The 72,089-nt window shown below is 43.8% G+C and overlaps 2 protein-coding genes across 2 annotated transcripts; one reads left to right on the forward strand and one right to left on the reverse strand.

Annotated features, from left to right (window-relative positions):
- Positions 1-451: 451 nt before the first annotated feature.
- GALR2 (galanin receptor 2) lies at positions 452-11,737 on the reverse strand. The gene is made up of 2 exons (XM_075845070.1): positions 10,704-11,737; positions 452-2,468 (listed from the first exon to the last, which is right to left on the reverse strand). Exons 1-2 carry the CDS (start codon positions 11,045-11,047, stop codon positions 1,691-1,693), a joined length of 1,122 nt encoding a protein of 373 aa, XP_075701185.1. The 5' UTR covers positions 11,048-11,737; the 3' UTR covers positions 452-1,690.
- A 13,937-nt stretch (positions 11,738-25,674) lies between these two features.
- On the forward strand, positions 25,675-53,996 carry SRP68 (signal recognition particle 68). The gene is made up of 16 exons (XM_075845312.1): positions 25,675-26,027; positions 27,403-27,469; positions 29,155-29,268; positions 32,546-32,741; positions 33,938-34,020; positions 34,115-34,224; positions 34,406-34,488; positions 37,692-37,832; positions 47,353-47,448; positions 47,549-47,613; positions 49,579-49,738; positions 51,042-51,136; positions 51,249-51,378; positions 52,341-52,416; positions 53,293-53,345; positions 53,651-53,996. The coding sequence occupies exons 1-16, from the start codon at positions 25,919-25,921 to the stop codon at positions 53,876-53,878; spliced, it is 1,806 nt and encodes a 601-aa protein (XP_075701427.1). The 5' UTR covers positions 25,675-25,918; the 3' UTR covers positions 53,879-53,996.
- Positions 53,997-72,089: the final 18,093 nt, after the last annotated feature.

The raw sequence follows: 72,089 nt of genomic DNA on the forward strand, positions 1-72,089 counted from the left end.
GGCGCAGCAAATCGACAGACATGGCGGACAGAGAAAAGTAAGAAGAAGAAGCAGGGCCCAAGAACTCCTCACAACAGCAGAAGTGCGTACCTCCCACTGGAGCAGACGGTAAGAGGGTGTTATGCCCTTAAACCCTGCTTATGTCTTCTACAATGCCCACCATTTTAAGCAAGAGCCAATCCAGCTCATGTGCATTCTCCAATTTATTAACCCCTCCTCTTCATCTCTCCCTATGCGGTTCTGTGCCTACAATGTACCCTTGTGCTTGGTAGTATGTCATGGGTGTAATAATATGGTGATAATTTACCTGCATATTTAGCAAAACCACATAATATAATACTGTTTGCAAATGCTATATTATTGACTTTTTTTTCCGCAATTTAATTGACCACTGTTATATACATACTTTTTTTATTTATACAGCCTGATCATTACAACAATCATGTCTATTTGTAGATACCCAGATATGTGCAATAGACAATGATGGCTTTTCCTTATTAAGTATTATTTAATAAGGTCCAGGTTAAACAGTCAATAAGCAATGCTGCATTTAGATTACATACCAGCAAATTAGAGCAAATAATACTTGATAGAGTTGTGCTACACTACCCAAGGCATGCTGGCTTCACAAATATAAAAATAAAGCCTGGATCAGTGCCCTAAAGGAGTTGTCTGAGATTTGAATAGCGCTCTGGTTCAATAACAGACACTGCCTTTGGCCAGGAGTGGCGCTGTGTCTGTCAAAAAAGCAGACCCCTTTTCTCTAAACTCAGATCATCCCTTTAAGATAAATTTAAGAGCTTGTTGTTAAATAAAAGTTATTGCATTTACACACATTTCATTGTCTTGCAGCATAATGATAATTGGTGCCTAACATGTATTGTCCTCTTAAGGACAATAAAAAAGTAGTTATATACTGTATTTTGCAGATGCATGTGATATCACTTTTTCTTATTTAACTCTAAATGTATAGATTCTCAGTCCCGAGCTAAAACAGAGACAGTAAATTATCGATTAACCTCTTTTTTTTATTAAAAGCCTATTAAAGACCATAAGAATGTTTGCCAAGTTTCAGTCGATGGTGCTCATATTGATTTGCATATGTTGTCCTCACAGTATATTAGTCTCTTGGACTATCCGGGTATGTTCACACGTCTTAACAAATTATGTCTGAAATTACGGAGCTGTTTTCAGGCGAAAACAGCTCCTGAATTTCAGAAGTTTTTGCAAGTACTCGCGTTTTTCGCAGCGTCCATTACGGACGTAATTGGAGCTGTTTTTCAATGGAGTCAATGAAAAACGGCTCCAAAAACGTCCAAAGAAGTGACATGCACTTCTTTGACGCGGACGTCTTTTTACGCGCCGTCTTTTGACAGTGACGCGTAAAATTACACCTCGTCTGAACAGAACATCGTAAAACCCATTGCAAGCAATTGGCAGATGTTTGCAGGCGTAGTGGAGCCCTCTTTTCAGGCGTAATTCGAGGTGTAAAACGCCCAAATTACGTCTGAAAATAGGCCGTGTGAACATACCCTTAGGGTCAAAGAGAACAGATGCATCTTTGGTTTTAGATATGTTTATTGGTGGATAGTAAAATCTATTTCTGCATATTTTCTGAAAGGATGGTGGTAGTGGTGAAGAATGTTGTTGAAGACATCTCTCTTCATCCCCTACACGTTGACTCTGGTAACTATGTAACATTAAATGTGATGAACGCTGGGCCTCTTTTAGCTCCAGTCCCTTCTGTCTCTTCCCATGGGCCTCCAGGATCGTGACAACAAGCAGAGCAGTGCAATGGACCTTCGCTTAACTGAGTCACCTCTGTACACGCTACTTCTAATGTGCTGACTCCCACATGGGCTGCAGGGACCACATGGATCTTGTTGGCTGACCTTTGGTGCAATAACAGGCAACGAAATATCTTGCGAAATCCTTTCCGAAAGTGTTTTGAGACTAAAGCGTAGACCACTGGATTTACACAAGAGTTGGCATAGGACACCAAGTGTGAGAGAATACGTAGGGCATATGTGAAGTTATTAAGGGGAAAGTATCCAAACCACACACAAAGAATTACAAGATGGTGGGGAAGCCAACACAAGCAGAACAAGACAGCAACAATAATAATCATACGAGTCACTCTCCTCTTGGCCCTCTTTGATTCAGACATATCTTCAATTGGGTCTACAGAAGTCCAGAGATATCGTATAGTGCGGGCATAGGTCAAGCTGAGAACGAGCACAGGTATAACATAGCTGAATATAAAGGTACAAAGATCCATAGTCTTACGATGGGAGATTTGCCACACAGGGTGGCAGACAGTAAGGTTAGCCATCTGAAATTCTTGGTAGTAACTAAGATAAGGCCCAGAGAAGATTAATGACAGACTCCAGATGAGGGTGATAGCCATCAGAGCATTCTTGGGAGTACGTAGTTCTCTTGAACGCAATGGGTAGCGTATAGCAAGGTACCTTAAAGGGAAAAAAAAAATGAAAGGATTACACTTTTACCGTAACATTCCATAATGACATTTTAGTGTCTGAAACATAATATAGGTATTAAATCACATAGAAAAAACAGAAGCATATATTCACTATAGAATACCAGAGCAGGGGAACAGAAAGTCAGTCCTTCCTCTGATAACCCCTCCCTCTGAAAAAGAATCAGACACAAAAAATAATACAGACATTCTTACTAAGTGATATGCAATCCAGCCTTGGGTCCTGGACACCATCTTTATCTCTCAACCAGCTGGGACCTTGTAGCGCCCGCGGCCACGGACCGCTGGCATCCCCCTCTTACCAGCGGCAACGACCAGAGGACTGTTTCCCGTCACCGGCGTCCCCCTTCCCAGGGATGCCGGCATGCTGTGCTCGCTGCTTTCTCTCCCTGACTGTCCCATAGGGTGCCAAGCCTTAAAGGGCCAGCACACGCATTAGTAAAATTAACCCCCACCTATCCCTGAGCACACTGGCACTTAAAAGGTGCCTGAGCAATGTCATGTCTTCCCAGTCATGCAAATGGTTCCTTAGCTGTATCCTGTATCCCATATCTGTGTCTGGTGCCCGTGCCGAGTCAAGTGTCTGAGATGACTTCTGTTTTCAAGGTGATTGTCCGACACGACTTCGGTGTTCAAGTCCATTGACTGAGACGACTTCTGTGTTCGAGTCTACATTTCCTGTGTCCCATATCAGAGACAAGTCCCGTTGTCTGGCACAAGCCAGCTCCCGATAATACGGCACCATTTTGCTTCTGATTATCTGGCACAAGCCAGCAACCCAGGTACTCTCTCCCTAGTGACTGTCATTGACATTTTGTTTAAACAGCTGCTACTCCACTATGACAGAGCGGTCCAGTGGCGTGCGCGCCCTGCGGGAGACAGTCTCTGAACCAGGAAGTGAGTGCCGGCGTCTCTCAGGAGGGAGATGCCGCCGAGAACTCGCACGTCCATGGCCATGGCCGTCAGAGGGTAATTCCGAACGACGGTCTGCGGCCATAGACAGACCTCCACACCATAACCTTATACTGTTACTGGATAAAAACCACTATACAAAGACCAATATTACCACTATGTAGTGAACCTGTAGGTGCCAGTTATACACAGGAGCTCTGCAGACGATATAAGTGATTACAGCACATTTATATCTAGTGACTCACAGGTGATGTTTTCTCTTATTAGAGTCGTTTACTTTCCCTTTTTTTCTCCATCCGGCCCAGACCACTGTGACGACTTATTCCAGCCACGACTCGTCTCTGCAGAATTTGACACACAGACATGTTGGTTTCTCGCTTTTCAAGCATCATCCCCACAATACCACATCCTCTAAACAAACTCGATATCCACAGTGCCCCAGATGGTAATAAGGATCCCCCAGTGCTCAACACAATAAAAGTGCCCCATCAGTAACCATGCCCCATTTGTGCCCCCACATCAGTAATGTCCCCTTTGTGCCCCCTGTAGATAGTGCCACACAGAGCCCCCTGTAGTGTAGATAGCGCCATACACAGCCCCCGTATATATAGTGCCACACAGCCCCCCTTACTAGATAGTACCACACAGCCCCTCTTGTATATAGTGCCACACAGCCCTCTCCTGTATATCGAGTGCCACCCCCCCTTTGTATACCGTGCCACACACCCCCCTTGTATATATAGCCACGCAGCCCCCCTTCTATATAGTGCCATACAGCCCCCCTTGTATATACAGCCACACTGCCCCTCTTGTATATAGAGCCACACAGACCTTCCTTGTATCTAGAGCCATGCAGCCCCCCCCTTGTATAGAGTGCCACACAGCCCCCCTTTGTATATAGAGCCACGCAGCCCCCCCTTGTATATAGTGCCACACCCCCTTGTATGTAGTGGCACACAGAACCCCCCTTGTATATAGAGCCACACAGCGCCCCTCCCTTGTATATAGTGCCACAATTCCCTCCCCTTGTATATAGTGCCACACAACCACACCTTGTATATAGTGCCAAACAGCCTCCCCCTCCTTATATATATAGTGCTACACAGCCCCCTCCTTGTATATAGTGCCACACAGAACCCTCCATTGCATATAGTGCTACACAGCTCTCTTCCCTTGTATATACTGCCACAGAACCCCCCCCATTGTATATAGTGCCACACAGAACCCCCCCTCCCTTGTATATAGTGCTACACAGCACCCCTCTTGTATATCGTGCCACACAGCTCTCCCTTGTATATAGGGCTACACAGCACCCCCCTTGTATATAGTGCCACACAGCTCCCCCTTGTATATAGTGCTACACAGCTCCCCCTTGTATATAGTGATACATAGTCCCCCACCAAAAATGTTTTTACTTACCTTGCCCTGTTCCCGCCACGGACGGAGCGATGCCCTACCTCCGGGCGGGACGCATGCGCAGACCAGCGTGATGCAGTGACGTCATCACGCTGGCCTGCAGCCTATAATATTCATTTGTATCTGTGTACCAGGATAATCAGATCATATTTAGATTGCTGCTCACTTATTGAAGTTTACCTTTACTTATTAAATTGTCTGTTTTATGCAAGTTAAAAACCACTTGTAGAATTATAAGCGTAAGGGCAGGGGACTCAAGCACGCGGCCCGCGGGCTGCATGCGGCCCCTGGGGCTGTCATCTGCGGCCCGCGAGACACAGAGCCGCTAGTGCAGGCTCTGCTCTGGGACTCTGTGTAATTCCCTGACATCGCTGTGCATATATGGACAGTGTTGTCAGAGTCTTCCCCAGAGCGTAGTCCCGGGCAGAGCGCTAGTATCGGCTCTGCTCCGGAACCCTGTAGAATTCTCTGACATCTCTGTCCATATAAGGCCAGCAATATCTTGCTGGCCATTAAAGCAGCTGATTGACATTGCATGCTGTTATTTAGTTTATGATCTACAAGTACACCCAGATCCTTCTCAACAAGTAACTCCCCCAGTGTAGCTCCCCCTAGGACATATGATGCATGCAGGTTGTTGATACCCAGATGCATAACTTTACATTTATCTACAGTAAACCTCATTTCCCTCGTGGATGCCCAAATACTTAGTGTGTCCAAATCCGCTTGCAATTTACGAACATCTTCCATAGACTGAACTATATTACATAGCTTGGTGTCATCTGCAAAAATAGAAATAGTGCTATTAATCCCATCCTCTATATCATTAATAAATAAGTTAAATAATAGAGATCCCAGCACTGAACCCTGGGGTACACCACTTATAACCGGGCACCATTCAGAGTAGGAATCATTGACCACAACTCTCTGGATACGGTCCTTGAGCCAAATTTCAATCCAATTGCAAACTATACTTTCTAAACCTACAGACCTTAATTTACCCATTAGACGTCTATGAGGGACTTTGTCAAATGCCTTTGCAAAGTCCAAAAACACTACATCCACAGCGGCCCCTCTGTCTAGGCTTCTGCTCACCTCTTCATATAAACAAATCAGGTTAGTTTGACAACTTCTGTCCTAGTAAAACCGTGCTGGCTGTCACTTATAATACTATTTTTTTGTCACATACTCCTCAATAGCCCCTCAAACATTTTCCCCACGATGGATGTTAAGCTTACTGGTCTATAATTACCCGAGGAAGATCTAGAGCCCTTTCTGAAAATAGGCACCACATTTGCCCTGCGCCAGTCCCTTGGCACTATACTAGTCACTAGAGAATGAATATTATGAATAGGGGCACAGAAATAAGTAAACTAAGTTCTTTAAGAACTCTAGGGTGTAACCCATCTGGTCCCGGGGCCTTGTGCACATTTAATTTATTTAACTTAGCTTGGATCATGTCTACATTCATCCAATTCAATGTAATAGTTGATGCATTAACAGCACTGGAATCGGCTACATCAGCTGCTCTTTCTTCTGTTGTATATACAGAGCTAAAGAACCCATTTAGTAACTCTGCCTTCTCTTGATCCTCTGTGATTCAACTTATTTATTAATGATATAGAGGATGGGATTAATAGCACTATTTCTATTTTTGCAGATGACACCAAGATATGTAGTATTGTTCAGTCTATGGAAGATGTTCGTAAATTGCATGTTGAGGTTTAATGTAGACAAATATAAAGTTATGCATCCGGGTACCAACAACCTGCATGCATCATATGTCCTAGGTGGAGCTACACTGGGGGAGTCACTTGTTGAGAAGGATCTGGGTGTACTTGTAAATCATAAACTAAATAACAGCATGCAATGTCAATCAGCTGCTTCAAAGGCCAGCAAGATATTGTCGTGTATTAAAAGAGGAATGGACTCGCGGGACAGGGATGTAATATTACCACTTTACAAAGCATTAGTGAGGCCTCAGCTAGAATATGCAGTTCAGTTCTGGGCTCCAGTTCATAGAAAGGATGCCCTGGAGTTAGAAAAAAATACAAAGAAGAGCAACGAAGCTAATAAGGGGCATGGAGAATCTAAGTTATGAGGAGAGATTAAAAGAATTAAACCTATTTAGCCTTGAAAAAAGACGACTAAGGACATGATTCATTTATATAAATATATGAATGGCACATACAAAAAATATGGTGAAATCCTGTTCCATGTAAAACCCCCTCAAAAACAAGGGGCACTCCCTCCTTCTTTACTGTGAGAACTGTGAATCTATGGAATAGTCACCGCAGGGGCTGTCACAGCAGGGACAGTAGATGGCTTTAAAAAAGCTTAGACAATTTCCTAGAACAAAAAAATATAAGCTTCTATGTGCAGACATTTTTCCCTTCCCTTTCCCATTCCTTGGTTGAACTTGATGGACATATGTCTTTTTTCAACCGTACTAACTATGTTACTATATATATATATATATATATATATATATATATATATATATATATATATATATATACACTACCGTTCAAAAGTTTAGGGTCACTTAGAAATTTCCTTATTCTTCAAAGAAATGCACAGTTTTTTTTCAATGAAGATGACATTAAAATAATCAGAAATATACTCTATACATTCTTAATGTGCTAAATGACTATTCTAGCTGCAAACGTCTGGTTTTTAATGCAATATCTACATAGGTGTATAGAGGCCCATTTCCAGCAACCATCACTCCAGTGTTCTAATGGTACATTGTGTTTGCTAACTGTGTTAGAAGGCTAATGGATGATTAGAAAACACTTGAAAACCCTTGTGTAATTATGTTAGCACCGCTGTAAACAGTTTTGCTGTTTAGAGGAGCTATAAAACTGACCTTCCTTTGAACTAGTTGAGAATCTGGAGCATTACATTTGTGGGTTCGATTAAACTCTTAAAATGGCTAGAAAAAGAGAGCTTTCATGTGAAACTCGACAGTCTATTCTTGTTCTTAGAAATGAAGGCTATTCCATGCGAGAAATTTGCCAAGAAACTGAAGATTTCCTACAACGGTGTGTACTAGTCCCTTCAGAGGACAGCACAAACAGGCTCTAACCAGAGTAGAAAGAGAAGTGGGAGGCCCCGCTGCACAACTGAGCAAAAAGACAAGTACATTAGAGTCTCTAGTTTGAGAAATAGACGCCTCACAGGTCTTCAACTGGCAGCTTCATTAAATAGTACCCGCAAAATGCCAGTGTCAACGTCTACAGTGAAGAGGCGACTCCGGGATGCTGGCCTTCAGAGCAGAGTGGCAAAGGAAAAGCCATATCTGAGACTGGCTAATAAAAGGAAAAGATTAATATGGGCAAAAGCACACAGACATTGGACAGAGGAAGATTGAAAAAAAAGTGTTATGGACAGACGAATCGAAGTTTGAGGTGTTTGGATCACACAGAAGAACATTTGTGAGACGCAGAACAACTGAAAAGATGCTGGAAGAGTGCCTGACGCCATCTGTCAAGCATGGTGGAGGTAATGTGATGGTCTGGGGTTGCTTTGGTGCTGGTAAAGTGGGAGATTTGTACAAGGTAAAAGGGATTTTGAATAAGGAAGGCTATCACTCCATTTTGCAACGCCATGCCATACCCTGTGGACAGCGCTTGATTGGAGCCAATTTCATCCTACAACAGGACAATGACCCAAAGCACACCTCCAAATTAGGCAAGAACTATTTAGGGAAGAAGCAGGCAGCTGGTATTCTATCTGTAATGGAGTGGCCAGCGCAGTCACCAGATCTCAACCCCATAGAGCTGTTGTGGGAGCAGCTTGACCGTATGGTACGCAAGAAGTGCCCATCAAGCCAATCCAACTTGTGGGAGGGGCTTCTGGAAGCATGGGGTGAAATTTCTCCCGATTACCTCAGCAAATTAACAGCTAGAATGCCAAAGGTCTGCAATGCTGTAATTGCTGCAAATGGAGCATTCCAAGACCAAAGCAAAGTTTGAAGGAGAAAATTATTATTTGAAATAAAAATCAATATTTCTAACCTTGTCAATGTCTTGACTATATTTTCTAGTCATTTTGCACCTCATTTGATAAATATAAGTGTGAGTTTTCATGGAAAACACAAAATTATCTGGGTGGGGTGACCCCAAACTTTTGAACGGTAGTGTATATATATATAAAAGCTTAAGTTAATTTACAATTAGCGAAAATGGGGCCAATTACACAAAATTTATCAAAAAAAGGGCACATCCTTGGTGCATTTTCTTGCTTCCCTTAGCTATGGCTCTTTTTCTAGACACTTTCAAAACTTTCGAGGTAGGTATTAAACTGTCTAAAACACATGATATATTTGGTTTACTATGTAGCTATATCTCTACATTCTAGGCTTAATTCATGAATATTTCCTGCATTAATACATAGGTGAATGATATTTGTTAACTGCAATATGCACATATTATGTTACATATGGACGCTCTGCCTGACCTTTTCTTAGACGTTTAGCTTGAGATTATCTGTCAGCTTTTGAACATTTTCGTATGAAAAATCTGGATTGCCTTTACCTGCTGTCTGATAACCTATAAAGCTATAAAACACATTTAAGTTCACTTTCATACGGCAGTATTTTGGTCAGTATTTTTTTTGCATCAGTATTCGGAAGCCAAAACCAGGAGTGGAACCTACACAGAGAAGAAGTATAATGTAAAAATGTGTATATCTTGTGTGTTATAGACCCACTTTTGGTTTTGGATTACAAATACTGATATAAAATACTGACCCAAATACGCCCATTTAAAAATGGGCTAATTCTGGCGGTCCGACCAATAATCAGTGGTTTGACACATAATTGGTGCATCTATGGTTACAAATTGATCAGTTATGACTAATACAATGCAGACAATTATCGGGAAATCACTGAACATTGCTATGTTTGTGTAAATAATATATCTGTACACCACAGTTACCTCTAAACTGCATTCTCTGGAAATGGCAGAGTTAAAAATTCTACAACAGCTGCTATCGGGCTCATTCACCTCATTAGAATATTGTTTTATTTCCAGCCTGCGTAATTTATGCTGGGGCTTTGCGCCGACATATTGCGCACGAGATCTTAACGCTGACTCGCATTCTATATGTTAGCCATGTTTGTTAGTACATGGGAGAGAAAGCTCATTTGGATTTCTGCCATAACAGCAAAAATCCAATAAAGTAAACATTTTTGCAAACGTGAAATCGCGATCCTATAGGCTAAAATTGCATGTGACATTGCATTGTAATTTAGTAAGCATACATGATAATCACATGCCTAAAACATGGTAAAGCCCTCTCCTTAAGGGAGCGCTGCTCTGCATATATGTTCTTTATGGATAAAACATTCATGAACATTCATCTGATCATGAACAATTATTTTGGTCTATGACTACCTTACCCTATCTCTTATGATAACTTAAGATTTACATTAGGCAACTTGTCCCCTTAATGAGCAGTCATCATAATTTCCCTAAGCCCGGAGCTACACAGAATTTTGATAGCAAGTTTTTAACATTTTAACCGTTGAATGACAGATGCAGTCCACAAGAGGGCACTGAGTTGCATGCAATTCAATGTATTATTCTAGACTCTAAGTGTGCGCTCTGGAAAGGATAGAGTTAAACATTTCTAAAGCTGCTGACAGGTACAGTTCCTATTGGTCTTATTCGCCTCACAAGAATCTTGCATTAACTCTGTCCTTTCAAGGGCACAATGCTTAGAAGAACACTGTCTGTACCCAAAATGGGAATATCTCACTACAAAAATCGCCAGGTCTAACTGAGCAATGTGCGATTATATTCAGTACCGAATGCTCATTTAATACATTATTTATACAAGGTGCTTCAAATCTATAATCTCAAGATGTTCTTACCTGTCCAGGGACACAGTGGTCAGTGTAAAGCTGGAGGCATACATGGTGAGGTATATGAAAAAGTGCACAGCTTTGCACATAAATGGGCCAAATACCCAACTGTCCAGGGTATAAATAGTGGCTTGAAAGGGGACACAGAATATAATAAAGCAAAGGTCTGCAACACCTAAGTTTAAAATGAAGAGATTGGTGGTGTTATTTATCTTGCCATTCCTTAACAGGACTGCCAGAACCAGGCTGTTACCCACTGTGCCCACTAGGAAAATGAGTGAGTATAATACAGGGATGAGCACTGACTCAGGATGATAGCTGTCTGTAGATGACATTTGGATGGAGACATTCATCTTCACTGTCTGCTTTGTACCACTAGAGTATCCGCATTACAGCTTCCACCTGATCAATAAATCCCGTCAGTCCTTTTGTTGTAATCAGTAAAATGTGAGCGTTGGTTAACGGATCAATACTGTATTCTGCTACAGTCAATAATGTATATTCTTCTTCAATACAAGTCGCAAACTCACAGTACAGTATTCTTAGTGATGAGCAGCAAAGTCCACCTGGTTAGTCTCATGGATGGCGTGATAGATCTGCCACCAAGCTAAGTGAATCAGTCTACTGTCATACAGCCAGAGACCGTGCTATGCGACATCTGACGAAACGTTCTTAGTCAATAACAAGAACTAAACAAATATCCAAGTTAAATGTTGATTCATCCAAAAACTGTAATATATTGTTCTTTGGTCCAATTACAGGACTTCTAGTTTATTCCCGATCCTGTAGAAGTTGTACTACTTGGATTTCCTGGAACCCTACAATAGGCATTGAAGGAGCTGCTGGTGCATTATCTGGCCTCTTGTAGGAATGATTTTCCCGTTCTGTTCTTGTTAATGTCTGACTGTTCACCTCCCATGGTGTAAGTTTTACAAGTTCACTATAAAAAATGTAAGCACTGGCAGTGAGCTCTTCATGGGTAATCGAGACAAATAAGCAGAGACAGGATGAGGAACTTCTGTAGCTTGAATCCCCCTCCTTGTATGCAGCCTTGTGATGTGTATGTGTCGTGAATAGTTCTGAGAATAAATAGATCAGAAGCATCCCGTTTCCACGGAGATAAAAAGGTACAAAAAATTGTGATGTGTCCATAGTAACTAAACCCCCTGATCTATTCATTAGGCAGACGTCACCGGTGGGCAGGGGAAGTGTATCATGTCTGTAGGACTACTAGATTTACAAATTTAAGAGAAGTGGCTAGCAGATGTAGCCTGACCTGCCTATCAACACTGGAATAGTTACTGCTTGGGGTATTCCGTTTCATCCCTATAAGTAAATTGCTTACAAAATAATAGTATTGTCTCATTCTGAAAAAGCATTTTTTTCTTTTTTGATACATATGAACTTCCTTACCAAGGCAAAAGAAGGAGAAAACTCGCACAGACTTAAAAGGGGGCTAGGGAGTTTCAGCAACAAGTGTAGAAAATATAAAAGTTTATAAAATATCTTTGTAAGTTATGACTATGTCCATATGCCTGATCCATGGACGTGTTGTGCCGGGGCATAGCTGGGACATGTGTGATGGGTGCAAGGGGGAGGCAATAAGCCACTCTGTCCTGGCCAGGGTAATTAGATACAGGGCAGGGGCAGGAAACTGGAATTGTATTTCGGGCGAAGGAAAGTCTTGCTATAACACTAGCTGCGGTTCATGAGGTCAACAATTGGGGACTGCAGTGAAAAACATACCATATTGCAAATTGCTCTTGAGTAAAATTTGCTACGGGGAAAAGTGTTGTCATTTAGTATTTAACTGGGATTTCTAGATATTTTAAAAAATAAACAAACAAAAAAAGCACTCCAAAAAAATAGAATATCCATGTACGTATAGTCAGATTGTGCTTTGTTTCCCCGGCTGCTGCTGTCCACATCCCATACCGCTGCAGTGTTTACTGTGCTAATATTGTCCATAGAGGCCAAACGCTCCCTGCTGTGGTAATGTCACCCAGAGTCCCGGGACATGTTGTGCCTATACGTAGGCATGCCCCACTTTTAAATGTTAAACAGTATTGAAGCTTTTATCACTTTTATCATTTTGGGTATAATAAACTAATTATCCTTTTTGCTAAACCCTGTGTCAATATTACCCCCATGTGTATGCGCTTATTATAAAAGCCTACATGAGGGATAAGACCATGGGAAGACAATATATTTCCATGATACCACAGTTTCCAGAAGAATCACATGCGATACAGGATTAAATTGAAAATGAAAATATTCATATAATAAATAGGATTTATTAAAGTCAATATGCAAAAACAGACAAATTAGATTTAAAAAAAAAAAACACTTAAAAACAACCAAATGCTACGTATTAAAAAAAATCCTTTGACTGCAAACCATAAGTTGTCACCTCCTGGACCAACGCTCACATATTAGACCATGATAGTGCATATAAAACACTTATGTGCAAAAAAAATTATAGTGATAAAAAAAAAACAATGAGACCAATTCCTGTACAAATACAACAATAAATATATATATATATATATATATATATATATATATATAAAAAATAAAAAAAATTATATATATATATATATATATATATATATTCGGCTAGGTATAACATAAGAAGTGTCAATATAAAGTGAATATGTAAAATATATAGCTAGAGTCACCAATACAAGTATTTCTAAGGCCGGAATGGTCCCTACATTCCCCACAAGTATCACCACAGCTGAGGAAGTTACGTCCGTGGTGATACGTGGCTTGATGGACCGGTGACTTTTTTCAACTTTATTAACTACGTAACTATGTATGTGGCTACATGGCTTCCATGTAAATATTTACACATTAAGTTATGGATACTAATATATTTTTGAATTGGGTGCTGAAAGTTCATTTGACACTAGGTGGATGAAAAAGTTCAGCATACCCTGTTCCCAGTGTTTTGGTTTTTTTTGTTGTTATTTTTTTCAAATTGATTTTCATTGGGAAAAATGTAAGCCACGAAAACCACGTGTAAAAACTGATCATGGATTTTACATGTGGTACAGTGATGGAGCTTTACATAGGCGCAGTACTAAGATACAGTAGGAGTAATAGAATGAAAGGTTAACACCAACAGATGTATCCAGGACACAGGAGGCTATATAGCACCTCTATGTATAAAAGCATGTGTTTACCAGCAGACGTTAATAATGAAGTATATTATTCTCCACATGAATACAGAAGAGGTGAGGTGGCTTCGTGCCTTGCGGATGAGATGTGATTAGTGAGTTAATATGAAGCAATTTCAGCAGCTGGTTGTACAAGGGATTGAAATGACTCCAGCCTAGAACAAGGATAATACCGGCCAGGAGGACACGGAGCTTGTTATACAAATTAGCTGCCATGTGAATAAAATATTTTTTTGTGTCTGAAGATGTGACCTGGTGTTGCCTCAAGTCAGGTTACTGTGTTGTACTAGATATGTGCCTTGTTTCTGCCAGTGGTCATTATAAATAACATTAGATGAACGATGGCTGTGCTAAACCGGCCACCAAATTTTGCCCTGTATGAAATTAACTCTTTACACAAATGAGCATTTCCAAATCCAACTCCCAACAGATGCATTAAGAAATGGGGCAGAAAGGATAGACTTCTTTCAACTTCAGATTGTTCAACAAAGTCTTCTCTGATTGACAACAACCATTAGTGAAAATGGGCATGCTCCATTGTTATGTATGGGAAATTTGACTATTGGCCAACACTTTTTAGAGGTATGTATACATGTAAAGACCCTTCACCTGACTTCAGAGGACCGAAGGATCTAAAGTAGTCTCCAACTGTGAGAAACTACAAATGACAGCATGAAGCTATCAGGGCATGCTGAAAGTTGTAGTTTGCCAAGAGTTGGAGACCACTGCTCTAATGTCTGTAGCCGGATTAAGACCTCTTTTACGGATAGCATTATTAAATATATGTAGAAATGGAGACCATTACCCCTTTCCATCTCGGTCACTGAACCAAGTCAAATAAAACTGGGACCCCACTAATCGCCAGAATGGAGGACTGGGTTCCTCCCAGTCGAAAAACAGTGGCTAGGAGGAGTTTGAATAGAGCGGTGGCCAGGCATGTGCCTTGTCGCTTCAGCGTATATGGCAAAGTGCTGAGCTTTTTCAGTCAGTGCCATAGACTCAGAATAGAGAGACATGTCCATCTGCCGCTCCTTTCAAATTGCATTTGCAAAGCCCCCGACGGACCAAAACAGTGGAAACCCCCCAAAAGTGACCCCATTTTGGAAACTAAAGCCTATAAGAAATTTATTGAGGGGTATAGTGAGAATTTAGACCACACATTTTTATTTCTGAATTTAGTGGAATTAGGCCGTGAAAATGAATATCAACATTTATTACACTAAAATGTTGAATTTTTCAATTTCAACAAGGGATAAAGGAGAAAATCACCCCAACATTTGTAAAGCAATTTCTCCCAATTACGGAAATACCCCACATGTGGTCGAAAACTGCTGTTTGGACACACGTCAGGGCTCAGAAAGGTAAGAGTTCTAATTGGCATGCAGATCTTGCCGGATTGGTTTTTCTGCGCCATGTCGCATTTGCAAAACCCTGAGGTACCAGAGTACAGTGGAAGCCCCCAATAAGTGACCCCATTTTGGAAAATACACCCCTCAAGGCATTTATCATTTGCCTGGACATATGACAGAGCTCAGAATTGAAGAGCAACATGCGCATTTGAGGCCTATTTTGGTGATTTTCATAGCATTGGCCCACAATTGCAGGGCTCTGAGGTCAAATAGTAAAACAAACCCCCAAGTAGTGACTCCTAACTTGGAAACTACACCCCGTAGGGCATTTTAAGGGGTGTAGTGAGCATTTTGACCCCACATGTTTTTTCATTGGAAATGAATGCGTAGCGGCTGGTGCAAAGTAATAATTGCAATTTTCCACTGATATACCATTTCAGTGCATATTATGTTGTGATCAGTTTGTGCCACTGAAGACAAATACCTCATAAAATGTTAAGCGGGTTCGCCCGGGTATGGCGATGCCATATATCTGGATTTAAATTGCTGTTTGGGCACACTGTAGGGTTCAGAAGGGAGGGAGCGCCATTTGGGTTTTGGAGCGCAGATTTTGCTTGGCAGTAGTTTTGTTTGTGATTTTGCTGGTATTTCAGTTTATAATGTGGGGCATATGTAATCTGTGGGGGGGTACATCAGGGCATAGCAAGAGGGTATAATAATGGGGTAAATAAATAATAATTCATAGATGTCTGGCCAGTGTCGCACTGATAAATGGTGGCCGATCTTATCCGCTTTTGCAACACTCTTCACATTTTACAAACATAATGGTGGTTTCTCCTGGCTCAAATACCCACAATATCTCTCTCAGACCGGAGCAGGTAAATTGGGTATGTTCCAACAAATACCCTAAATGACATATATAAAGTACAGTTAAGTTTACCGCTGAGGCGGCACTGGTAACAGTCCAATATCATTCAGTATGGACTCTCTCCCAGAAAAATGCAGTGGACAGTCCGCAATACAATGAGGGTGTGGATGGTAATTCTTATCCTTGTAGTCCCACCGAGCTCCGTATCGTCTCTCGACGTTCAAAGAACTCCTGGTAGGAAAAGGATCTTATGTCTCTAATAGATGGAAAACCCTCTGAAAAAAGATTGCTCCACGCCAAGTTTAATCCATACTCACAGAAGTAACAAGAAATAAAGGCTTCAAGGTAAGTAAAAATCCTTACAATTTCTAGGCGGCACGCCAAACACTCTCGCCCGACCCTGGGTTTAGCCCTTCCGGCTTTCTCTGGGGCATGGGTCTAAGTTCAATTTTACTGTGTCGTTTTTTTGATCAGTGGGTTTTTTCTGTGACTTTACGTTTTTCATATATAACCGCTGTCTATTATCTGGCCTACCAATGCCATTACATTTGTTTGGCTCTGTGAATACCAAATATGTGTATATTATTTCATGTTTTGGGACTTCTATTTTGGAAAGTTTATTAATTGTAAAAAATTTGTATTTCTGTGTATTTTTTTACTAATTGTTTTTATTTAATTTAACATAACTTATTTTTTGTACTTAATTTAAAATTTTTTTTCAATTCCCTAGAGGGATTTTTCATTTAGATTTTTTAACTTTAACCCCTTAACGCCCTATGACGTACTATTACATCATGGGCGTTGGCCTGTTAACACAAAATGCAGAACTAACGCTATCACTGCTGCGAGGCCAAAACCTAAGCTGGTCTCCGATCTGGTCGATTAACCCCTTAGATGCAGCGCTCAAAAGCGAGTGCTGCATCCATGGGGTTACGAGCATATCGGAACCCCGCTATACAATCGTGGGGTTGCGATTGCTGCTTTGGTAACTGGAACAACTGCCTAACAATGGCCTCCTGTCTGCCAAATACAGAGGCCTGTTAGGCCCCGCCCAGAGGCGGGTCCTAAAAGGCCTCCGATCGCAAAAAGATCGGTTTGTTACAGCGGACACCCTGCTGTAACAGCAGGGAACACAGCTGGCTCTGCTCCCTGCAATTAACCACTTAGATGCTGCGATCAAAAGCGATCGCAGCATCTTAGTGATTGTAAACAAGCGGCTTCGCCACGATGCGATCAGGGGGCTGCCGATGGTTGCAATGGCCTCCTGGTCTGCCAACTACGGAAACTCATTAGGACCCGCCCCGAGGCGGAGCCTAATAGGCTTGCTATCAGTGAGTGACTGACCACTCTAATGCATTGCACTACGTGGTTGGTGAAATGTATTAGATTGAAGATCAGAGGTGTAGGCCTTCAAGGTCCCCAGTGGGACAAAAAAAAAAAGTTAAAAAGGTTAATAATAATGTTGTACAAAAGTCTAAAAATAAAAGTTTTATAGGTTAAAAAAACAAAAACAGTTTTTTCCTATAAGTGTTTTATTATAAGAAAAAAATGAAAACGTTAGAAAAAAACAACACATATTTGATAGCACCGCGTCCGTAACAACCCAAACTATAAAGCTAACACCGCAAAAACAATTAAAAAAAAGAAACAATACCAGACTAACTTTTTTTTATCACCACCCCTTCCAAAACATAGAATAAAAAGTGATTAAAAAGTCGCATGTACCCCAAAACATTACCAATAAAAATTACAGCCTGTCCCGCAAAAAACAAGTGCCCATCACAGCTTTTTTATTACTGAAAATTAAAATAAAATTATGGCTCTGAGAATATGGTGACACAAAAAGTAAATTAAAAAAAAGTGATTTTAATTTACAGCCCACGGTGAACACTGTAAAAAAAACAAACCAACAACAATAGAAAACATTGTCAGAAATGATGGTTCTTGGTCACCTTGCTTGCCAAAAAATGTAATGAAAATTGATCAAAAAAATCACTAGTACCCCAAAATGGTACCAATGATAACTACAGATTTTCCCGCAAAAAATAAGCCCTCACACTTCTCCGGTGGAGAAAAAATAAAACAGTTCTAGATCTCAGAATATAGTGACGCAAAATGTGCAGTGTCCAAAAGCAGATATGATTGGGCAACGTTTATCAGTGCGACACCGGCCACATATCTGTGAAATATTATTTATTTCCCCCATTATTGTACCCTCTTATTATGCCCTGATGTACTTTGCCCAGCCTATACATGCCCCCACATTATAAACTGAAATACCGGTAAAACACCAAACAGAACTACCACCAAGCAAAATCTGCGCTCCAAATGGCGCTCCCTCCTTTCTGAACCCTACAGTGTGCCCAAATAGCAGTTTACCTCCACAAATAAGGCATCGCCGTACCCTGGAGAACCCACTTTATGAAATATTTGTCTCCGGTGGCACAAACTGGGCACAACATATTGTGCACTAAAATGGCATATCAGCGGAGAATTGCAATTTTCACTTTGCATCATCCGCTACGCATTCATTTCTAATGAAAAAATACCTGTGGGGCAAAATGCTTACTACACCCCTTAAAAGGCTGTGTGTTTGAGACCCCTGTTCTAGACACTTCAGTAGTGAATGCTACAATGTATTGTATGCTGGGAGGAACTCATGAGTCCATATGTGATGCCGGGAGTAACTCATGAGTCCATATGTGATGCTGGGAGTAACTCAGGAGTCCATATGTGATGCTGGGAGTAACTCAGGAGTCCATATGTGATGCCGGGAGTAACTCAGGAGTCCATATGTGATGCCGGGAGTAACTCATGAGTCCATATGTGATGCCGGGAGTAACTCAGAAGTCCATATGTGATGCCGGGAGTAACTCAGGAGTCCATATGTGATGCCGGGAGTAACTCAGGAGTCCATATGTGATGCCGGGAGTAACTCAGGAGTCCATATGTGATGCCGGGAGTAACTCAGGAGTCCATATGTGATGCCGGGAGTAACTCAGGAGTCCATATGTGATGCCGGGAGTAACTCAGGAGTCCTTATGTGATGCCGGGAGTAACTCAGGAGTCCATATGTGATGCCGGGACTAACTCAGGAGTCCATATGTGATGCCGGGAGTAACTCAGGAGTCCATACAGTGGCATAGCTATAGGGGTCGCAGCGGTCGCAGTTGCCATACAGCAGGCTTGTTCAATTAATTTTCTGTGCCGTGAAGCCGGCACTTCCTGGTTACATGGTCCATAGTATATCATGTGACCACGGGACACGTCTTCAAGTCAGTGCAGTGGAAGAGCCGGTGCCGAGGACTCCAGGTGAGCTGTACTGTATTGTAATGTGTTGTGTTGTAATGTAATGCAATGTATTGTGTTTTCTTGTAATGTATTGTGTTGTATTGTGCTGTTTGCGGTGAAGAGGGGGGCCCATTAAATTACAGCCCACCCCCTCTTCTCTCCACCGCAAACTGCACAATACAACACAATACATTACACACTGTGGGTCGCGTCCCCCTGGGGGTTCGTGTGAAGACCTCTGGGGGGGGGGGTCGCGAGTCACTCACTGAGGTCCCGGTTCCATTCAATGCTGGAACAAGGAGCTGACGTCTCCTTGATCCAGCATTCCCTGTGCCCTGAGCGGCTCGACGCAGACAGGCGGGATGTAGCGACATCATCACGCCTGTCTGCGCCGAGTCACAAATAGCACACTCTGGAGGCGAAGGATCCTCCACCTGACGTGGGAACGGGGATAGGTAAGTAATTATGCTATTTTTCTATTATACACATATGGGGCATTATACTGTATCGGGGCTGATATTGCGGGGGGGGAGGGCATTATACTGCATGGGGGCTGATAAGATGGGGGGGCATTATACTGCATGGGGGAATTATACTGTATGGGGGGGCATTATACTGCATGGGGGCTGATATGTGGGCATTATACTGTATGGGTGGCTGATATGGGGGGGCATTATACTGCATGGGGGCTGATATGGCATGGGAGGCTGATTAGATGGGGGCATTATACTGCATGGGGGCTATGGGGGAATTATACTGTATGGGGGGCATTATACTGTATGGGGGCTGGTATGGGGGGCATTATACTGTATGGGGGCATTATACTGTATGGGGAGCTGATATGGGGGCATTATACTGTATGGGGAGCTGATATGGGGGGCATTATACTGTATGGGGAGCTGATATGGAGGGGCATTATACTGTATGGGAAGCTCATATGGGGGGCATTATACTGTATGGCGAGCTCATACGGGGTGCATTGTACTGTATGGGGAGCTGATATGGGGCATTTTACTGTATGGGGAGCTGATATGGGGGCATTATACTGTATGGGGAGCTGATATGGGGGGCATTATACTGTATGGGGGACTGATATGGGTGGCATTTTACTGTATGGGGAGCTGATATGGGGGCATTATACTGTATGGGGAGCTGACATGGGGGCATTATACTGCATGGGGGCTGATATGGGGGCATTATACTGTATGGGGAGCTGATATGGGGGCATTATACTGTATGGGGAGCTCATATGGGGGGCATTATACTGTATGGGGAGCTGATATAGGGGCATTATACTGTATGGGGAGCTGATATGGGGGGCATTATACTGTATGGGGAGCTGATATGGGGGGCATTATACTGTATGGGGAGCTGATATGGGGGGCATTATACTGTATGGGGGCATTATACTGTATGGGGGCTGATATGGGGGAATTATACTGTATGGGGAGCTGATATGGGGGGCATTATACTGTATGGGGAGCTGATATGGGGGGCATTATACTGTATGGGGAGCTGATATGGGGGCATTATACTGTATGGGGAGCTGATATGGGGGCATTATACTGTATGGGGGGCTGATATGCGGGCATTATATTATATGGGGGCATTATACTGTATGGAGAGCTGATATGGGTGGCATTTTACTGTATGGCTGATATGGCATGGGAGGCTGATTAGATGGGGGCATTATACTGCATGGGGGCTGATATGGGGGAATTATACTGTATGGGGGGCATTATACTGTATGGGGGCTGGTATGGGGGGGCATTATACTGTATGGGGGCTTATATGGGGGGCATTATACTGTATGGGGAGCTGATATGGGGGCATTATACTGTATGGGGAGCTGATATGGGGGCATTATACTGTATGGGGGCTGATATGGGGGCATTATACTGCATGGGGGCTGATATGGGGGCATTATACTGTATGCGGGGCTGATATGCGGGCATTATATTATATGGGGGCATTATACTGTATGGAGAGCTGATATGGGTGGCATTTTACTGTATGGCTGATATGGCATGGGAGGCTGATTAGATGGGGGCATTATACTGCATGGGGGCTGATATGGGGGAATTATACTGTATTGGGGGCATTATACTGTATGGGGGCTGGTATGGGGGGCATTATACTGTATGGGGGCTTATATGGGGGGCATTATACTGTATGGGGAGCTGATATGGGGGCATTATACTGTATGGGGAGCTGATATGGGGGGCATTATACTGTATGGGGAGCTGATATGGGGGCATTATACTGTATGGGGAGCTCATATGGGGGGCATTATACTGTATGGGGAGCTCATATGGGGGGCATTATACTGTATGGGGAGCTCATATGGGGGGCATTATACTGTATGGGGAGCTCATATGGGGGGCATTATACTGTATGGGGAGCTCATATGGGGGGCATTATACTGTATGGGGAGCTCATATGGGGGGCATTATACTGTATGGGGAGCTCATATGGGGTGCATTATACTGTATGGGGAGCTCATATGGGGGTCATTATACTGTATGGGGAGCTCATATGGGGTGCATTGTACTGTATGGGGAGCTGATATGGGGGCATTTTACTGTATGGGGAGCTGATATGGGGGCATTTTACTGTATGGGGAGCTGATATGGGGGCATTATACTGTATGGGGAGCTGATATGGGGGGCATTATACTGTATGGGGGACTGATATGGGTGGCATTTTACTGTATGGGGAGCTGATATGGGTGCATTATACTGTATGGGGAGCTGATATGGGGGCATTATACTGTATGGGGAGCTCATATGGGGGGCATTATACTGTATGGGGAGCTGATATGGGGGCATTATACTGTATGGGGAGCTGATATGGGGGCATTATACTGTATGGGGGCTGATATGGGGGCATTATACTGTATGGGGAGCTGATATGGGGGGCATTATACTGTATGGGGAGCTGATATGGTGGGCATTATACTGTATGGGGAGCTGATATGGGGGCATTATACTGTATGGGGAGCTGATATGGGGGCATTATACTGTATGGGGAGCTGATATGGGGGCATTATACTGTATGCGGGGCTGATATGCGGGCATTATATTGTATGGGGGCTGATATGGGGGCATTATACTGTATGGGGAGCTGATATGGGTGGCATTTTACTGTATGGCTGATATGGCATGGGAGGCTGATTAGATGGGGGCATTATACTGCATGGGGGCTGATATGCGGTAATTATACTGTATGGGGGGCATTATACTGTATGGGGGCTGGTATGGGGGGCATTATCATGTATGGGGGCTTATATGGGGGGCATTATACTGTATAGGGAGCTGATATGGGGGCATTATACTGTATGGGGAGCTGATATGGAGGGGCATTATACTGTATGGGGAGCTGATATGGGGGGCATTATACTGTATGGGGAGCTGATATGGGGGCATTATACTGTATGGGGAGCTGATATGGGGGCATTATACTGTATGGGGAGCTGATATGGGGGCATTATACTGTCTGGGGAGCTGATATGGGGGCATTATACTGCATGGGGGCATTCTACTGTATGGGGAGCTGATATGGGGGCATTATACTGCATGGGGGCTGATATGGGGGCATTATACTGTATGCGGGGCTGATATGCGGGCATTATATTGTATGGGGGCTGATATGGGGGGTATTATACTGTATGGGGAGCTGATATGGGTGGCATTTTACTGTATGGCTGATATGGCATGGGAGGCTGATTAGATGGGGGCATTATACTGCATGGCGGCTGATATGCGGGAATTATACTGTATGGGGGGCATTATACTGTATGGGGGCTGGTATGGGGGGGCATTATACTGTATGGGGGCTTATATGGGGGGCATTATACTGTATGGGGAGCTGATATGGGGGCATTATACTGTATGGGGAGCTGATATGGGGGGCATTATACTGTATGGGGGGCATTATACTGTATGGGGAGCTGATATGGAGGGGCATTATACTGTATGGGGAGCTGATATGGGGGGCATTATACTGTATGGGGAGCTGATATGGGGGCATTATACTGTATGGGGAGCTGATATGGGGGCATTATACTGTATGGGGAGCTCATATGGGGGGCATTATACTGTATTGGGAGCTGATATGGGGGCATTATACTGTATGGGGAGCTGATATGGGGGCATTATACTGTATGGGGAGCTGATATGGGGGCATTATACTATATGGGGGCATCATACTGTATGGGGGGCTGATATGGGGGGCATTATACTGTATGGGGAGCTGATATGGGGGGCATTATACTGTATGGGGAGCTGATATGGGGGCATTATACAGTATGGGGAGCTGATATGGGGGCATTATACTGTATGGGGAGCTGATATGGGGGCATTATACTGCATGGGGGCTGATACGGGGGCATTATACTGTATGCGGGGCTGATATGCGGGCATTATATTGTATGGGGGCTGATATGGGGGCATTATACTGTATGGGGAGCTGATATGGGGGGCATTATACTGTATGGGGAGCTGATATGGGTGGCATTTTACTGTATAGCTGATATGGCATGGGAGGCTGATTAGATGGGGGCATTATACTGCATGGGGGCTGATATGGGGGAATTATACTGTATGGGGGGCATTATACTGTATGGGGGCTGGTATGGGGGGGCATTATACTGTATGGGGGCTTATATGGGGGCATTATACTGTATGGGGAGCTGATATGGGGGCATTATACTGTATGGGGAGCTGATATGGGGAGCTGATATGGAGGGGAATTATTCAGTATGGGGAGCTGATATGGGGGGCATTATACTGTATGGGGAGCTGATATGGGGGCTGATATGGGGGATTATACTGTGGGGGCTGATATGGGGAGCATTATACGGTATGGGGCAGTTATGGGGTGCATTATACTGCATTATACTGTATGGGGAGCTGATATGGGGGGCATTATACTGTATGGGGAGCTGATATGGGGGCATTATACTGTATAGGGAGCTGATATGGGGGCATTATACTGTATAGGGAGCTGATATGGGGGCATTATACTGTATAGGGAGCTGATATGGGGGAATTATACTGTATAGGGAGCTGATATGGGGGCATTATACTGTATGGGGGCTGATATGGGGGCATTATACTGTATGGGGAGCTGATATGGGGGGCATTATACTGTATGGGGAGCTGATATGGGGACATTATACTGTATGGGGAGCTGATATGGGGGGCATTATACTGTATGGGGGCTGGTATGGGGGGGCATTATACTGTATGGGGGCTGATATGGCATGGGAGGCTGATTAGATGGGGGCATTATACTGCATGGGGGCTGATATGGGGGAATTATACTGTATGGGGGGGCATTATACTGTATGGGTACTTATATGGGGGGCATTATACTGTATGGGGAGCTGATATGGGGGCATTATACTGTATGGGGAGCTGATATGGGGGGCATTATACTGTGGGGAGCTGATATGGGGGCATTATACTGTATGGGGAGCTGATATGGGGGGCATTATACTGTGGGGAGCTGATATGGGGGGCATTATACTGTATGGGGAGCTGATATGGAGGGGCATTATACTGTATGGGGAGCTGATATGGGGGCATTATACTGTATGGGGAGTTGATATGGGGGCATTATACTGTATGGGGGCTGATATGGGGGCATTATACTGTATGGGGAGCTGATATGGGGGGCATTATACTGTATCGGGGCATTATACTGTATGGGGAGCGGATATGGGGGGCATTATACTGCATGAGGGCTGATATGGGGGCATTATACTGTATGCGGGCATTATATTGTATTGGGAGCTGATATGGGGGCATATACTGTATGGGGAGCTGATATGGGGGGCATATACTGTATGGGGAGCTGATATGGGGGCATATACTGTATGGGGAGCTGATATGGGGGGCACTATACTGTATGGGGGCAGCTATGTGGGACATTATACTGTGGGGGCTGATATGGGGAACATTATACGGTATGGGGCTGTTATGGGTGGCATTATACGTTATGGGGCATTATTCTGTGTGGGGGCAGCTATGGGAGCATTATACTATGGGGGCTGTTGGGCAAGGCGTCTGGGCATAGGCACGCGCAGGGGTCTGATGATGATGGTGGTGTTGGGGAGGGGGGCCCAAACTGAATTCTTGCACCCGGGTCCATGAGCCTTTAGCTACGCCCCTGAGTCCATATGCGATGCCGGGAGTAACTCAGGAGTCTATATGCGATGCCGGAAGTAACTCAGGAGTCCATATGTGATGCCGGAAGTAACTCAGGAGTCCATATGTGATGCTGGGAGTAACTCGCAGGAGCCCATACATTCTAAGCACTTCAGTAGTGAACAGGCCACGATGTATTGGCTGCAGGGAGAAACTCACAGGAGCACATACATTGTAAGCACCAGCACAGGACAGGCTGCCCCCCATACAACCCTCCCTGCATTAGTCCTCCCAGCTCACGAGAGTCCGCGTTTCCGTATACCGGCATGCATTGCGTGTTACGTCTCCTCTGCTCTCGCTGGTTTTGGGACTCCCTCACTGTAGGAAGATGGCAGCGGATCGGCAGTCAGGAGCGGTGATGGAGGAGAATAAGGAGAACGAGCGGCCGGGAGCTGGAGGGAAGTCGGCGAAGCTAAAGGACACGCTTGGGCTGGAGAGTATCCTAACACTGGGACGTGAGGCTGCCCGGGGGAGGGGGCGCAGGGGAGCTGAACGCTGACGTGTCAGTGCCAGCCATGGGACAGCGTCCTGTACCCCTCAACGGGCTTCTCCCCGACTAAAGCCTCATGGGACTGGGGCGCTCTCGGGAGCCGGCTATCTGCTCTGCAGTGCGGGTGACTCACAGCGGCCATACCGGTAGTCATTAGTTAGACTGTGCTGGAGACCACCACGTATACAGCGCTTCATATGGAGGGATTCCTACATACACATCTCGTGTGTCTAGGACCTCCTGCCCAGACCAGTGCCATATGATCCCTATCACATAGGAAGTAATGTTGGGGCGCCCATCACCCGGGCCCTTTAAACCAATATGGACGATGTACTGTGGACTTGAGTAGCCTCAGACCTCTCCTGGGGACCACTTACATTTTTTAGTGACTGACCATAAGAACTGTTGTGGACACCAATAAGAAACACATACAGAGCATTGTCCACCTATGTAAGAGGACGATCCGGGGATGCTGTAGGGTGTACTCATTTACTATTGTATGGTGGCCATGTTATCTAGAGCAACAGCCTTTGGTTGAAGGGGCTCTCACTGTGCAAACCGGGTACCCCCTCTGATGCCCGTAGGCCATATGGACAGGTATTATGCTAGACGACCCCTTTTTAATTATAAGCTGTCCCTGTGACTATTGCAACGAGCTCCGATCAACGAGACAGCTGTCACACGGAGCTATGGATGGGGACGAGCGCTCGTTACTCCGATCACTCGTCACCATACACTATTATCATGTCAGCAGCGCGCCGTCCTGTTCACACAGGGAGATGCGCTGCCAACAACCATAGTCTTTAACTTTTTTTAGAACGATACGATCAGCAGACGAGCGTTTGCAGTCTGAAAATATAGACACGTAGGTCTGCAGAGGAGCTGTAGACACAATACGGCAGGAAACTTAATTGAGAAAGTTTGCAAAGTTGTTACACTTTTTATTTTAGATGTATTCAAGCAATAAGTCATTTTTTTTTAAAAAAAAAAAAAAGGTACTCAAAGCATTTAAAAGCACTTTAAGGGATTTTCCGCAATGCATTTCGTTGCAGAAAATCCGCAGCATTGTACAGTACCAGCAAAGTGGATGAGATTTGAACAAATCTCATCCAGGCTGCGGAAAAAACGCTCAGAAATTGATCTGCTGTGCGGTTTATTTAATCCGCGGCATGTCAATTGTATTTGCGTAAACACTGCTTATTTGTTGCGGGATTTCCCCATTGAATGAAACGTCATCCCATGGCTGCAGAACTTCAGAAGTTTAATTTTTAGAGACTAGTCCTAGGTTTCTTCCTATGTATTTATTTCCTTAACGCCTACAGTCCTACAAATTATTAAGGAGTCCCAGCAGCAGCATGGAATGCGTCATGGAGACTTCCAGAGATACAGGTGAGAACACTTCTGAAATTGTGTGGCCGTGATTTACTGCGCCATACGAGGGAAGCTTTACACTATATGGACACCCCTCCTAATTATTGAGATCAGGTGTTTTAGCCACACCCATTGCAAACGTGCATAAAATCATGCACACAGCCATGCGATCTCCATATGCAAACATTGGTAGTAGTATGGGTGGTACTCCATGTGGCACCACAAACAAAATAGAGACGAGGCATGCTTGAGAAGGGTCCGATTGGACTACAACGTCGCACTGGTGGGTGAATAAATTCCCGTTTATTTTGGAAGTGCTGCCTCGTCTCTATTTTGCCGAGTGGTATAAAGCACGCTGCCACTGGACTCTGTAGCGTGTTCTGTGGAATGACTAATCATGTTTCATTATCTGATAGGGCTGGGCTATTATGACCAAAATCACGATTAATTGAACATATAACCTCGATTACGATTATTGAGCAATTATTTAGACCACACCCGTTTTGCACGTCACACCCTTTATTTGTATGCTACGCCACTGAATTAAAATGTATCCCATGAGCCTGCTGTATAATGTACACCCTGACTTTGCCCCCACACAGTATAATGCCCCATAGCTGCCTCTACATAGTATAATGCCCCCATAACTGACTTCCTTGCAGTATAATGCCCCTATATCTGCCCCCCACACTGTATAATGCCCCCACAGCTGCCCACAATAGTGCCTGATAAAAATAATATACATACTCGCCTAACCAATTACGAGTGGAGGAGATCCCACTGGACTGCGCAGGTGCGATGACGTCACTGCCTCGCGTTCAGCCATACATAGTGAATGGTAGAGCAGGGCTTACGGCCCACTGCTCTACCATTGGTTTCAACTGTATCTGTGTCCTGAAGATGCAGATACCGTGTAAACCGGGAGAAAATAGTGATTGGAAGGCGTCCCAGCGGTCAGACCTCCGCCAACAATGAAGTGATCGCATATCCTCAAGCGCTTAATAAAGGGGTCATGTCTTAAGGAAATGTTGCGTGGCCTCTGCTGCTGAATGTAGAGAATTCGGCCAATGGTCTAAATGACTTTTGTATAAAGAAAATAATAATCTCCTGGTGTGAAGAGACCGTTTTCTTTTGCCATGCTCCTAAGCTAGACCGGTAATGTTTGGACACCATTGTCTGGAGTCTGGTTGGTGATGAAGTGGTTTATCTCAGGGGTAAGCCTCTAACTTGGTATTTTTTTACTTTATATCCTAGTGCTATGTGATGGGAATACTCCTTTAAATGCTATATACACCTTTTTTTTTAAATCGATTTTATGTGATTTAAAACCGACTTTTAAGTCGACTTTTATTAAAAAAAAGTTTTTACATTTTAAGATACAGCTTGTATGAGTCTTGTATACATAGAGTCTGTATTGTTCCTTTAAAGCCGATTCTGTGATCATTATTAGCTGGATCCTGCGTGATCCGCTTTCAGCCGAGCTGTCCGTTTGGCTTTGACGGAACGAGACCGCTTCTATATATATATACACAGGGTACGTAGAAGCTGTAGCTTAAAAAGTCAAAACATTTATTGTAATTAACGTCCATTTAAAAGTTGTTTTACATCGCATAAATTTTTTTTTTATATAAAAAGATAAACTAAATTGGCTGCATTCGAGTTACCTGTGGTCTCATGAATTATATTATTTTCTTTATGTTTAGGGGCTACTGTTCACGCCGTTTAAGACGCCTGAGAAAAACCCTAAATTTTAAGATGGGGAACAGACACAAGTTTACTGGAAAGAAAGTGACTGTGGAGATGCTGTCTGATAACAGGTTTGCCACACGTTTGATATATTAGCCTTGTCTACAGCCCTAAATCTTAGGAACAAGTCGATGTAAATGTTTTAACCTGCTGTAATGTATGCCCGGATACAAGGATTCTAAACACCTTAGCAAATAATCATGCATGGCATGGAAAGGCAACCATTTGCGCATTCCGCCGCGCATGTACGTGATTGTGATGGTGCGGGCACAGCTTCTCTGTGAATGGCAGCCGAGCACCTGCTGCAACGGCTAGGATTGGAGTAACCTCCAATCCCAGCCATTTATCCCATTAAATGCCGCGGTCAATAGCGACCACACCATTTAAGTGGTTTGACAGAGGCAAGACGCTGGCCGCGATCGCCAGCCACAGATAGGTTGGTGGCCATGCTAAACATTGTTGTAATGAGTCCTCCAGAACTGGGCCACTGGCAAATAGAGGGGGGTCGCAAGCAGAGAACCCTACTCTATGTAGTACAGCCATTGCCCCGCTCCTAACAACAAGTGTGCACGCGCGGTCAGCATAAGGTGATACGGCCGGCGCTGCACTAATGAGCGGCGGCACCTGCACTGAAGACAGAACATGGGGGTGTTTTGCAGTGCGTCCGCCAGGTCCTTGGTCTTCAGTGCCGGCGCTCATCACATCATGCTGACCGTGCACTTGTCAGGAGCGGGGCAATGGCTGTATTACGGAGCCGTAAGCAACCAATCGCGGCGCTCTGTGGGTGGAGCCTATGTATAGCTTTGCCTGCTGCACTGTTCTCCATTTGGACGGACGCGGCTGGGGACACGTGACCTCCTGACCAGTGCTGCTGTATTTTTGCCTCAGGAGGGACATCAGACACTCTGAAACTGGGTAGGACGAGCCTATGGGCTTTTTCTATTTCTACAAATACTCTAGCCTCAGTCACTGTGCTTACTCCCTATAGGAGTGTGTTCTTCTTCTAGCAGAACTAGGTAAAGGCAGCCATTACTCCCTAAATAGGAGCATCTATTGCTGTGCAGTCCTGGGTGGTTCTATTGGTTACCTCACTCCAGTGTGTGGTTTAGTAACCCCCTCCACTGTCACGTCTGACCCTGAGGGAGAACTCTTACGGCAGACCTTTGCAATTTATTATGCTTGTTACAAGTGCAATACTACGTTTCCCTGTGTTCCGTCTACTTCCTTATGCGATGCATGCCGACCTCCTGGCCAAACACCTGCAGCCTTTGCACCACTGCCACCCCCAGTATTGCTCACCCCTGGTATGATGGGTGTGGATCTGTAATGGGCCCATTCCCTTTTCAGAACGGTTGATAACCTAGCGAACATCACCAAGTCTACTCGCTCTCCCCTGGACTCCTGTTCTGCCCGTCCTCATCTGGACTCTTCGTCCATGTCTTCCCGTTGCAGACCCCGCAAGCGAACCAGGTTCACATGCATGCCTTCGCTTTCACCGTTAACTAGCCATGGATGCGAAATTTTTGTACGTTTATCCGGGCAACCACGAGCCTCATATGTGAGTTTGAAAAGAGGGAGATTTGAGTGTATCATTCCAATCCATGCTTGTAACCTAGGGACCTTGGGGTGCTTCCAATGCAAGAAGATGGTCTTTTTCGCATAAAACAGTATCCAAAGTTAATATACCTAAGGCTGCCCATCCACTAGGGTCAGGAAGTTGGCGTACCTTAGACAGAAACGGGTTGTACCAGAGTGGTGTCCTAGGCGACCAAGTCACATCTTCACATCGGAAAAGTAACAGAGACCTCTGCCAGACCTTCAGAGTAGTTTGCATCGGAGTTGTAAATGAGTGACCCGTGGGGGGGGGAGGGGGGCTGTTTATACAAGGAGTTAACCATTGCTTTGTAGGAACCCAATAGTCATGACTCGAGATCTGTACAAGGAATAAAATGCCTGTGACTAAACCACCACCACGCAAATATACCAGTTTACTGGCCAGGGAATAAAGATAGAGAGTACCCCCTGCCAAAATAAAGGATCTAATATATTTTTCAATAGTAGAGTCAAAAGGGAGGCAATACACAGCCTGTCTCCTGCCGCAACTGCCGGAATCGAAGCGGGCTCTGATTCCGGCAGTTTCTCATTAGATGCAGCTGTCAATAGCGACAGTGGCATCTGTGTTCGACAGAGGGAGGTAGCTCCATCTGTCACCCCATCGGGGGCCCCGCAAAGAGATCGCAGGGCGCCGTTGTGTTTCCATGGCAGCTGGGGGCCTAACAAAGGGCATGGCATAATAGATTACCTGTCCGTTTTAAGCTGACCGACAATAATGCTTTGTATACCAAAGCATTATATAAGCGATCAGCAGATCACATGGTGAAGTCCCCTGGTGGGACTAAAAAAAAACCCATAAAGCAGTTAAATAAAGTTTATGAAACAAATCTATATATATATTAGTCAAAATAAAATCAAACCACTTTATTTCCCCCTAAAAAAAGTGGTTTTATTTAGTAAAAGTGTCAAAACAAATAACACATATATGGTATCCCCGTGATCGTAACGACTCGAACAATAAAATCAACACATTAATTAAACTGCCGGATGAACGGCGTCCAAAAAAAACACGTTAAAATGACGGCAGAATTCTTTCTTTTCTCCCATCCCCCCCCCCATAAAAAAATAAAATAAAAGTTAATCATGAAGTCCTATGTACCCCAAAATAGTACTAATGAACACTACACCTTGGTCCGCAAAAATCAAGCCCACATACGGCCACATTCACAGAAAAATAAAAACGTTACGGCTCTTGGAATGCGGCGATGCAAAAACAAGTAAGTTTTTTCTAAAAGGCTTTTTATTGTGCAAACGTAGGAAAACATATAAAACCTTTAGATATTTGGTATCCCCGTAATCGTGCCGACCCATAGAATAAAGTTAACATGTTATTTACGCTGCATAGTAAACGGCGTAAATTTATAACGTGAAAATCAATACTGGAATAGCTGCTTATTTTCAATTCTCTCCTAAAATAAAGTTTATAAAAGTTAATCGATATATTATAAGCATCTAAAAATGGTGCAATTGAAAAATACAACTCGTCCCGCAAAAAACAAGCCCGTATACGGCGATGTCGACGGAATAAAAAAAAAAATGTTACGACTCTTGGAATGAGACTGTGAGAAAACAAAAAATAATCTTCTGTCATTATCGTGTAAAATGGCCCGGTCATTAAGGGGTTAAACTAATTTGGCTGTAACTTTTTTTTTTTTTTCCCTGTTACTTTTTAAGATTAACTATTCTTTCATTATTTTATTTTTTCTCTTCTGTAACAATGTTTGTTTTTTACAGGTATCTACTGCTTATCTTGATGGATGCGGAAAGAGCTTGGAGTTATGCCATGCAGCTTAAAATGGAGGCCAATACAGAGCCACGTAAGCGTTTTCACTTGCTTTCTCGACTGCGAAAGGCAGTGAAACGCGGCGAGGAGCTGGAGCGACTGTGTGATAGTGATCGTGTTGATGCGAAGACCAAGCTGGAAGCTCAGGTATTGCCACGTGTTGGAGCAGGGTAGTTAACGTGTTAAAAAGGGGTCACCAGCGCTTATTTTTGGATGTTATTTTACCACTGGAATGAGAATTCAAGTTTTCTGCTGGCCGGCTGTGTCCACAGGGTGACACCAAGAGGCCATTTTTAGGATCCACATGTTTGTCCATAAAAATTAAATATTTCCTCCGCTAGTAGGGGTATGTTCACGCGGCTTATTTTCAGCCATTTTTCGGCCCGAAAGCTCCCCGCAAAACGGCAAAAAATATGAAGGCTGAACGCCTCCAAACATCTGCCTGTTGATTTCAATGGGAAAAACTGCGTTGCATTCCCACGGGGCATTTTTTTTTTTTAAATGCGTCAGTTTGTAAAAATGGCGTATAAAAACGCCCCATAAAAAAAGAAGTGCATGTCACTTCTTGAGCCGTTTTTGGAGCCGTTATTCATTCTCAATAGAAACACCGCTCCAAAGACGCTTGAATCATAAAAAACAGCTGAGAATCAGAGGCTGTTTTCCCTTGAAAACAGCTCCGTATTTTACGGCCGTTTCCTAAAGCGGAAGCGTCATTAACTCTGGTATTTGCGGCGTCCATTCACATGTAAATCATAAAATATAAAAGGATGCCACCAAACCTAAATAAACATAAACCGCATTACATGTTATGTAGTGGGTTTGACTCGGCACTTTCATTTATATTGTTAGGCCTCATGCAGACGACCGTAGCCACGTTCACGGCCGTGATTTTCGGGTCTGCCGGCAGCGGATTGTCAGCCGCGAGCCGCCTGCAAATCTCGGGCTATTCACATGGCCGCACCCATTATTTTCAATGAGCCCGGACCGCAGAAGACGGCCGTAATAAGACATGCCCGTTCTTTCTGCGGTGCGGTGGAAACCACGGTCGTGGGCATGGCCCCATAGAAATGAATGGGGCCGCAATTCTCCCGTGGATTTTCGGGGGAATTGCGGCCGCAAAAGCACGTTCGTGTGCATGAGGCCTTACTCCACAAAGGGAAACAAAATAATTAGTTGTAAACGATACATTGTCTGTATACTTCGTGACTGTATCTGTGCCTTGTATAGTCAATGTAGTCAATAAAAATGTTACAATAAATGGGCCCCAGTGCAGTGGAGAATAGGAAACCTTTCCAGTGAGACGTATGCCTTCGATGTGTAAACTTTGCCTTTCTTGTCTACAGGCGTATAGCGCTTATCTCAATGGCATGCTGCAGTTTGAGCAGCAGCAGTGGCAAGCGGCCATGAAAGCGTTCAACAAGTGCAAGTAAGTGCAATGCGGACCTGTTTGCACTCGGTATAATGCAGCTAGAACCAATGACGCAGCTCATTACTTTTTGTTTTGGGGCTTCTTTTTACAGGACCATCTATGAAAAGCTGGCCAGTGCCTTCACGGAGGAGCAGGCTGTGTTGTACAACCAAAGAGTGGAGGAGATCTCGCCAAACATCCGCTACTGTGCCTACAACATCGGTGAGCAGCGTGTGTGAATGCGGAGGTATCCCATGTATAATGTGTAGGGAAAGATGGAACCCATATGGAATGGATTCTTGCTAGTTTTACAGCATATGAATCCTGCCTATTTCATGTGTATGCCAGTGGGCCATCTGCGTTCCCTACATGCCATAATCTTTAAATGCTATGCTGCTTTCAGGGGATAAGACGGCTATGAATGAGTTAATGCAGATGAGACTCCGCGGGGGAGGTGCAGAAGGACTGCTGGCAGAGAAGCTGGAGGTACGCTTTCTTTCAATCATTTAAACATTTTCATTCGCAAAAAGTTGCTAGAATGTTTTTTTTTATTCAGTGATCGCTAGTAGAAAATGTGTCCGTAGCAGTCAGTCGGGTCCGTGTCGCCTTTGCTTTTTTGATTGGACAGGAAAAACGACAACTGGAGTCTGATTTATTACTGTAGGTGTCGCTCCCACTTTTCCTATAGATTTCAGTAATAAGCCTCCGTATGGCCGTTTAAAATGGGTAACCGGAAAACAGTTACCAAAATATATTACTAATACAGCGCTCACCACCAGCTAGTTCATGGTTTCTGTCCCTTCTATCCGCTAGCTTGGTGTATGTAACCGCTAATGGGTATATGTGCTGTAGCCCCCGTCCTCCTTTACATAGCGTGCAGGGGGATTAAACTATGTGTACTTGGTATTGTACAGTATTACAGTATAACAGTACAATACATGCAACATTGGGCAAACCAATAGGGATTAAGTTACATTTGTAGATGTATAGGACAATAAAAGATAAAGCACAATTCATGATATCGTGTTGGCGGAAACACCATATTATATTGTTGAAACACTGCGCGAGCCCTGTAGATGCTATTGTTTTATATCGATCGATCTATAGATATATATATATCTATAGATAGAATGTTTTTTGTGTGGTAGCTAGTATTTCTCCTGAAATGTATACTTGTGTATTCATGACCTGGCAAACATTGACTATAAGTCACAACTATGTGTAAAATCCTTTGCTATGTACTATAGCTACTTATGGTAGTGTACGTGAATCTCAAAGTGAAAAATAGTTACGTTGTATATTATATTGCAGTGTCTATAGATGCATTTTCATACTCCTTTTTATTTCCATGTATTTTTGTTTTCTACGTTCAAGTTTTATTTTCTAGACGTTTTATTTTATTATTATTATTCATTATTTTATTCATCTTATTTTTTTTCCTTTGGCAAAATTTATATAGTATTTTAATGTGAGATAAACGCTTAATATAAACAGTGTCATCTATTTTTTTTACGAAGAGAGTAATACTTACATCTTGGATATAACATACAGTATATTTTACAAAGTATCGTAGAGAAGACTGGAGAGCTATATCCTGGAATGTCAGGGGCCTCGGAGACCCTGTTAAGCGTACGGCTATCTTTGAGTACGTGAAGTCCCATTTTCCTGCTATTTTATGCTTCCAAGAAACGATTCTCTCAAGGGATAGAATTGCGACTATACATCGTGTGTGGATGAGCCATGAATATCACTCTGTTCACACCAGTTACTCGAGGGGTGTCCATTTGGTGATACATCGTTTGATACCCTTTAAGTGTCTTCAGGTTGATATTGATGATGAGGGGAGCTATGTCTGCCTTCATTGCACTATATACTCTATACAATATATCATTATTGGAGTTTATATTCTGCCACCCTTTAGTTATAATGTGCTCAGAAAGGTTTTGAATTTTACTGGCACCAGACCAGGTATACCATTTATCATACTAGGAGATTTTAATAATTATATTCATCCTTACTGGGATACATTTAATAAGTATGGAGCAAGTGTGGATGGGCCCATAACTGTGTTTGGTTCTTTTCTCCGAGAGGTGATTCTGCTGGATTTATGGAGAATGAAACCTATTCATGACCGGCATTATTCTTGTTTTTCTAGCTCACATAACCGCTTGTCCCGTATAGATCTTGGATTAGGTCCTGACGTAGCCAGAGCGGTTGTAACTGCTGAATACTTACCTAGGGCACTCTCTGATCATTCTCCCTTATTTATTGGTCATATCTTTGTCTCGAGGTCCTCAAAATAATAGGACATTGTGGATGTTGAATGCCTTCTGATGTGCTTAAGGTATTGACAGATTACTTTTTGGAAAACGTGGGCACGGCAAATACAGGAATGGTGTGGAATGCTATGAGAGCTGAGAGGGTGTTTGATTCTGTTAATAAGCAGGGTCAAATGGAAAACTAGAAGATTGGGTGATGCTCTTAGAGATAGGGTGCGACAGACTGAGGCGTCTCATGTTATGGAGAACTCCACTATCTTTGGCTAATTGGCGGGAGGCTCAGGATCTACTGAACTCCTTTATTGGCTGTAGCTGCAAATAAGAGGATGTTTCAGAAACCTCGTTCTTATGCTGAGCGGGAGAAAGCGGGACATATGCTTGCTATGGTTTGCAAGAGCACAGTATGGCCAAACATATATTGCAACAATACGAAATACTGATATCTGGTAATGCAGAGATAGCAGATGTGTTTAAATCTTATTACGCTTCTCTATAAGGTTCCCATGTTCATGTGTCTGAGGCACAGCTTGAGAACTACTTATCTGGTAACTCATTGCCACTTCTGTCCTCTATTGATAAGAGGATTTTTGGAAACCCCATTGCAGTTGGAGGAGTTGCAGGAGGCGGTGGGATCTCTAGCTAATAATGCGGCTCTGGGGTCGCATGGTCTTCCGGTAGAAATTGACATATATTTTCAACTAGTAGAATATCTAAATGCGTTTGTATGCACTTTTGTATGTGGGAGCAGCATGTGTCGTGGGCCAGTCCCTGTAAGTAGCAGAGTTTGAAGAGGTGTTTTTTTTGTTCATGGCTAAGCCACAGAGTTGGGTGCTACAGCGGTCTAGCCGGGATGTCAGAAGTGTATGGACCAGCATTTTGTTTGCCTCTAACTTGAAGAAGCGACAGATGTGAGTAACGTTTTTGAGTTGGAGACAGGAGGGGGCGGTGAGAGATTTTTCACGCCAGATACACGTGAGATACAGAGGTGGTCTTGTTTATGTTACGTTTGGGAAAGTGAGGAAACTGAAAGGCGACGGCTGAGAGCACATTCTAGTAGGATGTCATCAATGTACTGGTGATATTGTATACATGAGCTTTCTACCACTTTTAGGTGTAAGTGGAAAATAGAAGGGAAGCAACGACTGAATCTTGTTGCACAGGTGTTGGGGACAACTACTATGTGGGATTAGGAAGCCCTAAATGTACATAATTTTGGACTATATTGAGGTGGCGTAGAGTTACTACACACGATTTGCACTCTGTGTGGCCTGAAGACTTCATTGCTTGTTCAAATATTGCAAGATGTAAAATTACTTTACAGGCCTAAGTAAAAATAATGACACCTTACATAGTCGGTCCTCTATTAACTTGATACATTTGTGTCTCATTATGTGCACGTTTTTCCCACAGGCTCTTATCTCACAGACCAGGGCAAAACAAGCTGCTACCATGAGTGAAGTGGAATGGAGAGGGCGCACCATTCCTGTCAAAATTGATAAGGTGCGCATTTTCCTCCTTGGGCTGTCGGACACAGAAGCTGCAATTGCACAGGTGAGGACACTGCGTTATTAAGAAAATTGTAAATCTATTTTGCCATCATAGAGAACTGCTACCGGAAACACAAAATTGGCTAGATGAAGTTAAATGTTTAGCAAGACACTGCTTTCCCGCTGGACCCCCCTCCCCCCCCCCCAGATACTCTCCCCTACCAACAGCAGCTGATTAGCAAGGGTTAGATAAGCCAGGCCCATGGTGATCAGCTGATCCCCTCGCTGGCTGTCATTTGAAAAGGAGTTGTGTTCCTGACCTAAAAGCACATTAAAGGGTTATTGCCAACTCAGACATTTATGGCATATCTACAGGATCCCCTAGCCCCAGTCTGCTGGCAGTCCATTGTAGACGAGGACTAAGTGGAAAGGGGGCCACTCATGTGCGCGGCTCCCTCCTTTTTGTTTTATTTTAGTTACGTAAACAGCCCAGCGGGCGCTACTCTGCTATTTACGTAACTCTTAGAACATAATGTGGAGAGTAGCACGCAGACTAGATATACGTGCGGCTCCCATAGCTGAGACCTTAATCTAGAAGATATTTATGGCATGTCGTGTGGATATGCCATAAATGTCTGAGTTTGCGATGTAAAGGGTGAGGTCTGCGTCAAAACCGCAACGGCTTTTAGGCTGGTTTCACACACCGTGTTTTGCTGCGTTTCTGTTCGGTTTTTGTGTTAATGCCTTTTTTATGTTTCTTTTTTCTTTTAGTGAGGCCAGATGTTACATTAAAGCCTATAGTAAAGTGCAAAGTGCACTACATACAACTGCATTTTGGTTTGCGCCATTTTTGAGTCCGGTTTGTTTTCAGTTGCATTTTTACCAAAGTCCGCATACTCCGGGTCTGGCGTTTTTTTCAGCCGTTATTTCCTTAGGCTTCTCTATAGAACTTCAAAAAAGACAAAATGCAAGCAGTTACCTAAAAAGCACTAAAGACACCATAAAAAAAATGCATATTACATTTTAATAATGCAAAATTTTTGGGGGAAATGTGTTGGTTTTTTTTTCAGTTTAAATTGCCAGAACAATTCTGTATGAAGGAGACCTAAGGCCTCATTCACACGGCAGGGTTTCCCGGCCGGGTGCCGGCCGTTCATAAATCGGCCGGCACCCGGCTGCATTAGGAATAATAGACCCCTAATGGGGCTATTCACACGACCGATTTTTTGACGGCTGGGAAAACCGCCCGTCAAAAAATAGGACATGCTCTATTTTCGCCCGGGTACCCGGCCGCCCGGCTCCCATAGAAGTCTATGGGGCCGGGTAATACCCGGCCATCACCGGGATGTGTCCCGAGTGACGGCCGGCTTTTCCGGCTCTTGCGCTCTATCTCCTCCTCCTCACAGCGCAGAGTGCATGTGAGGAGGAGGAGTTGATGCCATTCTGACGAATGGCATCGCTGTACACGGTGTGGCAGGGCCGGGGTGTACAGCAGGTGGAAGGGAGCGCTGCGCTGGCTCCCTTCTCCTGCTTGTTTTAAAAGCGCCCTGGCCCGGCGACACCTTTGATGGCGCCGCTAGCAGCTGCAGCAGCTGCTGCGGCTGCTACTACTGTAGCGACGCCACTATAGCAGAGCGGGGAGGTATCTCCCCGCTCTGCTATGTGCTAGCCGCACTTTAGCTCCTTGAAGGAGCGGAATCCCCGTGTGTTCGGGGATTCCGCTCCTGGACAGAGCGCTTGATGTCTCTGTCCATATCTGGGCAGTGACATCAGGGGAAACTCCTGAAGCGGAATCCCCGAACACATGGGGATTCCCCTTCAGGAGTTGCCGCTGATGTCACTGTCCGGATCTGCCCGGCCCGGCACGGATGCATAACTTTATGCAAACTGGCCGGGCAGAATGGCCGATTTTACCGGCCGGCACTCGGGCTCGGACGCGACCCGGTCGTGTGAATCCCGCCTAAGGGTGCAGAGATTTGTTTTTTTTTTGTTTTCTCATCTCTCCATTGTGAAAGATGTATGAGGGCTTGATTTTTGCAGGCAGAGTTGTATTTTTTTTAATAATACCATTTTGGAGTATGTATAATGTATTTTATAACTTTCATACGTTTTTTTTAAGCGGAGGTGGAAAAAAACCAGCAATTCTACAATTTGTTTTTTTGGGTTTTGTTTTTACGGCGTTCACTGTGCGGTATAAATGACAAGTAAACTTTATTCTGCCGGTCAGTAACATTTCGGTGATACCAAATTCATATATTTTTCTTATTTTTACTACTTTTGCACAATAAAAATACCATGTTTTTATTTTGTCTTAGTTTTGGAGCTATAACTTTCATTTTCCATTGAAGGAGCGGTGTGAGGGCTTGTTTTTTTGCGGGATGAATTTACTTTTTCATTGGTACCTTTTAGTCCTCTGTAAAATACCAATGCTGGAGCATCTTTTCTTAGAGCCCTGCAGTGTTCTCCTCTGGTTTTTTCATGGGGTGTGCGCGCGCCCAGACAGTCGGACACTGTCCAATCCATCCAATCACTGTCCTGACACCTTTCTTCCTGAAGTAAAAGTCTAGCAGATGTGCCCGTTCTACCAGTGGCTTGTAAATGGCTCATATATGAATGCTAGTATACGGCAGAGCAGCATGGTGGCGCAGTGGTTAGTTCTATTGCTTTGCAGCCCTGTGGTCCTGGTTTCAAATCTGTCCATGGCCAACATCTGCATGAAGTTTATTTTCCCCGTGCTTGTAGGTTCTCCGGTTTCCTCCCTTATTGATGGATTAGCTGGCTTTCTATGATATTCGGCCTAGTGTGTGTCTGGGTGAGCTCTATTGGGGACAGGGAGTCCTGACAACATAGCACGGTTACACTATGTTCACAGTTGCATCGCAAGTTCAGTCATATTTGATGGGAGGAAACCATGATTGAACCCCAGCAGACACCATTGTAAGCCAATGGAGGCTGTCGGGTACTCGTGGTATCCATTAGAAATGTAAGCCGTGATGCAGATGGGGTCAGAATAGGGCTGGGCAATTTTAGTAAAAAAACAAAACGAAATTCGGTGCAATTAATCAACGTTTTCTTGCAAATTTCGGTTTAGCCAATAATTTTTTTCCTGGTTTAAACTATCTGCATCTTCAGGAAAAAGGTTGAATCTTATGGTAGAGCAGGGACCGTAAGAGCCCTGCTCTACCATTCACTATGTATCGCCGGACGCGAGGCAGTGATGTCATGGCGCCTGTCTGCGCCGTGCCGTACAGAGAGTTCTCCTCCACTCGTCGTTGAAACAGGGTTAGGTAAGTATGTATATTATTATTTTTCTCAGGCCCTATTAGGAAGAGGGGGGCTGCTATGGGGGCATTATACAGCGTGGGAGCAGCTATGGGGGCTTATACTGTGAGGGGGCAGCTATGGGGGCTTTATACTGTGGAGGGCAGCTATGGGGGCTTTATACTGTGGAGGGCAGCTATGGGGGCTTTATACTGTGGAGGGCAGCTATGGGGGCTTTATACTGTGGAGGGCAGCTATGGGGGCTTTATACTGTGGAGGGCAGCTATGGGGGCTTTATACTGTGGAGGGCAGCTATGGGGGCTTTATACTGTGGAGGGCAGCTATGGGGGCTTTATACTGTGGAGGGCAGCTATGGGGGCTTTATACTGTGTGGACAGCTATGGGGGCTTTATACTGTGGAGGGCAGCTATGGGGGCTTTATACTGTGGAGGGCAGCTATGGGGGCTTTATACTGTGGAGGGCAGCTATGGGGGCTTTATACTGTGGAGGGCAGCTATGGGGGCTTTATACTGTGGAGGGCAGCTATGGGGGCTTTATACTGTGGAGGGCAGCTATGGGGGCTTTATACTGTGGAGGGCAGCTATGGGGGCTTTATACTGTGGAGGGCAGCTATGGGGGCTTTATACTGTGGAGGGCAGCTATGGGGGCTTTATACTGTGGAGGGCAGCTATGGGGGCTTTATACTGTGGAGGGCAGCTATGGGGGCTTTATACTGTGGAGGGCAGCTATGGGGGCTTTATACTGTGGAGGGCAGCTATGGGGGCTTTATACTGTGGAGGGCAGCTATGGGGGCTTTTTACTGTGTGGACAGCTATGGGGGCTTTATACTGTGGAGGGCAGCTATGGGGGCTTTATACTGTGGAGGGCAGCTATGGGGGCTTTATACTGTGGAGGGCAGCTATGGGGGCTTTATACTGTGGAGGGCAGCTATGGGGGCTTTATACTGTGGAGGGCAGCTATGCTGGCTTTATACTGTGGAGGGCAGCTATGGGGGCTTTATACTGTGGAGGGCAGCTATGGGGGCTTTATACTGTGTGGACAGCTATGGGGGCTTTATACTGTGGAGGGCAGCTATGGGGGCTTTATACTGTGGAGGGCAGCTATGGGGGCTTTATACTGTGGAGGGCAGCTATGGGGGCATTATGATGTGTGTGGAGCATTATGGGAGGCAATATACTGTGTGGGGTCAGTGTCAGGGAATATATTATATACAGTAGTATACATCAGGCTCAGGAGATAAAATAGGGGCGTGACATGCAAAGAGGGGTGTGGCCTAAATTGTTAATTAATCGAGGTTACATGTTCCATTAATTGTGATTTTGATTTAGGTTGTAATCGCGCAGCCCTAGGACAGAGCCTTATTTATTATTCCCCGTTGCTTTTATAGCATAAGTATAACATTAGGGTGGTGTGTGCTGTGACATCAAGATGACTCGCTGTTTGAATATCGCGTGGCTACAGAGCTATGCTAGGCTGTACCGTCTTATGGATATTTTGGTGTGTGTATATATATATATATATTTATTATTATGTAATCCTTCATCTTTGTGTCTTCTTCAGTAAGAAATATTTTTTGGGAATAATAGGTATGCAGCAATTGCTTTTGGTATTCTGTTGGGGTGACTAGGTATCTATGGAGATCATTAGATTGAGCATTACGATCTACGGCAGCCTCTTGAATATGCTTTGACTCTACTTAATGACTCCACATGGCGACCACCCCCTCCTTTCAGTGTTCTCGCTTAATAACCATCTCTAGTTCCAAATGGCTCAGGCCGGAGACCTAATCCTGGATGAGATTAGTTTGATTTGCAGTCTAAATTGTTAAAAATGTTTCTAAAATGTGTTCTATGTTAAGGGAGAGCGAGGTACGTCTGCTATGACCAGCTATTCATTTATTATAAAAACAAAATGTATCCTTCATAGGAAAAACAGAATGTGACTGCTTAACCCTTTCACGACCAAAGACGAAAATGCACGTCCTGGTCGGCTGCTAGTTCCCGCACCAGGACGTGCATTTTCGTCCGCATTTCAAACTGTCACTCTGTGTAAACACAGAGTGACAGACCCGCGCTGACAGCTGTCCTAGACAGCTGAGACATCAGTCTCGCCGGACAGCGGACCATCGCCGCTGCTTTCGGCAGTTAACCCCTTAAGTGCGGCGACGGATTGCCGTCGCTGCATTTAAGTGGTTTGAAGCACATCGGCAGCCCCCAAGAAGTGATCGTGGAGGCTACCGATGCTTGTCACGGCAATCGGAGGTCAGATAATGAACTCCGGGTTGCCATGTACGGAAGCCTCGGAGGAACAGCCTCCGGCCGTTCCTCCTCTGCTTCCTGTCAGTGTGACAGTCACGTCACAATGACAGTTAGAGTACATCACACTACGTGTGTAGTGTAATGTACTCTAGCAGCGATCAAAGCTGCAAGACTAAGTGTCCCCTAGTGGGACAAGTTAAAAAAGTAAAAAAAAGTAATAAAAATGTTTTAAAAAAAGTGTAAAAATAAAAGTTAGAAGTGATATAAACATGAACTGCTTTTTTTCCTATAATAAAACTTTTATTATAGAAAAAAAATGAACACGTTAAAAAAGTACACATATCTGGTATCACCGCGTTCGTAACGACCCCAACTATAAAACTGTAATGTTATTTTCCCCGCACGATGAACACCCCCAAAAAAATCAATAAAAAAACGACGACAGTATCACAATTTTTTTGGTCACCACCCCTCCCAAAATAAAGAATAAAAAGTGATCAAAAAGTCGCATGTTCCCAAAAATAGTACCAATAAAAACTTCTATCTGTCCCGCAAAAAACAAGCCCTTACACAGCTTTTTTGACTAAAAAATAAAAAAATTATGGCTCTCAGAATATGGTGACACAGAATTTTTTTTGTTTATAAATAAGTCATTTTATTGTGCAAACGCTAAAAAAAAGGACCAAACCTATAAATATATGGTATCGCCGTAATCGTACCAACCTGCAGAATAAAGTAAAAATGTCATTTATAGCGTACGGTGAGCGCCGCAAAAAGAAAACCTAAAAAACGGTGTCAGAATTCCTGTTTTTTGCTCAGGATTGCAAAAAAATGGAACAAAAAGTGATAAAAATAAATAAATCGCATGTACCCCAAAATGGTACCAATAAAAACTGCAGCTCCTCCCGCAAGAAATAAGCCCCACACCACTCTATTGATGGAAAAATAAAAAAGTTATGGCTCTTGGAAAGCGGGGAGGGAAAATCTAAAATATGAAAGCAAAAAATGGATCAGTCCTGAAAGGGTTAATTCATTTCTAATGAAAAAACTTTTGACCACATGTGGGGTATTTCCGTACTCGGGAGAAATTGCTTTATAAAAAATGGTTGTTTTTTTCCTCCTTTATCCCTTGTGAAAATGAGAAAATGCAACATTTTAGTGGAAAAAATTTTGATATTAATTTTCGCGCCCTAATTCTAATAAACTCTGCAAAAGACCCGTGGGGTGTAAATGCTCACTATACCCCTAGAAAAATTCCTTGAAGGTTTTTCCAAAATGGGGTCACTTTTGGGGGAGTTTCCACTGTTTTGGTCCCTCCAGTGCATTGCAAATGCGACATGGCACCGAAAACCATTCCAGCAAAATCATAAATCCAAATGGCGCTCCTTCCCTTCTGAGCCCTGCTGTGGGTCCAAACAGCAGTTTATTACCACATATGGGGTATTGTCGTAATCGGGAGACATTGCTTTACAAATGTTGGGGTGCATTTTCTTCGTTATTCCTTGTAAATAATAAAAATTTCTATGTTTCAGAAAAAAAGTACATTTTAATTTTTACAGACGAATTCCAATATATTTAGCGAAAAACCTGTGTGGTCAAAATGCTAACTATACCCCTAGATAAATACCTTAAGGGGTCTAGTTTTCGAAATGGGGTCGTTTATGGGGAGTTTCTATCGTTCTGGCAGCTCAAAGCTTCTCCAAATGTACAGTGGGGCCTAAAACATTTTCAAGCAAAATATGAGTCCTGAAAGCCTCCGGGTGTTCCCTCCCTTTCGGGCCCTGTCGTGTGTCCAAACAACGCATTAGGGCCACAATGTGGGTATTTTTGAAAACAGGAGAAAGAGGGTGATAGATTTTGGGGTGTGTTTCTTCATTTTCATGTTCGGTTTACAAAGAAATCGGTCTTCAAACAAATACTTTTATGAAAAAAGTGAAATTCTTTTTTTTTTCACCTGATATGCATTAAATTTAGCAAAGAACTGTGGGGTCAAAATAATTACTATACCCCTAAATAAATACCTTATGGGGTCTAGTTTTCTAAATGGGGTCGTTTATGGGGAGTTTCTATCGTTCTGGTAGCTCAAAACCTCTCCAAATGTACAGTGGGGCCTAAAACATTTTCAAGCAAAATATGAGTCCTGAAAGCCTCCGGGTGCTCCCTCCCTTTCGGGCCCTGTCGTGTGTCCAAGCAATGCATTAGGGTCACAATGGGGGCATTTTTGAAAACAGGAGAAACAGGGTGATATATTTTGGGGTGTGTTTCTTCATTCTCATGGTCGCTTTACACAGAAATCGGTCTTCAAAGTGATACTTTTATGAAAAAAGTGTTTTTTTGTTTTTTTTTCACCTGCTATGCATTAAATTTAGCAAAAAACTGTGGGGTCAAAGTACGCACTACACCCCTAGATAAATAGCTTAAAGGGTCTAGTTTCCTAAATGGGGTCGTTTATGGGGAGATTCTATCGCTCTGGTAGCTCAAAACCTCTCCAAATATACAGTGGGGCCTAAAACATTTTCAAGCAAAATATGAGTCCTGAAAGCCTCCGGGTGCTCCCTCCCTTTCGGGCCCTGTCGTGTGTCCAAGCAATGCATTAGGGTCACAATGGGGGCATTTTTGAAAACAGGAGAAACAGGGTGATATATTTTGGGGTGTGTTTCTTCATTCTCATGGTCACTTTACACAGAAATCGGTCTTCAAAGTGATACTTTTATGAAAAAAGTGAAATTATATTTTTTTACGCCTGCTTTGCATGAATTCTTACAAAAAAACTGTGGGGTCAAAATACTTACAACACCCCTTAATAAATACCTTAAGGGGTGTAGTTTTCAAAATGGTGTCACTTGTGGGGGTTTCCACCATTCTGACACCTATGAGCCTCTGAAAACCTGGCTTGGTGCAGGAAAACAAAATGTACTTCAAAATGTATAAAATGATTACTAAACTTGTAAGTCTTCCAAATTGCTGAAAAAAAAATGTTTTTTTTCAAAAGTGCTGCCAAAATAGAGTAAAGAGATGGAAATATATATTTAATTAAAAAAATTGTGCAGTATGTATGTACATATGTGACATATTGCAGTTAAAAATAGGGGAAAATGATAATTTTTACAAAATTTCTTCAATTTCTCTATTTTTTAATTAATTTCCGCAAAATCGTATCAGTCTACTTTTACCACTAAAATAAAGTACAACATGTGACGAAAAAACAATGTCAGAATTACTTGGATATTCAAAACTTTCACAGAGTTATTCTCTGATAAAGTCAGATATACCAGATTTGACAAATCTGGCTTGGTCATTAAGGTACAAACATGCCCGGTCATTAAGGAGTTAATGGGCCATGCAGACTAAACAAGAAAACACAAATTATTTCAGTCTGGTTCTAAGGCCCTGTTCACATCTGCATTTGGCATTTCATTGCTCCGTTAATAGACCCCATTAAAGGCCAGAAAACAGGTCCGGCGTAGCTGTGATGTTTGTTGTAAACTGAAGCCATGACTCTACGGCCTGATTCACACGAGCGCTGCGCATCTTGGACCTGAAAAACTGCAGTTTTTCACGTCTGAGGTGCATCCGTGATCAGCGCTGCGGGACCCAATGTCACGCATCCCCCATAGATGGGAGTCTATGGAGGGATGCGTGATGCGTGAAAAGAACGGACATGGCCTATTTGCCCACGGACTCTTCACACGCTCCGTTGAAACAACGGCTGTGTGAACGACCACATTGAATTACATAGATCCGTGGGACGGCCGTGACACGGACATTTGACACGTTGGTGTGAATCAGGTCTAATAGTATTTGATGAGTCTTGACACAAATGCTGCCTTTCCTTCACGTGTACAGTTCACTTACTTAGTAAGAATTGGATTCATAGAACCTGTAGTATTATCCAACGTGCTACTAAGACGACAGCCATGCTTCTTACAAGTCATTACCCTTCTAGGGGCCACCAAGTGAAGAAAACATTGGAGTTCGGCCTCGTATGGCGGCTGTATATGAGCAAATGACAGATCTACAATGAAGGTTTCTGTTTTTCTTTAGGCTGAAGATGAGACTAAAGAACGCTTGTTTGAGTCGGTGCTGAGCGAATGTAGAGATGCCATCCAGAGTGTCCGGGAAGAACTAAAAATAGAGCAGGTATTGTGTATACTCGTCTCCTCCTGTCACCTACGGACAATGGGAATGTTTTCAGATCGATCTTGTATTTGCAAATAAATTGCACACCCTGTGTTTTCAGAGGCAGAGAGACGCGGTCGTGGATGGAGAAATGGGCAAAGTTTCCAACCTTCAATACTTGCACAGGTATGTGTGTGACGGGTTCTGGTGTCTGTTGTATTGTCGGACAGCTCGGAGGAAGCTTATGGAAGGAGAGCTATAGAGGCAACTTCATATATAGTAGTATCTACTGGTGGTTTATGTATCCAATCACATTGATGCATTCGGCTCCGCACTATTCCAGAACAGGGATACAGTTGTGTCCATAGAAGATGAAGCTGGAGGACGTCCGTAGCGTTTAATATCCGTCCTCCGTCCAAATGATGCTGTCTAGGATTCTCAGGTTTCTGTTATGGGTCTGCCCATCCTTAAAGGGAATGTGTCGCTAGAAAAATATATGGTATTTTTTTTTTAGTTAAACAGTTAGTATATAAATGATTACACATTGTTCTAATTTTTTCACAAGTCAGGAGATATTATAAATTATTCTAATTTATAACATTTCCCAGTGCTGGTCACTAGAGGGAGCAATTCCCAAAATTGCAGTATTGGCATGTGGTAAAGCAACCTCATTGCTTTATGCTGCAAAATTGGAGAAGACACACTCGCTCTAGCGTCCTCAAACAATCTCCCTCCTTTATCCTGGCTAGTGCCAGGAGAAAGGATGGGATTGCATGTTCAAACCTCCGACACTGTGTGCCGCCATTTTTTGAGCTAACACACAGTGTAGGAGGATTAGATACAGTGGTAATCACACAGTAAAACACGAACATAATACACACATCACATACACAAACATAACTTACCTGCTCCTGCCGCCTCCGCTCCTAGTCCTTGCTTCTGAACATATGGACGGAAGCCGCGACCGGAAGTAGTCCTCTTACTGTCCAGCCGCGGCTTCCGGTCCATATGAAAATGGCAGAACCGATAAAAACAAGGGGACATATACAAAACCACCGAAAAAGGCCATACTTACAAATGGACACAGCCAGGTCAGAAACACTGATGAAGGAGTGAGCAGGTGCTTTAAATAATAGCCACTCCCACTGGTCTTGAGGGGAGTGGTGTGTGTGTGTGTGGTGCATGGGATGTGTAGTAAGAAATAATAAATGAATAGTGTGTGTGCAAGTGTAATACTATAAGTGAAATATAGGGGGCAGGAATGAGTGAAGTGCCTCAATAGAAATAATTGGATAATGGGGTGCAACGTGTATAGCCAGGTAGAAGCCTATTTGTGACGCCTTGATAGTTCATAGAGCGGGCTACCCTGCTTGCTATGCCAAACAACAACACACCATGCTCTCCCAGCATCAAAGACCCGGCTGTGTCCAAGAGAAGCGAATATACGTAGTAATGAAAAATACCTGGGGTAGCCCGCTCTATGAACTATCAAGGCTTCACAAATAGGCTTCTACCTGGCTCTACACGTTGTGCCTCATGACGTACACACTATCCCTCCATGTTTCACACACTTGCACCCCATTATCCAATTATTTCTATTGAGGCACTTCACTCATTACTGCCCCCTATATTTCACTTATAGTATTACACTTGCACACACACTATTCATTTATTATTTCTTACTACACATCCCATGCACCACACACCACTCCCCGCAAGACCAGTGGGAGTGGCTATTATTTAAAGCACCTGCTCACTCTCATCAGCGTTTCTGCATATGAAAATGGCGCTGGATGTCGCTCTGCCGAAGACCTTCCTTATGGACTGTGTGGGAGCGGCGCATGCGCCTTTCCCACACAGACGGCGTACGCTATAGTGAATGGAACGGCTCCCGTTCGCATTCACTATGGGACTGTATGTGCCGTATTCCATCTCTGTATGTGTCGTTAATCGACTCATACAGAGATGAAAAAAAAATGGCAGTCCCCATAGAGACACCTTCCCTTTAAAGACTATAATCCATGGACATTAGACTGGCAGCAGATTCTGACATCTTCCGTAGGACTAATAGGACCATAATACTGGATTATTCCTTTAGATATAACCTTTTGCTAGCTGCGAGCTGTAGTCTAAATCCCCTTCCTTTTGCAGTTACCTGTCGTACATCAAGCTTTCGACAGCCATCCAGCGCAATGAAAGCATGGCCAGTGCTCTGCAGAAGGCACTGCTCTGTCAACCCCAGCCTGAAGAGGATGGCGTAAGAACCCCGCGTCCCCAGGATCTCATTAGGCTTTATGATATCATCTTGCAGGTAAATAAATAACTGCACATAACATTAACCCCTTAAAAGGTTTGTCCAGGATTAGAAAAACATGGCTTCTTCTAAGACTAGGACCACATCGGTTCACAGGTTGTATGTGGTATTGCAGCTCGGCCCCATTCACTTCAAAGGAGCGGAGCTGCAATTCCAGACATGTTTTTTCTAATCCCTCACAACCTCTTTAAGGGCCGGCTTGTATTGGGCCTTCAGGACCAATCTATTTTTTTATTTTTTTCAGATGACAAAGCTGTATGAGGGCTTATTTTTTGGAGGATGATTAGTCGTTTTTTTGGCACCATTTTTTGGTTAATATGACATTGATTAACTTTTATAATGCAGCCGCTTTTTTCGGTATACATTATTCTATGGGTTGGTACAATTATGGCGATACCGAATTTATGTTGGTTTTTTTAATGTTTTATTGCTGGATTTTGCATGTTTTATGAGAGAAAAAAATAATTTTTGTGGCGCCACATTTCAAGACCAAGAGCTTTTTTTTTTTTTTATTCCACGAAGTCATATGGGGGCTTGTGTTTTGCAGGATGGGTTGTAGTTGTTTTTGGCACCATTTTGGGGTACATATCATTTTTTATTTTATTAATTTTTTTTAAATGGGGGGAAAACACAGCAATTCTATTTTTTTTTTTCTTTTTACACAATGCGTGGTTTAAATGTGGGGTATTTTTCTATGTGTCATTACAATTGCAGCAGGACCATATATCGTTGTTACCTGTCATAGGCATGGCCTAATGGGGTAGCAGGGAAGGGGGCTTTTGTTAGGCCCCCTCACTGCCATGGAAACCCGTTGCAGGGCACCGATGGCCTGACAAGGAGAGCACCCTCCCCCTGTGAAACACCTTCAGTCGTTATTGACTGCAGCATCTAAGGGTTTAAACAACCGGATTGGAGAGAACGTTGTAGTCTGATAACGCCTGTATTTTACCTCCTGTGCCCATGCCATTCACTGGACATAATAATACGTCCTTTGCGCGAAGGGGTTAACCTTCTTCCTTATCTACCACTAAGTGTTGGCTCACTGGATCTATAAAAGCATTGATAAAAAATATCCTATCGTTTTGTGTCTACGGCTCCGATACAGAGCTATGTAACACTGTGGTTACAGACTTCAAACAAACGCCGTGTGTAGTCTGATCCTGCCGTCATGTGTTACCTCCCATCTGTCCCCTACTTCTTAACAAACAATGTAATATGCTGATGATGTATTTATGAGCAATACCCTGATGCTACTATTGATCCACATGTTCTACTTATCCACTTGCTGTTTGCATTGTAGAATCTGGCAGAGCTGCCACAGCTGCCGGGCTTGGAGGAAGACCAAAGCTTCCAAAAGGAGATTGTCCTTAAGACACTGGTATACAAAGCATACAGGTACGAGTGCTGGGTTCATGACATCTGTACATTCTAGTTGTAAATTCCTCCTCTAGTATAATGTTTAGGATATTCCTCATGTCACGATCTGTCACTGCTGCTTTCCTTGCAGGTGCTTCTTCATTGCTCAGTCCTACGTCCTGGTGAAGAAGTGGAGTGAGGCGCTCGTGCTGTATGACCGGGTGCTGAAATATGCAAAGGAAGTCCAAGTTCAGGCTGGAAATAAAAAGAGCAATTTCAAGGTGATGCTTCTCATTCCGATTTTTTTATTTTTTTATTTTTTTTTTAAATAAAAAAATCACAATAACAATATTAAAGGCTATGTAGACCTTTTGAAATAGACGTTTTTATTGTGGGGGGGGATCAATCAGTGTGTTTGGTGCGTCTTTCAAAATACTTTTTATTAAAAACAATGTTTACTTTTTCAGGTACAGCTACTTTGTATCGCGTTTACAGAGCAGCTGTATCTAGCGCTGATATCTGTATCTGTCAGGTCCGCAGGACTGACGGGTTCAGCGTCAGCGGGTCCTGCTTGTCTCTGACACACAGGATCGAGCTGCTGTCGATCACATCTAAGTCTATAACTTAGATGTGATAGATTTACAGGTGGATCCGACCCTCTGTCACTGAACCCGTCAGTATTGCAGACCTGACGGATTCAGGCCTTGGCGCACGATGCAGCTGTATCTCTAAAAGTAACAATCATTTTTAATAAAAAGTATTTAGAAAGTTGCGCCAATCACACTGATAGTTTGCGCTTTTTCCAACAAAAATGTCTATTTCAAAGGTGTACATAGCGGACTTGGTGCTTCCTTATATGTTCTGGGCTTGTATACAGGCTGTAACCCCCAGAGGTTAAGGGGTTGCCTCACCATGACAACGCTATTTCCAAATAAAACTGGACCACCAGTAAGCGGTTTACCATGGGTCCGGCTTCTGAACCCCCAACAATTTTGCCGCTCGTCACACATTTCACCTAAATGAATGGGCCACCATGTAAAACATGGCCAGACCAAGTTTGCCAGAGGGGGAGCTACCCCTTGTAAATAACTCTCCACTTTAGGTCGTAGAGGGGCGATCGAGCGGGGGTTGTATTTGAGACCGACCTATTTTTTTTAAATCTTTATAATAGTCATGTTCATTTAATTGAAAACGTTGTTTTGTGTGTGGGGACGGCGGCACGTGAACCTTTTTGTGATTGCAGGAGCTGCCGGATGTACACGAGCTGATTAAGCAGGTGAACGCAGAGAAGTACTCGCTACAGGCTGCGGCCATTCTTGGTGAGTGCCGGAAACTTGTACACTTTTTTTTTTTTTTTAGCGCTAAGGGCTTTACATCTGATCTGCTAGTTTAGTTGGGAGGAGACTGGACTATAACAAACCTGTTGACTCGGCCCAGAACATGAGGGGGTTCATTTTTTTTCTTGACTTCTTTCATTTTGATCAAGCACATGGAGGGTGGGGCTCAGCTAAGGGGGTGGTGTCTAACATTTTGTGAGAACCAGGAGGGGGGGGGGGGGGAATAGCTGATGGCACTGGGCACATATAGAAGAATTGTTTATATATTTACTGTCCAGTCACACGTTGGGGTGCGGTGAGAACCGCATCGAATAAACGCATTTGTATTTACCACGATTTCGTGTTTTTTTTAATGTGGTTGTGGCATTTGGAAAACGCACCAATTCGCGGTAAAATAAATGAGGCATTCAGATGTTTTTTTGTGTGCAGTCTGAATGGACCCTTATCAGTTTTCATTGCAATATGACAAAAAAAAGGATTAGGGGAGGTTAAAGGAGAAACGGATTATAATTTTTTAATTTTTTTTTTTTATCATCTGTTCCTTATGTTTAGTGCTCTTGGGATTGATCCGGTATAATGCATGGGTGAGAAGTTGTGCGACCTACTCTATACTAGGTGACACCACTGTCTGTACAGGAAGGTGTAGATTGAGTGTCATCCATTGCTGGCAGTGCCAGTTGTACCAGCGCCGGTTGATATAATTCATTAGTTGTTAATAAGGAATAATTGCAATTAGAAACGTCGGAGTTATTCCATAAACTTGCTCTTCATTCAAACTATAATCTCATTCTTTGATTTGCGGTTTCCTTTGGTGACCGCAGTCGTCAACACATGATGCAATTTTTGTTATTTTTCTAGATTCGACAGACACCACTCAGGAGGTTTCACCCGCTCAGACTAAAGAGAACAAGGTCAGTTTTGTATATTTCAGTTGTGGACAATGAAACATACTGTAAAATCACTGGTGTGACATTGTCATGAACTGCCTGGGAGTCTAAACCAATAATCCCCAATGGGTGCTAACCAATAGATGGAGTATTTCCTGCACAGACTTCTGGGTAACGGTGACCCCCGATTGTAGCCTTCCGCATGCTGCCCAAAACGATCTCCCGAATTCTTGTTGTTTGCTGTGCTCTACCTACCTACATGTAACAACTACAGGATCGGGTTGTACTTCTTTCTGAGTCTCATTTATGTATCTTGTCCTCTGTTTCAGCCTCTCTTGGAACGTCTAGACAACTTCTGCCTTGATCCATCTCTGGTGACCAAACATGCCCGCCTGGTGCCCTTTCCCCCAGACTTCCACCCCATACCCTGTAAGCCGCTCTTCTTTGATCTGGCCTTAAATCACGTTGCTCTGCCATCTCTGGAAGACAAGCTTGAGCAGAAAGCCAAGAGCGGATTGACGGGTTATATCAAAGGCATCTTTGGCTTCCGAAGTTAATGAGGTGGTTGATACTTACCGCTCAGCAGCATATTCTGCCCTCGGCGATGGAGTTCTGATCTGAGCGGGTATAACGATTACTCCGTGTTCAATAAATTCTTTTAATTTATTATGCGAATGGTCCCCTGTGTATTGATGAATGTTGGAAGAATTTGTTTGCAATTTGCCAGCAGCTCCGTTTTTGGAGCAGGCAGGATCTCATTAACATTGTAGAACAGGCGGACCTGTTCCCAAGACGGCAAAATAAAGGTTCATTTTAGTATAACATTTATGTTTTAAGGAGCTTTTTACCTGTATTCTTCCCATTCTAAAATGATATACTTTATAGTACAGGATTCATTCTCCAAATTCTGCAAAAAATTCAGCATAAATCTGCAAATCTCATTTTGATTTTTTTTTTAAAAGCAAATAAAACACATTTGTTTTGGGATATTTAGTGTATGGTCTTTTTTTATATTTTTTTTTTATTTATTTTTTTGTTTGTTTTTCCCCCATTGCTCTCATTTCTAGGAACAAATGAATGATTTACTTAAAGCTTACATTCTGTTTCATTCTTTTACATTTTGACTCCAAAGAGGTTTATGAAGATGAACGCATAAGATACTCAGGGGGCAGATTTGGGGGAAACCGTATAGGATAAGCTGGGTGGATGTGCGATGGGGACATGGGAAGGTCTATGGCCTGAACACAGCTGATGGGGAACGTTACAGAGTATATATGGAATCTAAAGTCCACTAATGGCTTCCATTCCACTTGGCTTCAGTTTTCATACAGGATCGGTAAGGGTCCTAGAGGTCGGATTCCTACCGATCACAAAGTGGTGGCATATCCTAGAGGTGCGTCCTCACTTTATGAGATGGGAATAACCCTGTAAACACTCTGATATCCACTAATATCTGCTATATATTTATCCGTTGTTAAATGGGTTACTATGGGAAGAGCATCGCTGTGTAAAGACTCTGTAAGCTGACTGTGCGCAGGCAGTAATTTGTTTTAATGAGTCACCGTTTCAGCTGGGATTAACTCCAGGAGTCATTTCATTCTAATTCCAGGAGACCTAAAATAGCTCAGTTTAACCAAACGCCACACCTGGGGAGCACCCAAGTTGGCGGGATTTTACATTTATGTATTAGTTACACCTTAATGCAGAGGGAAGTGACATTGTGGTTGTTTTCAAACCTTTTGGCAGATGCGCAGCAGTTCTTTATTACAGGATTTATGAATAATATCACAGACCTATATAAGGATAATCTGGTAACATGGATCCGGAATTATGAGCATAATCAACTGTTCAGACACTTTACTTCAAAGTAAGAATTTGCTACTGCAGAATATTCTGTTACCTCCTAAAACTCCCTTGGGTGCCATTTTTTTATTTTTTATTTTGAGTACCTAAAATGGACTTCTACACGATGAGCTTATAGTGATAAAGTCTATGATGAGGAGTGTGGAAGATCTTCGGCTGGTTGTACAAATTAGATTTTTATTAAACTACCCATATACATTAGAAAGTCTGTTTACCCTGCCAATCTAATGTGTATGAAGGCAGCCTGACAGGCAGATCTTAAGGAGGGGGAGGAGTGTCGGTCATGTTGGATTTCCAGCTAAAACCAGGATCCGATATAGAATAAAAGAGCGGTATTATTTCTTTTATATAGTGACATTCTAAAAGATGGCATTTAATTATTTATGTATGTATATATATTTTTGGAGTGGGGTTCTTGCTTTTTTATTTAAAGCTTTTCACTAAGGCCTAGTTCACGCAGAGTTTTTTGCAGGCGGAAAAATCGACCTCAAAATTCCTTGACTTGCCTGCACTCTTTGCCACGTTTTTTTTGTGGCTTTTTTTTGCTTTGGCTATTGAGAGCCACGGTGAAAAAACGCTTTCTCTGCCTCCCATTGATGTCAATGGGAGGTCAGAGACCCAAACTGCTGAAAAAAAGGCACTCCCAGAAAAAAAAACTATTGAAATCAATAGTAGGCGTTTTTGGCGTGGTTTCCGCGTCAAAAACGGCGCCAACAAACGGTGTGAACTAGGCCTAATAAGAACACATTATCTTTATTGTACAAATTGTACGGTAATTACCAAATATCTACACTGTTTTTATTTTTTTTAGTCCCTTTTGATCATTGTATTTACACTACAATATATTGGAATAAAACCCCCCATACCCTTCAATGCTGGGGCTTACGTGATAGTCAGAGCTCTGACACTGTCCAATCAGCTGCGCACAGTGTCAGAGCGGCTTCTACTGTGTGATCTATGCAGCCTATTGAGAGCTTTGTATCACAAAATAATTACCTCCTGTCCCCTATAAAGAAACCGTATATTGTGAAAAGAATCTGCGCAGGATTTAGGTTGAAAAAATAAATAAATGATGGGTAGACATTCACTTTTAAGACCATGATCTACATGTATGCTAGGGGCGCTAAGGGGTTTAAAAAGGAAAAAAAAAAAAAAAAGCCTCCTGAACTGCATCAAAACGGTGCTGTGTGTATAGGGCCTAAACCTATTTCCGAAATTGCTTTAAAGAGGCTCTGTCACCGGATTATAAGTGCCCTATCTGCTACATAATCTGATCGGCGCTGCAATGTAGATAACAGTGGTTTTTATTTTGAAAAACAATTATTTTTAAGCAAGTTATGAGCAATTTTAAATTTATGCTAATTCGTTTCTTAAAGGGAATGTGTCGCTAGAGATGATTTTTTTTTTTTTTTTTAGTTAAACAGTTAGTATATAAATGATTAAACATTGTTCTAATTTTTTTAATTTTTTCACAAGTCAGGAAATATTATAAATTAGATTCTAATTTATAACATTTCCCAGTGCTGGTCACTAGAGGGTGCAATTCCCAAAATTGCAGCATTGGTATGTGGTAAAGCAACCTCATTGCTTTATGCTGCAAAATTGGAGAAGACACACTCGCTCTAGCGTCCTCAAACAATCCCCCCTCCTTTATCCTGGCTAGTGCCAGGAGAAAGGAGGGGGTTGAATGTTCAAACCTCCTACACTGTGTGTCGCCATTTTTTGAGCGAATGCACAGTGTAGGAGGATTAGATACAGTGGTAAATACACAGTATAACACGAACATACACAAACATAACTTACCTGCTCCCTCCGCTGCGTCCGCTCCTAGTCCTTGCTTCTGATCATATGGACGGAAGCCGCGACCGGAAGTAGTCATCTTACTGTCCGGCCGTGACTTCCGGTCCACATGAAAATTGCACCGGATGTCGCTCGGCCGAAGACCTTCCTTTTGGACTGTGTGGGAGCGGCGCATGCGCCGTTCCCACACAGATGGCGTACACTATAGTGAATGGAACGGCTCCTGTTCGCATTCACTATGGGGATGTATGTGCCGTATTCCATCTCTGTATATGTCGTTAATCGACACATACAGAGATGAAAAAAAAAAAAAGTGGCAGCCCCCATAGAGCAGTAAAAGAAAGCAAAAAGTACAACACAAATAAATACAATTTATTTTAATAACATATTAAAAGCAAAAACAAAAAAATTTTTTTTTCGTGACACCTTCCCTTTAATGACCAGCTGGGCGTGTTTTTACTTTTTACCAACTGGGTGTTGTACAGAGGAGTGTATGACGCTGACCAATCAGTGACCAGTCAGCGTCATACACGTCTCATTGTTCCAGCCCAGCGTGATTGTGCAGTGAAAGAAGCTGGGCTTGAACAATGAGAAGTGTATGACTGATTGGTCAGTGTCATACACTCCTCTGTACAACGCCCAGTTGGTAAAAAGTAAAAACACGCCCAGTTGTCTATTAAGAAACTAATTAGCATAAATCTAAAATTGTTCATAACTTGCTAAAAAATAATCGTTTTTCAAAATAAAAAACACTGTTCTCTACATTGCAGTGCCGATCACATTATGTAGGAGATAGGGCACTTATAATCTGGTGACTGAGCCTCTTTAAATGTGTGGCTAGGTGTCATGTATGGTTTGTACTAGTGCTTGCACCACCAATAACGCTCATAATGGAAGAAAAGCAAAGAATGCCGTTTCTGTAGGTTCTAGTTGGCGGAGCTTCATGATGGATGGAATACTAGTTATCTATATAATGCTAGGAATTTGTAGTAGAATTTTCTACCAATATACAGGATCCAGTCACTGACACCCAGAATTTCAGACCGAGCACGGTATGTGATTGTGGAATGTCCTCGTACAACAGGCTGAGGACGACGTTCAGCTACAGTGAGAATAGTCTGAGACTCGGTACACAAAGGAACTGTTCAGACTCCCATTCTGTTCATGCCTAAGTAAACAGAAGCCACTCCAAAAAGTCAAGCCTTTTCACAATTATCCTTATTATTCACTAAGGCTACACCCTAACCTTGCATAATTCATCAGATCTACGAGAGAAGTCGTTCTAAAGCCCTCTTCCCACAGCATTTTTTGATGCGGAAACTGTGTCAAAATCCGTGCCAAAAGCGCCCCAAATCTCCCTCCAGTGATTTCTAGGGAAGGTAAAAGTGTGTTTTTTGTATTTTCTGAACAAAAAAAACAAAAACTATTGGGGTAAGTTCACACGTAGCGTAAATACTGCAGATTTTCCGCAACGGATTTCATTGCGGAAAATCCGCAGCATAATACAGTAGCAGCAAAGTGGATGAGATTGGAGCAAACTCGCTGTGTTTATGATGAGCAGAAAAACCGCTCAGGAATTTACATATGGTGCGGTTTTTGAATCTGCAACATGTCAATTGTATTTGCGTAAACGCTGCTTGTTTGTTGCGGAAGTTCCCTGTTGAATTCAATGGGGAGGTAAAACCCGCATCTCGAGAAAAAAAATAAATCTTATACCTAGAAGTCTGTGTTTCTTCGTCCATGTCGGCCTCCCAGGTCTTTCAGGTTCGTCATCCCTGGACTGCAGAGCGTCAGGAGGTGTTTCGGCTGGTATTCCCTGCAGCGCACAGGGCGCATACGCTGTGTGCTCTTATGCAGCGTATCCACCCTGTGTGAACATACCCTTACATTACAAAATGTGCCTCTGCAGATTTTTTCTGCTTGACAAAAAAAACGCTGTGTGCACATTTTCTAATAGCTTATGAAATTTGAATGTTTAGTTTGTCATAGAATTGTTGGATATTGGTATAAAACATGGATGGCACAGCTGTGATACGCATGCCTGTAGTGACATACATGAGAAATGATGTGGCAACCACTGCCTCCCTTGAGGTGTATCGAGTGAACTTACATTTGCAATGCATGTGAAGCAGGTGCCTAGCACTGGTGTGAGGGCACTGTGGCAGGAACTGCGGCTGTAAGTGGTGAAGCTGCTTTTCGGCTTGACACAAAAAAATAAAATGTTATAGGCTACAAATTAGGGTGGAAGCATTAGCCCATCTGTCAGATGACGAGTGGCCTATCCTAAGGATCCGAGATTCAATCAAGCAAGTCTTTACCGTGATAGAAACGGGAGACATCGGGATCTATCATTGTGATTGACTGCCAGGAAGACTTCAAGGAGTATTTCCAACCAACACATTTATGGCATATACACAGGATGTGTATGATAGGTGCAGGGCACAGCTCTGGGACCCATACCTAGCTGGAGAACAGAGGTCCCCTGATCCACCTGGTGAGGTGGCAAGTTGAGTGGCTGTTTCCCTAACTCCCATAGAACTAATTGGAGAGAGCGTTCACCTCTCCATTAATTTCCTACCTGGAAGCGGACCTTCACCTATCACACATGACATAAATGGTGTCCTCCATTTTGTTATTAGCTAAAATCGGAGGGTCGCTATAAGGGTCGCCATTATGGATAATATGAGATGACTAGTAATATCAGAATGGATTTCACATTTCGGCAAAGCTTCCATACGATTATGCCAGCATGCTGTAGATATAACTGGCCTGCACGGAAGCCCTGCATATTATTTTTACGATGCTTCTGTGGCTAAAGGCAGCCAACATACGCCCACTCCCTATGCCAACCACAAGATTGTGAAACAATAGGAATAATTGAATATAGAACTATTCCAGCCACTAACCCCCGGGCCTGAGTGAGGATGGAAGAACAGCAGCCAACCTCCTTATTTTACTGAAGGGGACCATTCAGACCTACAGATGTTAAGTCTGTCTATTCAAGAGCTATACATTTGACCAAGCTCTCAATGGGAAGTGGGGCCCGTTCTAAGTTTTGCTATGGGGCCCCCTGTGATTATATGTGAAATTTTGATTGCATTTAAAATATATATAACTGTGTAAAGGAACAAGATGTACTTTAATGTAAAATATGCATATATAGCATTATACAAACATGGTACTATGTACTAGACCTAAACAAACAAAATAAGTAACTTGACAAAACCACGTTGTGTCATTGCCGGGCTGCTATTACAACCATCGGCGCCCCCCGAACGTGCTGCTGAGGGGGGGGCTGTCAGATGGGGGCTGCCCCTCCTAACAGTTTAAATGCCGCGGTCGCTATTGACTGCGGCATTTAACTAATTGAATAGCGCAATCCGCTGTAAAACACAGCTGCAGGGGGATTGAGTAGTCTTATTGTTTCGGGTTTTCCCCATTGAATTCAATGGGGAGGTAAAACCTGCAACAAATAGAAGATGTATGTTTTTTGTGGCGGAAAAAGAAACGATTCCACCGCAAAAAACGCAGTTCAGAAAAGAAAAAATCTTATTTACCTAGAATTCTGTGTTTCTCCGTCCGGGCCGGCCTCCTGGGATGACGTTTCATCCCGTGTGACAGCTGCAGCCAATCACAGACTGCAGCGGTCACATGGGATGAAACGTCATCCCACGAGGCCGGGCTGCAGGACAGCGGAGGGACGCATCGCCATGGCTACGTAAGTATGAAACAGGTTTTTTTTATGTGCGGTTTTCCACAGCGGACATTCCGGCCGAAAAACTGCACCACAATTTGGTACAGTTTTTCAGCTGAAATTCCCTGCGGTGCACAGGGCAGATACGCTGTGTGGTTTTACGCAGCGTTTCTGCCTTGGTTGAACATACTCTAAAGAGGATTTGTCATATATTTATGCCGCCCCTGTCTAAATAGGTAAATTACCGTAGTTTAAAAGAAAATACACTTTATAGTTGCGGCGTGCCAGGAGGGCTAAAGTCCAATAAAATTCAGCCTGTGCCCGCCCTCCAGCCGCTCACTGCTACTTTTCAGCCAATTCTCAATAATAGGGAGAAAAACGTCAATCAGCGGCTGGAGAGCGAGGGCTGCATGAATATATGAATATCTAGAGACTCATGCCCTTAATTGCCACAAGTATAACAATTACAGTGAAGGAAATAAGTATTTGATCCCTTGCTGATTTTGTAAGTTTGCCCACTGTCAAAGACATGAACAGTCTAGAATTTTAGGCTAGGTTAATTTTACCAGTGAGAGATAGATTATATAAAAAAAAAAAAACAGAAACTCACATTGTCAAAATTATATATATTTATTTGCATTGTGCACAGAGAAATAAGTATTTGATCCCTTTGGCAAACAAGACTTAATACTTGGTGGCAAAACCCTTGTTGGCAAGCACAGCAGTCAGACGTTTTTTGTAGTTGATGATGAGGTTTGCACACATGTTAGATGGAATTTTGGCCCACTCCTCTTTGCAGATCATCTGTAAATCATTAAGATTTCGAGGCTGTCGCTTGGCAACTCGGATCTTCAGCTCCCTCCATAAGTTTTCTATGGGATTGAGGTCTGGAGACTGGCTAGGCCACTCCATGACCTTAAGGTGCTTCTTTTTGAGCCACTCCTTTGTTGCCTTGGCTGTATGTTTCAGGTCATTGTCGTGCTGGAAGACCCAGCCACGAGCCATTTTTAATGTCCTGGTGGAGGGAAGGAGGTTGTCACTCAGGATTTGACGGTACATGGCTCCATCCATTCTCCCATTGATGCGGTGAAGTAGTCCTGTGCCCTTAGCAGAGAAACACCCCCAAAACATAATGTTTCCACCTCCATGCTTGACAGTGGGGACGGTGTTCTTTGGGTCATAGGCAGCATTTCTCTTCCTCCAAACACAGCGAGTTGAGTTAATGCCAAAGAGCTCAATTTTAGTCTCATCTGACCACAGCACCTTCTCCCAATCACTCTCAGAATCATCCAGATGTTCATTTGCAAACTTCAGATGGGCCTGTACATGTGCCTTCTTGAGCCGTGGGACCTTGCGGGCACTGCAGGATTTTAATCCATTACGGCGTAATGTGTTACCAATGGTTTTCTTGGTGACTGTGGTCCCAGCTGCCTTGAGATCATTAACAAGTTCCCCCGTGTAGTTTTCGGCTGAGCTCTCACCTTCCTCAGGATCAAGGATACCCCACGAGGTGAGATTTTGCATGGAGCCCCAGATCGATGTCGATTGACAGTCATTTTGTATGTCTTCCATTTTCTTACTATTGCACCAACAGTTGTCTCCTTCTCACCCAGTGTCTTACTTATGGTTTTGTAGCCCATTCCAGCCTTGTGCAGGTCTATGATCTTGTCCCTGACATCCTTAGAAAGCTCTTTGGTCTTGCCCATGTTGTAGAGGTTAGAGTCAGACTGATTAATTGAGTCTGTGGACAGGAGTCTTTTATACAGGTGACCATGTAAGACAGCTGTCTTTAATGCAGGCACCAAGTTGATTTGGAGCGTGTAACTGGTCTGGAGGAGGCTGAACTCTTAATGGTTGGTGGGGGATCAAATACTTATTTCTCTGTGCATAATGCAAATAAATATATATAATTTTGACTGATTTTCTGTTGTTTTTTTTTTATATAATCTATCTCTCACTGGTAAAATTAACTTAGCCTAAAAATTCTAGACTGTTCATGTCTTTGACAGTGGGCAAACTTACAAAATCAGCAAGGGATCAAATACTTATTTCCTTCACTGTAAATCCCCCAAAACGATGGCGATTTATCTAATAAATGACAGACCGCTGAAATCAGCGTCTGTCACTACTTTTTGCTGCAGTAAGGACAGGCAGCATAAATATATGACAGATCCACTTTAACAAAGAGAAAACACAAAATCAGACCTTATTGGTAACAGCGCCAAAGTAATCTAATGAACACTAATTACAAATAGAACAACGGTAGAAATATGTACGATACGTATGTGACCCACCGGGACATGGGGTCCGATGACACCACACTTGGATTCTCTAGAGCAGGGGTCTCAAGCACATGGGCCACATGCGGCCCCTGAGGCTTTCATCTGCGGTTTGCGGGAGACAGAGCCGCTAGTACAGGCTCTGCTCGGGGACTCTGGAATTCCCTGATATCGCTGTCCATATATGGACAGTGTTGTCAGGGTCTTCCCCAGAGCGGAGTCCCGGGCAGAGCGCTAGTATAGGCTCTGCTCCGGGACTCTGTGGAATTTCCCCTGATATCACTGTCCACATATGGACAGCGATGTCTAGGGCTTCCCCAGAGCTGGACAGTGATGTCAGGAGCACAGCTGGAGTCCCAGGCAGAGTGCTAGAAGCGGCTATCTTGACATTTGTGAGTCTGCCAACTGAGCCGCCGGACTGCATTTAGCGACACTTAAACTGGATTGTTGAAATGCGGCCCGTCAACTTCTAATTTTTTCTATATGTGGCCCACTTACCCAGCCGAGTTTGAGACCCCTGCTCTAGGGCTTTTACAAAATACGCTAACCAAATGACAACAAGGAGGATTTAGATATTCATTCATATATTCCATCACTTCACGAGATCGGCAGCCATCCAAAAAGTAACATGCCAAGATATGGGGAATACAAACCGCAAGTAGCAATTAAATTTGGACAAAGACAAAACGAAAATATGTATGTAAAGGGTGGCACTCTAATCCATAAATGATGCCAAAAGTGCGTAGCGATAATATTCAATTAACTCACAGAGATCACAGAGTGTGCAGGGGAAGATAGTCGGTAACACACTCACCCCCTCGATCCAGGAAAGCTCATCAGTATATTCGATATTTCGGTTAATCTCTCGTGGGTTTAGCCAGACCATACTGAGATCAAAACGTAGGTTCTTTTATTCACTCAACGCGTTTTGGGAAAACAAATAATAAATCCCTTTCATCTGATCCGCCGTAAGGCCGGTTTGGAATGTAACAGTTATTCAATGTCTGTGTTAAGCTTTGTTTACACGAGCATGTCCGAATTGCATCTGCAAATAAAGGGCCGTTCTTCATTCATATGACTGTCTGTGTTTCGTCAGTGTGGTTTCCCTGTGTCATTCATTTTTCTTGTCTATGTTTCTCCTCTGCAAGCACTTCCTGATTTCACTTTTCTTTAACAACTGATGTGTGAAAACCGGACAGCACATGGATGTCCTCCGTATGCGATCTGTGTTTTTTAAAAACGGACCAGAATAAGACATGCAGTAAGTTTCTTGCAATGGAAACATGCTCTGTGAAAAAAACAAGGATGTATGAATAGCCCCATTGAATTGCATAGGTCAGTATGCTGTGGTTGTTGAAACTGACAGCACACTGGCGAGAAACCCGCTCGTGTGTATAAGACCTTAAAGAAGTTTTCCCATCAGGGACATTTATTGCATTTCCACAGGATATGCCATAAATGTCACATAGATTCGGGTCCCACCTCTGGCCATAGTAGTGAATGGCCGTTACGGAAGCAGCGTAGTATGCGAGTTACGCTGTTACTACCGTTCAGTTCCACCAGAGAGATAGAGATAGGTTCCAGAGGTGGGACCCGCATCTAGCTGTCATTTATGGCATATCCTGTGGATATGTCACAAATGTCCCTGATTAGTAAAACCCCTTTAAAATAGTTGACAAATATACAGTATAACTAATCTAGTCTGACTATATATGAAATCATATGCATACCTTGTATATCTTAACTAGGGTTTGGGTGGGACATTGGTTCTACCCTCCCTTCACTGCCACGGCTGGGTGTGGTTATTATGACATAAATCTAAGCACAAGGGACACGTGTTTTGTCGCCCAGACTTCACAGGGTGTGAGTTGGCATCAAGCTGTCTTTGTTTTAGAGTATATGTGCATCAAAAGAGCTTCCTTGTCTGTTTGGTTTCTGGGAGAGTCGAAAGCCTTGCAGTAACTCAGAATACCGGGAGACTATGTAGATTGTGGGAATGGGATAATCAACCTAAAGGTATAGTTCAGGATTAGAAAAAAGGTCTGCCTTTTTTCCAGAAACCATGCCACTCTTGTCCATGGGCTGTCTGGTATTGCAGCTGACCCCATTGCAGACCCTTTTTTTTCTAATTCTAGACAATTCCTGCAAGGGAGGAGGTGGGGATAAGGCGATCATATCCCATGATGGCAGTATGAACCAGCACCAAGAATAGGCCATATTTCGATTTTTGATATGGGCTTATAAGTAAATACACTAGCACCATGAATATAATACATATATGTGATTATTTTAAAAAGATGAAATTAACTTCAAAAAGTCAGCTGTTGTACAAGAAATGTGCAGCTGCACCCGTAGCCATCATCAGTATCCAGCATCAGTATCCTGCATCAGTAGCCAGCAGGCTCCACCAAAAGAAAGCAGAGGATTATTATAACCTCTTCTGCCTAAAGCCTCATATATATCACAAATATACAAAAAGCAACCTTGGGGCCACTTGTGGGTGGCCTGTGATGCCATTCTCTGTGGCCCCTGGCATGAGAAACAATGTATCTGTCCTGTATTGACTTGTCCTCTCTTTATTTCGTCAAGTAGGACAAAGAAGCAGAAAAAAAAACGAATTCTGGATTTCGCTGCTTCGGTAACTCAACATAATTGAATAATTTAGAAGAAGTGAATTTGCTTTAGTGAGTGTAAATTGACCATTGTGGAGGTTGTCAGTGAGATTTAGGATTGTTTGGTGATAAGGCCAAATAAGTAATAGGTATGTGGTGTCCACCCTCCCAGATGGGCGTTTAGAGGTTTGAACAGACATTCCAGGAGTGAATCACTAAGACGCAACTTGTGAGTCAAACAGATTCTTTAGCTGTTTGTCACTCTATGGACATGTAATACTAAGGTTCGAAACCCTGTGGAGAAGAGTACAGACCTGATGAACATGTATTGTAACTAGACCTCGGTCTGCAGCCCTACAGCCCCCCCCCCCCATGTGAATTTGAGATCAATGTGAGTGTTGGAAAATATGCGCCCATTGATAACATACCCAGTAACTTTACTATGTGAATATTGCTCCCTCTCTAACGCTCCAATGTTAGTTCACTATAGGAACCACGCAGGCAGACCCACCCCCCCCCCATGTATTACATGGACGGCTATTGATTTTAATGGACAGCGTGTATTCTACATTTTCCCTGCAGCGGCAATTTCCTTTGGCAATAACCGCTGATCCTCAGGGTTTCAGAAGTCGATCAGATAATGACTGGACCATCTTCATTTAAAAAAAAAAAAAAAAAGCTGTCTAGATGAGACAATCCCTTTAAGCATATAAAGGTTTTTGTTTGTTGCTTTTATTTTCACACCTTGGCATTCTTGCGGCATCGGCACCTCGCAATCGCGCTGCTGGTGGGGCAATCGGATGACAGAGGGGGCCACTCCTCTGTTTAACGGCTAAGTTACCGCAGTCACTATTGTCCGCTGTATCTAATCGGTAAACAGCCGGGATTGGTGTTATCTTGGAGTTGAGGCAAGGTGTCAGCGGTAATACACAGCTGACACCCACTGCTTATGGAGCGGGCTCAGCTCCTAAGCCCGCTCCATACTATTCCCAACCAGTGGATTAACTATTTTTACCTGAGCAGCAACCAAGTGATAATAGTGTTATATAGCAAATGTTCTGCACAAAGGATATATTGTAACACTGCATAGCAGAAATATAGCACCTTTCCCTCAAAAGAAGGAACAACTCGCCTACACCAGTGTGGGACCCGTGGCAGCTGCTATGGCTACAGTTACATCTATGTTTTCACAGCTGGGGATTTGCTACAATTGTGTCCAGCCTATGCAATCCTGTTTGAGTTGAAGGGTTTTTCTGTCAGTCAGAAAACCCCCTGAAGTTTCAGCAAATTGAAAAACAAATTTTACACTTCAGAGTACAATTTACACTCAAACATCTGAACACATAAATGATCATGTTCAAAAAGAGCTCAGTGATACTTCAGCTCATGGGCTGCCCACCACCAACTAGTGCCCAGTGTACCAACCTCCTTTTATGTTTTTTATGGACAACCAAAAATTGACAGCAGCCAAACATTTTATACGGACAAATAAGTTCTATAATTTTGCTGAATTCAGTTTATGGTTTTCTATAGCATTGTAAATAAGCAGAAGGTATAAGTATGTACACATTACATTCATATGTGTTTGTTGATCACACCTTTCTGAAACCACGGGCTATACCAGCCTTCACTCTCCTCAAAAGACTTTCCGCAAGATTCTGGAACATGGCTGCAAAAACCCAAATCCACTCATCCACAAAGGCATTAGTGAGATCTGGCACTCATGTTGGGAAGCAAGGATGGGCTGGCAGTCAGCATTCCAGGTCATCCCAAAGGTATTTGATGAGGCTGAGGCCAGGGCTTTTTACAAGCGAATCAAGTTGTTTCACTCCAAACTAGTGTTGTCACGATTCCAGAATTTGGACTTCGATACCGATACTCTGTGTAGTATTGTGATACTCGATACCAAAACGATACTTTGCCAATAATAATGGGAAAAAAAAAAGTTCTTCCATTTTCTGGTGTGAGGCACGTGGTGTGATGAATTTTGAACCTCCATGTGCCTCATATTAATAGTAATTAACCCCATCATGTTTCTCACAGTCATAATGGACAACATTGGGTTAATGTGTGAGGTACATGATGGGGTTAATTACTATTAGGGGAGATTCACACGAACGTTGCGTTTTTGCGCGCGCAAACAACGCAGCGTTTTGCGAGCGCAAAAACCATTTGACAGCTGCGTGTGTCATGCGTGTCTGATGCGCGGCTGCGTGATTTTCGCGCAGCCGGCATCATAGAGATGAGGCTTGTCAACGCCCGTCACTGTCCAAGGTGCTGAAAGAGCTAAATCTTTCAGCACCCTCGACAGTGAATGCCGAACACAACAGCGAAAAACCTGTAAAAAAAAAAGATAAAGTTCCTACTTACCGAGAACTTCCCGGCCGTTGCCTTGGTGACGCGTCCTTGGTGACGCGTCCTTGGTGACGCGCCTCTCTTGACATCGGGCCCCACCTCCCTGGATGACGCAGCAGTCCAAGTGACCGCTGCAGCCTGTGATTGGCTGCAGCCTGTGCTTGGCCTGTGATTGGCTGGAGCTGTCACTTGAACTGAAGTGTCATCCCGGGAGGTCGGACTGCAGGAAGGAGACAGGAGTAATCGGTAAGTTAGAACTTCTTTTTTTTTTTACAGGTTAATGTATTTTGGGATCGCAAGTCACTGTCCATGGTGCTGAAACAGTTTAACACCAGTTAGCACCATGGACAGTGACTATCTCCTGACGTCGCGTACCGATAATTTTTTTGCCGGGATCGGCCAAAACGAGTTTGGCCGAACCCGGTGAAGTTCGGTACGCTTGTCCGGCTTCGCTCATCGCAAAGACACTCCGTTTGGATGTTCGGAAACAGAAAAGCACGTGGTGCTTTTCGGTTTTCATTCATCCTTTTCACTGCTGTTGCGCGAATCACGCTCGTCCCACGGAAGTGCTTCCGTGTGGTGCGCGTGATTTTCACGCACCCATTGACTTCAATGGGTGCGTGATGCGCGAAATACGCAGAGTTATTGAACCTGTCGCGCTTTTTGCGCAGCAGACAAACGCTGCGCAAAAAGCACGGACTGTCTGTACTGCCCCATAGACTTGTATTGGTCCATGCGTGCCGCGTGAAAACCACGCGGCCCGCACGGACCGAATACACGCTCGTGTGAATCCCCCCTTAATGTGAGGCACATGGAGACTCAAAATTCATAATACGTCGTGCCTCACATTAATAATTGAAAGAAAGCCGTTTTTATTTTATAACAGCGCAAACATTATAAATGACGCTATAAATGCGTTATTACGGTCGCGACGATACCGATTATGTGTGTATTTTATGTATTGAGACTTATTTTAATGTTTATTGTAAAAAATGTGTGTGTTTTTTTTTTAACATTACTTTATTATTTTTTTTACTTTTTATTTTCAAACTTTAATGTACTGGCATATAGCTATATCTATATACCAGTACACAGGGCCGGCCTTAGGATAGATGGCGCCCCGTGCGAAATGATCTTTCGGCACCCCACCCCCATCATTAAAAAATAATGCCCCATAATAAAAGTTGAATGCCCCTTTAGTGCCCCCATACAGTATAATAATATTTAATAATATAATATATTACAACCCCTTCAAGGACACAGTATTTTGATCTCTAATTGTGCCCACAATATTATGCCCCTACACTAGTACCTCAGTGCACCACTACCAAAAATAGTTTTGAGAAAGACCGAAAATGGCTAAAAACAAGCACTACACTCGTCGGGTATGTTCACACGCGGTTTTTTGTAAGGCAAAAAAAATCTGTCTTAAAAATCCTTCAGGAATTGACAGCGCGGTTTGACATTTTTTTTTTTGCATTTTTTTCTTAAGCCGTTGAAGCGAATGCAAAAGATGCAGGCAAAAAAAGCTCCAAACGGGCGACGCAGGTATTTTCTGGCTCCCCATAATTTCAATTGGAGGTCAGAGGTGGAAACCTCTTGAAGACCATCAGCCCCCCACTCACAGTAAAATGACCATCAGCCCCCCACTCACAGTAAAATGACCATCAGCCCCCCACTCACAGTAAAATGACCATCAGCCCCCCACACACAGTAAAATGACCATCAACCCCCCACTCACAGTAAAATTACCATCAGCCCCGCACTCTCAGTAATATGACTATCAGCCCCCCACTCACAGTAAAATTACCATAAGCCCCCCACTCATACTAAAATGACAATATGCCCCCCACTCACAGTAAAATGACCATCAGCCCCCCACTCACAGTAAAATGACCGTCAGCCCCCACTCACAGTAAAATGACCATCAGCCCTCACTCCCAATAATATGACCATCAGCCCCCACTCACAGTAAAATGACGATCAGCCCCCCACTCACAGATTCCCCCTATAGATAGTGCCACACAGCCCCTTGTAGGTAGTGCCACAAAGCTCCTTGTAGGTAGTGGCACACAGCTCCTTGTAGGTAGTGCCACACAGCCCCTTGTAGGTAGTGCCACACAGCCCCTTGTAGGTAGTGCCACACAGCCCCTTGTAGGTAGTGCCACACAGCCCCTTGTAGGTAGTGCCACACAGCCCCTTGTAGGTAGTGCCACACAGCCCCTTGTAGGTAGTGCCACACAGCCCCTTGTAGGTAGTGCCACACAGCCCCTTGTAGGTAGTGCCACACAGCCCCTTGTAGGTAGCGCCACACAGCATCCTTGTAGATAGCACCACACAGCCCCCTTGTAGATAGCGCCACACAGCCCCCTTGTAGATAGCGCCACAAAGCACCCTTGTAGATAGCGCCACACTCCCCCCTTGTAGGTAGCGCCACACAGCCCCCTTGTAGATAGCGCCACACAGCCCCCTTGTAGATAGCGCCACACAGTCCCCTTGTAGATAGCGCCACACAGTCCCCTTGTAGATAGCGCCACACAGTCCCCTTGTAGATAGCGCCACACAGCCCCCTTGTAGATAGCGCCACACAGCCCCCTTGTAGATAGCGCCACACAGCCCCCTTGTAGATAGCGCCACACAGCCCCCTTGTAGATAGCGCCACACAGCCCCCTTGTAGATAGCGCCACACAGCCCCCTTGTAGATAGCGCCCCACAGCCCCCTTGTAGATAGCACCCCACAGCCCCCTTGTAGGTAGCGCCACACAGCCCCCTTGTAGGTAGCGCCACACAGCCCCCTTGTAGGTAGCGCCACACAGCCCCCTTGTAGGTAGCGCCACACAGCCCCCTTGTAGGTAGCGCCACACAGCCCCCTTGTAGGTAGCGCCACACAGCCCCCTTGTAGAGAGGGCCACACAGCACCCTGTAGAGAGTGCCACAGAGGAGTGGAATCCCCGGTCACAGAGTCGGCAACTCTGTGGACAGGGATTCCACTTTAGGAGTTTCCCCTGATGTCACTGTCCATATATGGACAGAGACATCAAGCTGGGCACTCCAGGAGCGGAATCCCTGGCCACACAGGTATTCTGCTCTTTCAGGGAGCTACAGTGGTGCCAGTAAATAGCAGAGCAGGGAGATACCTCCCTGCTCTGCTATAGTGCCGTCGCCACCGCTGTAGCAGCCGCAGTGAATGCTAGCGCCGCCGCCGCCCATGGGGGTGGGCCGGCACGAGCGCCCTCATGCCCGGTGTTGCCGCTAGCAGCCGCTATGGCTGTTACAGCGGTAGTGACGCTACTGAGTGAAGAAGCGGGCGGAAAGGCGACTGCTGAGTTGCCGGGCCCGGGCGCTTCTGAAACAAGCAGGGGAAGGGAGCCAGCACAGCGCCCACTTCCACCTGCTGAAGTGATGTGCCCTGTAGAAAGGCACAGGTCACACACCCCTACGGCCGGCCCTGCCAGTACATTAGCCTGTGTACTGATCGTACACAGGCAGTTGGTAGGATATACCTAAGTATGCCCTTACTGGAAATATGGTCAGATAGCCCTCGGGTCCTTCAATGGACCCTGGGCTGTCTGACCATATATGGTATGTTCCTCGATCGCATCACAGGGATTCCCTGTGACGCGATCCAAAGGGTACCCCCTTCTCATTTTCGCCTTGAATGCTGCGGTCAGCTTTGATCACACCATTCAGGGGAATAGCGGCTGAGGTCAGAGGTTTCTCTGATCTCCGCTGTTAGACCGTGGCTGCCATTGGCCTGCTCCTGATAATAAGTGCGCGCATGGGGCGATGCGACCGATGCTGCACTAATGAGCAGCGGCGCCAGCACCGAAGACAGTACATGGGGGTGCTTTGTAGTGCGCCCGCCATGTGCTGTCTTCAGTGCCAGCAATCATTAGTGCAGCACTGGTCGCATGAGATCATGCTAACAGTGCGCGCACACCTGTCAGGACTCAGAAGCGGGGCAATGGTTGCATCACACAGCCGCAGCCCCGCTCTAACAGCATTCATCTATTACTATACTTAGCTGTGCGGCCGCACAGCTTAGTATCGAAATACATGAATTAAGGGTACTGAACCATATGAAGGTGCACGGTATCGATACAGTATTGAAATTTCAATGCATCGTGCAACCCTACTCCAAACTGTCAACCAATTTTTTGGACCT

This window comes from Rhinoderma darwinii, chromosome 13 (genome assembly GCF_050947455.1).
Source record: "Rhinoderma darwinii isolate aRhiDar2 chromosome 13, aRhiDar2.hap1, whole genome shotgun sequence".
Lineage (NCBI taxonomy): Eukaryota > Metazoa > Chordata > Amphibia > Anura > Rhinodermatidae > Rhinoderma > Rhinoderma darwinii.

What these genes read in the sequence shown, in the direction of transcription:
- GALR2 (XM_075845070.1), bottom strand. Translation starts at nt 11,047, where the DNA reads ATGAATGTCTCCATCCAAATGTCATCTACAGACAGCTATCATCCTGAG. An exon ending in ACCACTGTGTCCCTGGACAG is followed by an intron (nt 2,469 to 10,703) that starts GTAAGAACATCT and finishes TTTCCCTTTAAG; the next exon opens with GTACCTTGCTATACGCTACC.
- SRP68 (XM_075845312.1), top strand. Translation starts at nt 25,919, where the DNA reads ATGGCAGCGGATCGGCAGTCAGGAGCGGTGATGGAGGAGAATAAGGAG. An exon ending in AACCTTCAATACTTGCACAG is followed by an intron (nt 47,614 to 49,578) that starts GTATGTGTGTGA and finishes TTCCTTTTGCAG; the next exon opens with TTACCTGTCGTACATCAAGC. An exon ending in CTGGTATACAAAGCATACAG is followed by an intron (nt 51,137 to 51,248) that starts GTACGAGTGCTG and finishes CTTTCCTTGCAG; the next exon opens with GTGCTTCTTCATTGCTCAGT.